General features: G+C 38.7%; 3 protein-coding genes and 2 long non-coding RNA genes across 5 annotated transcripts; 4 read left to right on the top strand and 1 right to left on the bottom strand.

The window, feature by feature from the left end:
- The first annotated feature begins 2,728 nt into the window (after positions 1-2,728).
- Positions 2,729-10,726, top strand: LOC119727414 (fibroblast growth factor receptor 2-like). The gene is made up of 8 exons (XM_038199318.1): positions 2,729-3,041; positions 4,412-4,644; positions 6,291-6,474; positions 7,056-7,166; positions 8,045-8,223; positions 8,948-9,070; positions 9,822-9,933; positions 10,626-10,726. The coding sequence occupies exons 1-8, from the start codon at positions 2,729-2,731 to the stop codon at positions 10,724-10,726; spliced, it is 1,356 nt and encodes a 451-aa protein (XP_038055246.1).
- A 6,734-nt stretch (positions 10,727-17,460) lies between these two features.
- On the bottom strand, positions 17,461-18,979 carry LOC119727497. Its single transcript, XM_038199425.1, has 3 exons — positions 18,962-18,979; positions 18,002-18,240; positions 17,461-17,845 (listed from the first exon to the last, which is right to left on the bottom strand). The coding sequence occupies exons 1-3, from the start codon at positions 18,977-18,979 to the stop codon at positions 17,509-17,511; spliced, it is 594 nt and encodes a 197-aa protein (XP_038055353.1). The 3' UTR covers positions 17,461-17,508.
- A 713-nt stretch (positions 18,980-19,692) lies between these two features.
- LOC119739689 lies at positions 19,693-20,380 on the top strand. Its single transcript, XR_005272622.1, has 2 exons — positions 19,693-19,960; positions 20,107-20,380. It is a non-coding gene; the product is annotated as an uncharacterized LOC119739689 (long non-coding RNA).
- Positions 20,381-36,598: 16,218 nt separating this feature from the next.
- LOC119727575 (fibroblast growth factor receptor-like) lies at positions 36,599-47,312 on the top strand. The gene is made up of 9 exons (XM_038199549.1): positions 36,599-36,809; positions 37,490-37,765; positions 38,862-39,055; positions 40,023-40,227; positions 42,012-42,122; positions 42,589-42,782; positions 43,353-43,475; positions 44,517-44,628; positions 47,212-47,312. The coding sequence occupies exons 1-9, from the start codon at positions 36,599-36,601 to the stop codon at positions 47,310-47,312; spliced, it is 1,527 nt and encodes a 508-aa protein (XP_038055477.1).
- A 19,875-nt stretch (positions 47,313-67,187) lies between these two features.
- On the top strand, positions 67,188-69,893 carry LOC119739742. The gene is made up of 4 exons (XR_005272628.1): positions 67,188-67,445; positions 67,746-67,905; positions 68,086-68,192; positions 69,435-69,893. It is a non-coding gene; the product is annotated as an uncharacterized LOC119739742 (long non-coding RNA).
- The last annotated feature ends 2,196 nt before the right edge of the window (positions 69,894-72,089 follow it).

The raw sequence follows: 72,089 nt of genomic DNA on the forward strand, positions 1-72,089 counted from the left end.
AAGAGGCAGGCAGATCGTCACCGACACCACGAAGTAACACCCATCTACATACCAGTAAAAACTAGCAATCGGAGAAAACGGCAACTAAAGTTGAACGCCTTCTAAAACAACACTTTGCGTCAAAACGACAGAGTATTTTCAGTTGGGTTTCTCGTTGTGAACACTTGATGAATTGAATTTATTAAATCTGCTGTTTTTCACTGGTTTGTGTATTAAATAAACAATAAATAAGAGAAAAAAGCTGCGAAACTGTAAATTTCCGTTTTCACGAAGTAACACTCTTCAATGTATTTAACCCGAGGAAAGTGCAACTTTATACAACTTGTTACAAGAAGAGTGTTACTTCGTGAAAACGATTTTGCTCACTTATGAGCAGTGTGCGCGCCATGCATTGCAATGGAAAATGGAACTCGAGTTTTACTTCGTGAAAACGAAAATTGTCACTTTTGCGCAAAAGTTGCCATGGATGCAATGGTAGGCCTTGATGAATAATGTTTAAAAATAAAAAAAAAATATGCTTTAACACGGTAGAGTGTTACTTCGTGGTGTCGGTGACGAGATGTGTGCAGTTTTCATACATGAGAATCTAGGTATGGTGGAATTATGAACAGGGACCTGTAAAGCAATCCACATTTGAGATGTTCAAAGAGGGATAACAAGATGACCAGGTCACCTGTGGAAACCCAGTCATTGTGTGATATGCGTTAGCGCTGGTTAAATATTTTTTTTCGTTTGAATACGATTGTTCGGAATAGGTCCATCGATGAAGAGTGAGCTTTGTGTCTGGGATTCGCAAGAACTCCCTTGTCGTCTCTGCAATCCCTGCAATCATTGCACACAAAACGTCAGCGTTGGAGACAGCTTGGATCTAGAATGCACCGCAGTGGGTTCCATTCCCGTAAGTCGCATAGAATGGGAGGTCAAAGGTCAAAACAGGAACAGGTCATCGATACTTCGCCAGACCAACTACTCCGAGGCTCTCCGTGACGGTTCTTGGTTCTGGGATGTCATCAGCAAAGCCAGGGTTGAGATTCGGGAAGGAGAGAGTAACTTTGGCGTCATGTGTCGAATTTTCCATCCGGACAACGCCACATTGTTCACCGAGGAGCATCTGCAGGTATTCGTCGTGCAAGGACAAGAAATAAGTAAGCTCCTTACACCATGTGTAGTAAATATGTATGCATTTCTACGAAATATTAGGCAACTTTAGACAGTTGGAGCATCCGTTCGCTGAGAGTTTGCCCGTGTTGACGTTTGAAATAACTCGCCAAACAATTTGCAACTCCTGGCTGTTTCGCATTATGGACATTCTTTGGACACATGTTTGCTTGTGCCAGAGGGGCCATGACAGCATACAGTCCTGTTTGTACCTCAATTTTTTTGTCGATCAGACTGAATTAACGACTGACTGTCGGTCTAGTGAGTTAAGTCCGCCGCACACGAGAGCTAGTGCTGAGAAAAAAGTCTCTAAAGGCCGTTTGCTCAGTAAATTCATCAAGGGGCATTTGAAATACGTGACGGCGCATCAGAACTGCAATTGAGTATCTAAAGGTAATTATCACTTCATTCCAACATCCATCGTACAAATCTGTTCACTGATTTTTTTTATCTCTCTGTGTGTTTCTACTCGAAGGGCAAGAGGTCGTTTTGACTCAGCATCCCTCACCAGTTAACGTTGGTCAACCAGTGACGTTTACATGTGACGCATCTTGCCTCGCTCCTCGATCCTCCATCCAGTGGAGTTTTGATCCTCGTGGGGAGTACTCAAACATTAACACAAGTTCATTTCTAAATATGCAACGTCCTGGCTGCTTCGACATCGTAAAGGAGATTTACTTTACCGCAACGAGACAGCATGCTGGCCTTGTGATCACTTGTCAAGTGACCAACCCTTCGAATACAGTAACTGTGAAAACCTTGGTAGTGCAAGGTAATTGCTCATGTACATCATTTGTACTTTTACTTTTCATTTCTATTTCTACTTTTACTGAGTTGTCGTTTCGCTATTATGTGCCTTTTGTTGTTAAAAACGGCCTTAAGGGGCACATTGTCCTAAACATCGCTGAAATGTTTATGTTTTAAGATATTTACTCATCATGTTTTAAATTTCTGGTTGAAAGGAGCTAATCTGAGAAGAGACGAAAACAAGCCGGGTTGTTCATTTCTGACACGACGGTCTTTTGAGGGCATACGTATACGTATTTCAAGCAGTAAATGACATTCTACTTCTTGTACATTGCTCCCATTTTCTGTGTTCATAATGTAAGACGTATCAATGCATGGTATGGGTGTTTCGGTTGGTTATCCATTCAGACTGAGGACTTGGAACAACGGGCTGTGTGCGATTTCAATGGGCCCGAGGACCTGGGTTCCGGTAGAATTTCGTGTACAAACCTTTTGGAAGCTGTCGAGAGAAAGTTGAAGTGCAAACGAAAAGGAATAAAAGAAGGGAAGGATCAGGTCCTCATGAGACAAAAAATGGGCGGGGGTGTTTGTGTGTACGTACAATGTACAGGTGCACACCTCGAATACACATGTTGTTGCCGCACGTCCGCAGTATGCGATGCACTGGTGGAACATGTGCGACTGGAATTGCGGCTTGCCCCCAAATAGCTCGAGTTTGTTGTCTAAAGAAATCTCGTCATAGAGACAGAAGGAGAAAAGTAAGGCAATCGTCGTTTTTATCTTATTTATTTCAGTCGAACATGCAGCGAGCCTCACTCTTGAGATGGACTCCAAAGTAGTCGGGGACAAGGTCGACGTGAAGATCGGTGGTCTCTACCGATTCACGTGTGAGGCGTCTAGTTTAAATCCAGCCAATCACACCAAGTGGCTGATCGAAAAAGAGGGTCATCAAGAACACATAAAGGGCAGTTGTGATTGGTCGCCTCGAAACAACACGGAGAGGCGGGACGTTTTATCTCAAATCTGCTTGAATATCACTGAGGATCACTTCTCCAGCAGAATTGTATGCAGGGTGCTGTTTTCGGCTAACGGAATGTACGCAGAGATAGCAGTAAATTTGTCACTTGATACGCCAGGTAATTGAAAACAAAATGAGTAGCTCTCCTTACCGCTGAGACTGGTATCAAATGCCCCAAAGAATTTAAACAAAGATAAGAAAACGGTTTCCCTCTAGTGGGATTTAGAAGAGTAAATCCAACTAAGCATGTCAAAATTAGCAAGGCAATTGAGAAAACATTGAAAGCATGAAAGTTTGGGATCATTTCAAGAAGTTGTTATGCAGTAATTGTTACGTTGGCAAACATGCAGAAAGGTACATTTAAGCACTGCCCTACCTTTTTCATTTTGGAAGAGGTATTTTCGTAAACCTTAAAAATGTCGTAGATTCTTTACTCACTGCGGATGATAATTTTTTCCAATTCACTTATTCTAATATTCACGTTCGTCCCACAGGAATCTCACATTTATTTCGGTAAAATTCGGATGAGTTATTCATCATTCAATTTCAAAGTTTGGTCAACAAATGTATGTACCTGGTCAAAAACACTCGCTGAACATCATTTATATTTCGCCTGATATCAAACAATGTAAAATTTGTGTTAAGTGAATTAGTTGTGTGTATGCTAACACATTTCCCTTCGTTCTCGAGGGTGTAATTTACTCAGCAAATAGTTACCAACAGAAAAAATATTTACGTAACCATTATCAAAACATAAGTACTTTTAAAATTTAGAACAGAATGAAGCAAGCAGACCTTATTAAAATGACAACAAGGATGACACTTAGTTATCCGTAAAATGTTTGCTTGTGCCCAAAATTAGGTCTTAAATTAATTCATTGCTTAAAGAGAATACAACACAACAGTGTTTTATGGGAGAAAAACCAAAGGAAATAATTAAAATGAAAGTTATTTTATCAACGGTCGTTTAATTATTCTACTCAGGGGCGGCGGAACCGGGGGGGGGGGCACTTTCCTTTCTCCTCTTTTCCCCAGGCCATTTGAAGTGCCCTTCTTTTGGTTATAAATATGCAGCATCGAGATGACAAAAAAAAACTGCCCCTCAAACGCCCAAATTTAAAAGCATATGATCGCAGTTCAAATAAAACTGTGTCCTCTCTTGTAATGAAAACACTGCCCCTTGAAAATACAAGTACCCCTCTTGCATTAACAAGATTGAGCTCCTTCTCGAGATGGAAAACTACCTTTAAAAGCACGAATACCTCTCTCGCTTCAATAATGAAACAAAAAATCCCCTCTAGAGATGGACAATTGGCCGTCAAAACCCATCGTGCTCCCTTCGCGAAAACTTATGCTGCACTTCACGAGTATCTGGGGAAATCTGTTGTTCTCATTATTGAGAGGCACTGTAAAACAAGGGAAGGCTGTTCGTCATTAATATTTTTACAATTTACATTATAAGCAGACCTATTTTAATCGTTTCTGTAGAACCAGGAAGACCGACTCCTCAGCAAGCCACCACTTTCCTGTCATCAACCAAGGACCCAGTCACAAGACAAGACGTCACCAAGCTTCCTATCATGTTCACTGTCATTGTTGTCTCAGTCACATCCTCTGTTGTTTTCTGCTTTGCTATAACAATAGTTTGCATAATGAAACGAAAATACCAGCAAACACGTACAGAGGAGGGGGTCGCAACGCCAAAAGAACTTCGTCTGACAGTATGTTTTCAACTTTGTGTTGCAGGATAATAAGTAGGCCTATTTTTAAACAAAATCACACTTAAATGATGTTAATGAAATTTCGATCGACGATTGTGTCAACTGCATAAGTGTATGCGCCTTTTACAGGACTTGCACATTAAAAAAACCCAGTTCAGTTTCGACCCGGAATCCGGGTTCATATGTTGTGTTTATTTTTTTCCCCATGTAAAACACGACCTTTTCACCTGTCCAATGACACTTTTGTCAAGTTATCCGCGTCAGTAACCCAGAGGGAAATCACCCAGAGTGTCATTTTGATCCGACAGAGTGTCATCTTTTAATCTCATGAGGATTAGGCCAAATACAAGTTGAGCCGAAAAGAGGAAACCCAAATGGCAGTACCATTTTGAAGTTTTACACATAACACTTTCAAGTGATAAGCTTGCTTTTAGTATGAGTATTATTTAAATCACCGATGTACTTTCGAGTTATGGCATTTTAAACACAACCTCCGTTTTAAAGTTCCTTCCACAAAAAGTGTTCTTTTAGCAAAAAAAAACACGAAAACAATTCACAATAATTCACATGAATTGTTTTAATTTTGTTGAAAGGACACGCACACCGTTCTTATGATTCGTGGACAGAACTTTAAAACAGTGATTGTGTTTAGGATTCCGTAAACACAAAAGTATATGTTTGATTTTAATGATTTTTTTTGTACTTAAAGAAAACTTACTAATTGGGCGTTCATATCCGTGATTTTGAAAGAGCTACATGCAGAACTTTATTAAAGGGAAAATACAACATTTGGAAACATCAAAAAATAAAATTACCAAATAATTTTGAAACACCTTGCTGGACTATTAGTGAATGACAGTGTAAAGCATCTTGAAAAATCATGGCACCTGGTATACTGTCATTTTCAAGAAAAGTGGTATTTTTGTATCAATTTTAAAAAAATGGCTTTTTTTTAAATACTGGCCCCAATTGACCATCGCACTTGAAGGCAATCGATTACACACCTATGAACGGGTACAAGCCAGCTACACTGGTTCCCTGACCTTACAATTCCCCAATGTATGTAAACTTCTCTGTTTCTTCTTATATGGAGTCAGGGAACCAGACTACTGGAAAATGATTGTTTTTCTTGGTTTTTATTGCATTTTCGAATCCAAAACCTCAAAAAAGTCAGTGTAACTATATTTGCTATATATTTCCAACCCCCCAATTACAGCAAAAACAAATGATGTATATTCCCTTTAAGAAAATGGTCCTGCCAATTGGGTTTTTGTTTTCTTGGACTCACTCACCCTGTAGAATCTGACTGGATTCCGGTTCAATTTGACTTTCCAGAGTACATACTTGTAAACTAATGCAAAAAATCACATCAATGGTAGAATATAGTTCTACTCAATGCTTAGAGGTAACATCAGTATTTGAAATACTGATGTGTATGTGTTATGATGCATTGACGGTTAAGACAATGTGTTTTCGTTAAACACAAACTCCGTTGCAAAACGTTTCCCACCACAAATGATCACAGCTTTGATTTTTTTTTTTCATTTTGATTATTTTTTCATTTTGAATATTGATTTTCTTTTAATTGCAATAATGATCATCTAACATTTAGTTCAAAAATGTCTTATTTGTACTGTATGAACCAGGAGGTTTCTGCTCACGACCGAGGGACTTTCAACCAATCACATAATGTCTACGATTTTCCTCGTGGGAGGATCGCCCTGCATGAGGTACTAGGCAGCGGTAACTTTGGCCATGTCTACCGTGCCACGGCAGATGGGATATACCATCCGGGAATCAAGTCAGAAGTGGCCGTCAAAATACTCAAAAGTAAGGACGGATGGTGTGCACCTATTACCTTTTTATTAACTTCGTTTATTAACTTCGTTCTGTGTTATGACGAAAATCAAGCGTGACTTCAGAGGGCAGTGAAATCGGAACCTGCATACACTGGATACCTCTCCATTAACCCTGGCATTGTGCGCTTCCGCACACTCATTTTCAAAGCAAAGTGACACACAGACAGACAGCCAGCCCGACTGACAGACAAACAACGTAGAATCAATATAGGATATCAACATCACCCTTGGAGTGAGAGAGCATTAGGGGTTGCATCAAGAAATGAGAAGCCATTTACATTTCAGGTGTAACAGGGACAACGAGTTACTGTCGATTGCAGCTGACTTTGCTCAATGGAGACTTGATTTGAAATATTTTACCTTATGCATGCGGTACTCGATGCAGTGCATTTTATTGATACCTATCCAGTGTGTTGACCTGAGCGGTTTCTAATGGCCGGGATAAGTAGAGTGAAGGAGAAATAATGCGCAAATCAATATAAGAAAGACGCTAATGAAAATGATTAAATAAAAAGAAAAAAACAGCTTATTTCTTGGTGTTTTTTTTTTCAGAGTCGGCTGATGCGAATGTGGTCGTTGATTTTGAGAAGGAAATAGCGGTTCAAAAGGATCTCATAAAACATCCCAACATTGTGTCCATGCTTGGCTTTTGCACAGAGACGCGTGAGTCAACTGTGAGCCTTTTATATATCATTATGACTCCTTTACAAAGGAAAGTATATATAAATAGTTTCGGTTGAGGTCGAAAGCGATCGATAAAACACGCAGTTGATGTAAAGTTAATGTTAAGACAATATCTGTGACCAATTTCATAACTTTGTATGTTGATTAAACACTGATTTATTTGATGACATTTCTGCTTTGCCGAATCAAAATAGACAAGCAAAACAATATACATTGCAGTTTCAAAGAAAAAAATCAGTACAACTCTTTCAAGCGTCACCCTGCTCATTTCCTGGTGAGAGAAGATTCTGCTTTCTTTTTTAGGCGAAGAATTGTTGACAAAGTGAGTGATAAATGACTAACTTTCAGTTTGGTTTTCTGCTGGCTTAATTTTTTTGCTCATCAACCATCGACCCCGTTCGAACTTTTAGCAAATTGTACGGTGCCCACACTGGCTGACAATGCCCAAAGTTTAAGGCTTTTTTTCCGTAATCAGGGATCACCCATGATGGAAGCACATTTAATGTTTTTTACAGATAGTTTGTATAGCAATTTATCCTCAGAGTTCAGGCGGCGACTATAGGAATTGTTTTCTTTTCTTTCTTCTTTAAATGAACCGGTTTTTGAGGTGTAGACAATCCTATCCCTAGGACTGTGTAACAATGGGTATTGATGGGGACATTATTTAAAGTGAATTTAAAACACTCTCAACTAAAGGACGTCACTATTTAATTATTTAAGAGTGCCGGACAGTTGCTCCTCGGCACATTCGCCGTAGCGTGCAACAGCCAGTCGAATTGGCATTTACATTTCCGTGTTTGCACACCCCATGATGATAATGTTGGGTTTAAATGCCTTGATCTTTTGTCATTTTATAGAGCCTTTTTACCTGATACTGGAGTATCTATCCAGAGGCAACTTACAGAAATACCTGAGGGTGAAGAAAGATGCCTGGAGAGTTGATGCCGTTGAGGGCGCACAGCCTGCTTGCCCCTTCCAGCTCTTGACATTTGCCTCTGAGATTGCCAACGGAATGGACTACCTCTCCTCCATGGGGGTACGTGGGGTAAAGTCGAACAGAAGTAACACACACACACACACACCCAAGTTCACGTTACATACCAAGTGTGGACTTTCCATGGCTTTCGTGTAGTTAAGAAAAACCAGTGAAAAAAACTCATTTTTCTCGAACTGTGAAAACTCTTTCAACCCATTTTTTTTTCTATGATTCCCTTCAGTGTTTCTCTTCATTCTGCTACACTCTGCTTCTGATAAACCTAACCCAAAAATGCCTCTAAACCTGTTTTCCAGAAATGGGGAAACACTGTGTGGACTTGCCCAAGTCCGCACAGTGTCTCCTCTACCTGGTTTATGTGGACATCTTTTGTTCAGAAGTCCACACAGTGAATGTAATGCCTGTATACACCCCCCCCCCCCACACACACACACAATTTGTTCCGAGCAGATACTAACAGCAATCGTAATTTTCTGTGATTTTGCAAATACCTCTCTGGTACATTTGTTGGAGCGAAATTGAAAAAAAATCTACCCAAATAATTAAAAATGACTTCAGAATACAAAGGGTCTATACCATACATGTATTGACACCTTTTTGAAACAAAATGTGGCTGTTGGTATTTTCCTACAGAAATATTAAAACGATCTCCATAAATAACCATTTCAAAGCATGGATAATATGCCAATAAAAATTGCCAATACAGTGGTTCGGTATAATGCCGCGTATAGCATTTTTACTTTTACCTTCATGCTCTTCATTGCAGTGCATTCACCGTGACCTGGCTACTCGCAACATCCTTCTCAGTGACGACCTGGTGTGCAAACTGTCTGACTTTGGATTGGCACGTGACATTTCTGAGACTGAACAATATGAGAAAACATCCCAGGTAAAGTAACTATAGCAATCCCACTGAGCCGGACTCATCTTGATTGGCAAGATATCAAGAGCAGGATCTATTACTTCCTCATCTAAATTGCCGACTGAAAGGGGGATGTTTGTTATTACTGGACTCAGAGAGGGCCAGCACAATCCTCTCTATTCCTAAGTGACTCATTAAATCACTGTCACTTGTAAGCCACGCAGTAATATCCTATATGATTCCTCGTCACTATAGCCTGTTTGAATGTTGTGGGCTCTGGGTCCAGCTTTACTAGGCTTGGCATGTCTTTCATGTATGAGTTTAAGTCGTATGTGTTCACATTCGATAACAGGTTTTTTTTTTTTTAGGTGTCAACATGTCATTGTTGTGTTTTATTTTAAGTTCACCAGTGGACTAATACTCTATGGTCTGCAGGCCTTCTCCCTTGCCTTTGTAATTGTCAAGGAACAATGAAAGCACATTGAAATGTCATTAGGTTGAATATATGGCAAAAGCAAAAGGGGAAGTGACAGTCCTATTATAGGTTGTCATTCGTGATAAAGTGTGTTATTTTGGGGATCTAAGGTATCGATTTCTCAAGTCTTTCCAGTTCGTGAGCCCCCTTACTTTGTAGGTACTGGCAACATTTTTTTTTTCTTTTTACATGCATTGACTAGCGGCCTCGTGCCCCCCACGTAAATTCCTACATCCAAACTGTAACAGTCCAGAAACCTTCATAGTCCAGAAACCTAAATTATGTTGTATTTCAACAATTCAGGGATTGGTTCCTGTTCGCTGGCTGGCTTTGGAGTGTCTCGTTCAGAACGTGTACACCACAATGAGCGACGTGTGGTCCTTTGGTGTCTTGCTGTGGGAGATTGTCACGCTAGGTACGTGTAACTAAAACTTTGTAACTAACTAGACTGGCTGCTCATTGGCCAATTCTTCTTGAAGCAAATGATTCGATATTCTTGGATCCCCGGAACGTCACGTTCTACAGTTGCATTTGTTTTTTACTCACATCATCAATTTTCCTAATGATCAATTATTCGTGGATGTTGGGCGTTCTAAGGAATATGATTATTTGAATCTCAGCGAGCGGGTCAGAAAATAAAACGCTTATATTCACCACGTCAACTCTGAATATAATTTACTGCGCATGCGTCGTGGCTGACCAAAGCTGGCGGATGCTGTTTCAATGCATGTGCACTGTACGCCAGTGTAGTTAGTATAGAGGTCAGTACGTGGTCCTATCGCATGAGCCGTTTGCTCAATTGCGTTTCAAGAAATGTAATCGTTGCATGCACTGGCAAACTTTAGCCTCATGAAATGGTCTCATGTAATAGACATGTCGTCTTCAAAAGAACTATATGTAACGATATTAAGCATCGATTTTGCTCTACGCAAAACAAACAAAACCATGGTGTAACGAACGATGATTATTCATCGAATCCCATTGCAAACTGCAACCAGATTTGTTTGCTAATGTTGTTAATTAATATAATTTCCTTATTTGATGAAAAACAGACCCTTTTCAGTTCTTTCTTATTTTAATCTAACAAATGTAACTCTATGCTCTCAGGTGACCATCCCTATCGTGGAATGTCCGCCAGTGAAATAATTGACATCTTAGCTGAGGGTTATCGGTTACCAAATCCCTCGCATTGCCACAATCAACTGTGAGTATAATGAACTTCTTGTTTAATACGAAATCAGGCTTCAAGACATAAGCCAACCCAAAGATCGAATCGACGACTTATATTGAGTTGCCATAATTATCATATGTCAATTATGGTGTCTTACATTAAGGGGAACCAGACCATTTTAGTCCTGTCAACACAAATTTAATCTCTCCTGACAATTGGGGGACATCACCAAAAAGGGGCACTGTAAAAGGAATCTTCCGTCGCTGAAATGTCGACACGTTTGTTTTTTTTTTGGTTTTTTTACCGGACACTTAAATCAAATATTGTGAAGGGAGGGGGGCTGGTACCAAGTTCCAAAATAGGGGGCACTCTTTGGGCTTCGTTTTCATATTCCTCGTTCACATCAGAACTCTCTATACCATTTTAGGAGATGTTAATGAAAACAAATTATCCGAAATTTTAGGGCCCGTTTTGTTTTATCTGGAGGTGGCACATTTAAGCTCGAAAGGGCACTTGGGTAAATCTGGGGGGGGGGGGAAGTGCTCCCCTGTCTCTTTAATTTTTATTGTAAGTCAGATCCCAAGATAGTTCAGTAAAAGGAATTGATAAAAAAGTTTGACTAAGACAAAGTTCTTTTGATTAGCTTATCTATTAACATGAGACATGATCACGTGAGAATCATGTGAAGACTTAATTATCGTTAGCTTGTGAAGACTCAGTATTGACAGGGGTCTCGATGTCTTGATTCTAAGTCACTCAAATTATTTTTCCACCACAAAAAACACCAAATCATTTTCCTTGACAAGAGTTCTGATTATTTTTTACAGCTACACTATTATGATTGAATGTTGGAGACATTCCCCCTCCCGTCGCCCGTCTTTCGGCACTTTGAAGAGGATGTTAGACAGTATGATTCCTGAAGCGAAGGTAAGCTACGTCATTTCCATGCAAAGATTGTTAACTGCCAGGTACTGCCCAACTTCAGGTCAAAGTCATGTTAATAACAACATATAATGATTTCATTATGCATGCATGTATGTAATCATACTCTGCATATTTAGTCAAATCTTAAAAACTAGATCTTTCCTGTATAAAGCACCTCACTGAGGCTTCAAAGAATTGTAATCTTACTATAATTTAAATCATTCTTTAATCGTATCTGATGAGGATGTGTTATTTTGTTTTCTTTTAAAGATATACTTGGAGATGGAGAATTTTGTTGCAGATACGTTTGTGTGAGCATGTGAACCTTTCTTGGTGAAATGACTGGCTATGGTTCGCCTGGTTTGGACTTCAATATATCCACCTAAGACACACGCAATTTGTGTAACTAAAATAGTTTGTGACATAAAAAAATTAGTTACTAAAATATTCAATTAGTGACTGCTCTCGGAATAATTGGAGGCTGTGTATACAATGAATTGTTTGTAGTCGTTTCTATTTTGTGAGAGCTGGGATGGCACATTTCAATTAAGCTGTTTGTATTTTTAAAATGTCAATGAAATACACGTGTATATTTTGTACATCGTAAACTCAGTTCTGCAATTGTAATCGTAAACTCAGTTCTGCAATTGTAATTACAAAGGCACTTTGCATGAAATAAATCATAACATACACAGGTCATCGTATTTAGGCGGATCATGCCATAGGTTATTTTAGATAAGATATTTTGTAAACGGGAATATTAAAAGCAAATTTGAAAAATGACAGAAGAAAAATACATATACAATTTCATAAATCTGTACATTTTAATGAAACGGTTTGTGTTTTAAAATATTTGAATAAAATGAATGCATAATGTTTGTACAATATAACTCAGTTCTGCATTTTTATACTACGAAAGCACGTTTATGAAATAAAGTACGCAACAGTCACACAGGTAATGTTATTGAGGCGTATCATATAATAAAGTTATTCTTGATATTAATATTATTGAAATGTGAATACCAAAGCAAATAAAAAAAAGAAACATATACATAATTAGACAATTGTGTGACAATATATCCATTGCAATACAGTTAAGCCTGGACTTTAAAGATATTCAGTTGGACTTATAATGTAACCCAGTGTATAAAGGGAACTGTGTATGTATACTTGTCATAAAATACTCTGTTTGGTTTCATAACCTGGTGGGCAGGATTGTGTAAAGTGTAGACCTATGCATTTTCAAAATAAGACTAAATACGAAAACAAAAACATGACTCTATTTGTGACATCTCCTTCCATTTGGAAACAGGGTGGTGCGTTGTTGGTTATCTTTATCAAACTATGGATGTAAAGCCTAAAAATATTCAGAAATATACTTGGCGTGGGCCAATCTGAAATTGAATAATTCAGTAATATAGTTTAACAAACTTACTTGATTGACATCATATGCAAAAACAGTTAAATGGAAAAGGTGAATCATCTACAAAAACATCTATAAATTGTAAAACGTTTATATGTTCCCTCAAATTATCCTGCAATTAAAACTATATAGCTTGTATGTCACATTACAGTTTGTGTGCTTTGTTATAACTGTCTATAAAGCCATATTTGTATTGAAACCAAACAACAATGATCACATAAAGATGCTCTGTACACGTATGATCATTTAATAAGTTAGCAAACGTACGGCAGTGAAAATAACGAAAAAAACAACAGCAAAATGTTAACCTGGCTACAGTTACAGAGCTTAATGCATACTGTCGCAACGGTTCTTTAACCATTTTGTTTATTCTCATTTGGGAGTCAAAATAATAGTATGTTATTTGGGCATCACTTCTAGAATTTGCATTCAAATGCCTTCAAGTTTGGCACGGATAGTTCTATGGTCACTATGCATTTTCCCTTTTGAAAGTTCTGATATGCGAAGCCATTATTCACACGTGTCATAGTTGTGGGGTTGTTTACGTTTAATTGAACTCATCCATCCTTACGTATAGTCAGAGTATCACCCGTTATCCTTACATGCAGATTGTGCGATCTCACGCCTCAGCCAATCGGAATTGACTATGCTAAATCGTGACGTCATGTCATTCCCAAATCATGACTATCAATTTAATTGGTCAATTTAAATGCAGTGTTTTGTAATGCAACCATTCCGGGAGGGCATATAGATCGATAAAACATTGACAAGCTTGCACATATCGCGTAACATAAGAGCGCGTGACCACAGCGTGTGGTGCTGTGTCTATTTTTTTTTCAATCCATATCTATGACACGACAACTGGGTAAATGACCGAAGGCCCGATATAGAAAGCGCCCGCTGATTGGTCGAAATCTAAAGGTTAAGAGGTGGTTGTCTGGCATAATTAACCGGCGCATCTGATCACGTATTACTAGCTTACGTATGCCTGGCGATAACATTAAAACTACAGATTTGTATCCTACGTACTTCGCGCAATACGCGCTTGTTTTTGGTGGGTGCAATCAGATTAATCAGTTTGTCTATCATAGTTGCAGGCCAGTAAATAAGCCAAACATTTCCTATATTGTGGGCCATACATTTGAGAGGTTTGAAAAACCAAGTTAAAGCCAGGAATAGCACTGCGAGCCTAATTTGTATTTCTTTGCAGTTTTGAAAAAAGTGGGCCCTTAAATTGCTATATTTTACGACGGAATGTAGGTATCCTTTTTTTAAATGGTTATGTGCTTAAGGAATACTTTTAGGCGTAATCATCTTTGGATGAAATTCTTTTTCTCAAAAAGTTGTTGAATATCCCACTCCTCACAAACAATTGAATAGAAATGAAAAATACTGAAGTAAGCTTTAATACCTTAGAGAGTTGATAATTTGTTTTTCTGATTTTTGGAAGTGAGGTTTTATCATGGGGTCTACGGCAGGGTTATTTACTGGTCTGCAACAATAGGAGCTCACACTAGCGGTCACTAAGAGCGCCATCTACGTTCTTGCACAGAGTATATTGTATAGGCGTTTACGAATCCAAGGCATCGACTTCGTCTCCCAGCCAAACATTCATGGATAATCCTGCTTCGTCCCTTGGATAATGCACCAACCAACTGCCTTGCCTGACAAAATTGGCCCCAATACAGCATAAAATGGACCAATAATTGTTCAGTAGTCTGTCGAGTAATGTGATTTAATATCGTGAACCTCTAGTCTATGTCAAGAATGCGTAAACGCCCATTATAAACATAAATTCAAGGCTGAAATGTTTTCATAGTAGTCAAGAGAGAAAATAATAGAATAATATAACAGTTATTCCAGGCCCCTAACATGAATCGCCATGACATGAGACCCATTTACAACAACACTGTCACTTATCCGTTATGGGTTTGGGCTTTTTGTCTTTGCTTCTTCACTTCAAAATTAAATTATTGCTTCTCTTGAGTTCTATTCTAGATTCGTCGGCATTTCTGTTACATGCATATACATTTCCCCTTGAATTTACTCAAAACAAGAAAAGAAATACACACAGGGTACCGCAGTTGTGTTATTTGCGTACCTCTTTTTTATTTCACTTTCATTAGGCCCCCCAAAAGTCCAGTGAGTTTGGCGGTTTTGAAACATCATCTTTCTTTGAAAAAAAAAATCATTTTGCCGACACGCATGGATACGACGACACGCGCGCATACCAGAAACCGGAGACTTTTTTGTTTGGCCTTACATGTACGCCATTATTTGTTATCATTGATCAATGGACCGTTCCGCCCTGTCAATCAAACAGTGCGCGTTAGCCAATTAGATAACGCCTTTTGGTCAGGTGACCACGGAAACTTGACAACCGTTGCTAACTTTCGTGATCCGCCATGACCTCGGTCAAACTCGGTCACATGCAGTGTAAAAACGTAAAAATGGGGCTTTCTGTGCACATAGTCAAAATCTGTTGCTACGGTACATGTAAGTCAGATACCAGGCATCCGGATCCACTTCATAAAGTAATCTTTTTCCCTTTCCCCAAACCAAAATCAAACCGTGAAAAATGTTTACGATGGATTAAAGCCTGTTGACGTCCCCATTCAGATCTGAATGTTTACAAAATCAACAAGGACAAATACGTGTGTTCCAAGGTAGGAGTTTGGTCATCAGTCAGTCATGTCAGTCAGTACTCTCAGCAAATTTCTTTTCAGGGGGCCGAGGTGTTAAGAAATTACAATGCAGGATAGTCCAACTAGAACTAGTCTGGGTCGCTAGGTCTTCGAATTTTAGTTTTGGTCTGTGTCATAGCGACAGACATGATGACACTTTTGACAGTCACAGAACACAGACACTTTTTAGACCAAACCTAAAATTCGGAAAAAAGTAGTTCTAGCACTAAGCATGGAATTTAGAGTGGAGTGGGTCTAGATAATAAGTACCACAATAAAAGCAACTCATAATAACAAATTTCATTTTATAAATTATAAATTTAATAAATCTTTAAAATTACCAAGCTTGGCAATATTGCAAAAACCCTGTATGTGGTCTACAGCATTGAAATTCTATAATATAAACAAGGAGTTGACATTATTGAGTTATTGTTGGAATTTAAATAAAAAAGGAAAGAGTTCCATACACGGACAACGCTCATTTTTCCCTATAGTGACCTATCAGCCATGAAAAGCAATGACATGTCCTAAAAAGTCAAATGTGTGAAAAACGTGTGAAAAACTTAAAGCATTGATTTACCGGCACTTGGTACTTAGAAAACACTGTTAAGTGTTGTCCGAGTATGGAACTCTTTCAGTTATTTTCATTTGAAAATACCCAATGAGCTGGCCCAGTTCAAATTTACAATGAGCTTTAGACTTTTACAGGTTCAGGGTTTTAAATAAAAACAAAACCAAATTATAAACTTTAGTACCGGTACCACATCTTTCCACAGCATTTCAAAGAACCAAGCTCAATCTATCCAGACCCCATACCGGCAGATGGGAGTGCCATCTTTAAAGCCAGGAGGCCTCCACTCAAACGTATTCTTAACCTAGAAAACAGGTAGGTTAATGTGGCAATTGTGCAAAGCTTCCATTTCCATTATGAACATCTTCTGAAGGCTGTGTGGCACAGTTTAAAATATTTTAAACAAATTACTGGGAAGAACGAATTCTCATGCAATTAACCCTCCTATGCAAACACACATCCTGTGCCCCATTGTTTGTGCCGTCAATATCATTATCAGTCAAGTGACTGATGGAAGTTAAGAACTTATGGAAGTTAAGAGCTTCCAGCCTCCATAAGCAAGGTTGACTGGCTGTGACTGCTTTCGTAACTTGATACAGATGTGCCACCACCTTCCTGTTTTTGTCTGTTGACTGGATTTGATCAGTCAGAGTGCCTGCTTGGAATAATCTGACTGTTTATGACTTGCCTGTGTAAAGGCATCGCAGGGGAAGTGGAAGGAAATTTTGACTGACTTTGACTGCCTAAATAGAAGGAGGGTTTTAATGGAAAAAAATTCATCATTAAATTACATTTCATGACATCTTAATAAATCTATGTTGCATCCAATCAAATGGCAGCGCAGTGAGCAGTCAGCATGCACATGTCTTCATTTAATGCACACATGCTCAAAAACTTCTCAAAATTTGGTCTGTAATCTTCTTCAACATTGAAATATTCCGATGGAAAGAGTTCCATACACAGACAACAAATGACACCCTGTGCACAAAACCTATGAGACTGCTCTAAAAAATTCTTAGCGTTTTCTAAGTAAATGCTTCGATTTTCGCACTGCTAAATTCGACTTTTAAGGACGTGTTATTTCTATTATTGTTTTATGGTTTTTTTTTTTTTACAGTGGGCAGTCATCTGATAAAAGGAATCAAAAGGAATTATCGAGTGCACCTGACAAAAAGCCTGCTGAAGTTAAACATGGCATGTGTAAGTTTCTCTCATTTTCAAGTATTAGCTAGAAATGGTGTTACATGCTCCTTGTAGAATAAAGCCAGTTTACTGAGCATGGCTTCCCACACTGCTGTATCTGGCACTATTCTTTCAACATGGATGTCTTTGCTTGTAAAAACAACAAAGTCACAGAATGGGGCTCCAGTCACCATCAGTTGACCCTGAACTTGATGAAAGTACTGGTGGGTCTTCTTTAGTTGCAAGCCATTGCCAGACTTTGCCATGTAGAAGTTGGGGTTTCCATCTACTGCCTCTGCAACAGTCATGTCTCTTGCACTGTATGGGCATTTTACCTCCAGAATTTCTGTTTGACCCGCATCGCACACCTTACTATCAGGTGTAGCCCCAGGAAACTAAAGGCTGGGTTTACTACAAGGCCACAATCATGTATGTGAAGGTTGGTCTTGTTCACGTACGCCTCCTTTGCAGTACTCTCATGTTTTTTTGCCGTATGATACTGCTTTACTGTGTATGACCTGTGGAGATCACAAGCTAGTTAAAAACTTAGTGTTCACATCCTTTTTTCTTGTGATTACCCGACCAAACTGGGAAGCAGTCAGTCTCTGTTCTCTGCATTTATACCATAGGTTGCAGTTTGCCTGTTGAACAGTTGCTTGTTCCAGTGCCTCTGTTTCCTCTTGGGTTATAGCTGTAGCAGTATTATTATCAGCATAATCGGAGTTGAGGATAAGTGTGGTTTGAAGGGGGAACGTTAGTAGTGTAGTCTAAGCATTTGACCTCGTTTTCCGGTGGAGGATCATGATCCTCATCGAGGATCATATCGGTTACCCCGCCGAGGATCATAGGAGGAGGGGTGGGGTGTGTGTCTGTGACGAGATGACGTCATGGATCGAATGACAAATCGATGAGGTGGGGATTAGCGCCGAATGGGTATTGTTGGTAGAGGATATGCAAACGATTGTCAGGCACTGGAGCGCACTTTTTTGTGTATTTTAAGCCCGTACGTATATGATGAGGTAAATAGTGTTAAAAGCGATGTAATGTTTAAACATGTTTTATTGTACAATGTGTATTGCTGGATAGATCTGTCTTTTCCGTCAAAATAAACGTTTCATTCCCTTTTTTCTTTCTTGTGTTTTGTTCTCGACGGGGCACTGCTGCCATTGAGCAAGCTTAAAGTCATAGTGTACATGCAGACAAACTGAAGAAAAAAAAAATCGTGGTTTTAATAAAGGTAATGTCTAAATGTAAAACCAGAAGACAGACACAGAAAGGTTGTAACTGAAGTTTATATTTATATTTTTTTTTATGTTTGGGGTTGAGTTTCATTTACATTTTTTTTTTTTGGGGGGGGTGATGTAGTTACACACTAGTTAAATCACACATAGTCGTTAAAATAGGAAACGTTCCAAAAAGGATCGTTACTTGCAAAAAAAAAAAAAATGTTAGTAAAACATTGTTCATAAAATTATTAACCGAGTTTACCAATCTCGTGAAGCTCATTTTAATTAGCCTTTACTTTTTTTTTCTTTAAAAAAGCAAATTACTTTTTTTGATGATTGATTTTGTCTCTGCTAAGAAAAATGTGCTTTATAGTTGGTGCACAAAATGGTCTCACTGACGTATCTTCGTCGTTCGAATGTTTATTGCGAAACCAATAACGTTTCTGTGTCGTTTGGCAAATTGCGCACCAAACAAAACGTCCAGCCGTCGTTTTCAGGTAGACTGTTTTGGCCTGAACCTCAATAGCGTCGTCCCGGAGTACAAAATTACCGAAGATGAATACTTTTTGTTGTTAAAATACTCTCAAAATAAGGTTTTCTGTCTTTTCGTGATTGCAGAATCTTGGTTACCAGGTCAATGAAATTTTGGAAAAATCGAACGCTTGTTATGCTTGTTATTATTGCGGAGGTTGTGACAACCAGCACGATTAGTACAAATAGTATTTATAGATCATTCGTGTAAGTTAAGGCCATAGCATTTATGGGGAAGAAATAATACCGTACATTAGTATCGGTAGTTGCCGATTGCCGTCGTGTCGCACATCATACACCCACAAAACGGGTCCGAGCTATCACAATGGCCTTTGTATTTGAGTGGGGAAACCCAATGATGTCACAGCGATGAGTCATCGATGGACGACAAACATGATGACCAGTCCACTAGTCCAGACTTGTCCAGTCTTCCACTCCGAATACACGTGCGGTGCTCTCGAATGTTCCCGAGCACATTCCCAGTGACGTCACAGCGGTGAGTCATCGATGGACGACAAACAAGAAGACCAGTCTGGACTTGTCCGATCGTCCAGTCCGAATTCGTGGTGTTTTTACAATCTCTATGTGCACAATCGATCGGCGGTGTGAACATTCAACGTCAGCTGAATGTTTGGGGTGCATCGACAAAACGACAAGGTGACCGCACTTTACGTCCGCGTTTTTATCTCATCCAGTCCCGAATCTCCTGAACGGTCGCACAAAATTCAAGGTAAGTTTATGTCTCATGAGACATTTTTATCACCCGATGTTTTTTTTTTCTTTCTTCTACATGAGTTTGCAAAGGTAAGATACATGATGTAGAATCGTTCGGATGATAATTGGTACATATGTTTTATTTCTCTCTCACTGCTTCAGGGTCCACCTTTCCCATCAGCATGTCCACCACTGTGATCAAAGGAAGAAGCGGAGTTATAGTGCACACTCAAGTGACATAAGACATTTAGGTTCCATAACAAGTCATTCAAGAATCGCATTAAAATTTATTTGTCATTGTTATATATCTTAAATTTTAATCGAATTTATTTCGTTCTTTTGTAAAAGAATTGAGTTGAGTTACATGTACTAGTGCATATGCCTTTGAGATAAACCACGCCAACGTAAAATCGTTGTGTATCTCGCTAAAGAAAAAGAAAAAAAAAATCAACAACACTTTAGAATATGGTTTAACACTCAGATTTATATTTATAACTTTTCTGTACCCATGATGTTTTCCAAACGTTTATTGCGCTATTTTGGGGGACTCCACTTATTAAGCTAAATTTGAGAACAAAGACGCGTTTACAACGACAAAAAAATAAATAAATAAATAAGATATAAATGAATATAATACATGAAATAATATCACACGTAGTAATGCATAACATTAAAAACATTTACCAATTCAGATACGTTAAAAATATTTACACATTTTTAACAGCAATCTGAACTTCTTTAATTAATGTACAAATTGAGTGTACATATGTATTTGTTTTTGTTTACGCTTAATGAAGATGTAGTTGACTCTATTGTGTCAGTGAATATTTCCCTAAGTGCAACGCAGCTAGTGCTCACATACGAACAAAGACTCATTCAAGCTTCAAGATTCTGTGTCTTTTGAAGATTTGTTCTAATTTATTTCTTATATTTGTAGCAAACTTAACAAATTCAGTCGTAAATGTATATACTTTGAGCAGCGATACGTTTCATTACTTGATGCAGATTCATTTTATTTACGATTATAGATCTTTATGAACGTTAATGGAAAGGAGGCCGAATAATAATGCACGTAACATTTAGAAAAAGAAGAAAAAAAGTCAACTTAAAAAAAAGAAACTTTCACTTATCAATGCAAGTACAATATGAATATTTACACACATTATCTTTAACATCAATCTGCAGCTTCTATAATTTATTTATTTGTACATGTACATGTATATGTCTTCTTTTTTTTTATTATTATTAATTTGTTTGGTATTTATTTTTTAAAAACGTTCATTTAATAATTCCAATAGCCCCCCCCCCCCGCAGTGAATATCATTGCGGAACTTATTTTGTCCTGCTTTTTAATAAATGAAAACTAATTGGTATCCTTTTTTTTTTTAATTAACTACATTGGAAAGCACACTTCGTTCAACTTTTAAAATGTTCCATGTTTTTCAAAAACAACTGAGGGTGCTGTTGCCGTAATGTCATTCAATTAGACACGTTCATATTTATGGGTGTTTTTTTTATTGTGAACCCCAAAAATTTGCTCTCTAAAAATATTTGGGAGAACAGTTTGCTCACTGATTTACTGCCATCACGGACCACACACAAATGAATAATAAAAAAAATTAAAAGTTTACGTCAGTGAAATATCTAGAATTCTGGCAACTTTTTGTGTCTGATATGACATTATTCTTTTGTTAATAAAATTGAACTTGGTATTAACATAAAAAAAGTATCAAAATTCCCTTGAAAACGGTAAAGTGAAATTTAAATTAAGGCTACATGGGACACAAAGGTCCGTTGCAAACCGGACAGTTCAATGTTTGCATTAAAAAAAAAAAAACAAACAAACAAACAAACAAAAAAACACCATTTCATGGGCACTTTAACAATAAGTGAAATACATGTGTAAAAGAAGATAGAGTTGACTTGCACAGTGTTTGTAACATATTTTGTCCCCTTAGGGCAACGCAGTACTCACACGCGAATAAAGACACATTCAAGCTTCGAGATTCTGTCTTTTGAAGATTTATTTTAATTAATTTTTACTTATACTTTTATTAACACAAAAGCATTATGACTATTTGCTAAACAATTGAGTGGTAAATGTATACACTACGTATACATGTAATAAAAAAAAAAATAAAAAATCTCAACTTAAAAATCAAATTAAAACGAGTGGACCTTCGTTGATCAGTTCTTCAAAGTATTAATTCGTTTTTGTCCAACACATTTACCTTCATTTGTGTTTTATTGACGGATTAAACGTCTCCCGCTCTTCATTAATAGTGACATGGGTTTGTACAACGAGTTACAATTTTTCTCTCTTTTTTTGTGACTTGATATTTATGTTTGTTACATTGTAATTTTTTTTTTAAATTATTTTGTGGAGGATCATGATCCTCATCGAGGATCATATCGGTAACCCCGACGAGGATCATAAAACGAGGTGTGTCTGTGGCGTAGTGACGTCATGGATCGATGGACAAATCGATCGTGAGGATTAGCGCCGAATGCGTATTATAGAGTTCGAAGATAATCCTACATGTATAACACATAAGGAACACTCTATGATTGCTAACTATCGAGACGCGGTGTGTGAATGTAGACGAAAGAGCATTACCCAATTGCGGATGAAGGTGAAATTTAATAGATACAGTTCTTGACATGCTTTCTTGAATCGAATACTATTATATATATATAAATGTGTACGTATTCATTAAATATATAGTTTGTCGCAAAAAAAAACAAACGCAGGGTATTAGAAAACAAGAAATAACATTGAAGTAACCCACAAGACGTACAAGACGCTTCAACACAAGCCGTAACTCAATATCAAACCATAGAAAAGTACACACTGAACAAACACGGCCACGTTAAAACACCAAAGCTTACTTCATAAGGTCCAAATCTAAAATCCGGATGAAAACATTTGATATGTAGCTACTCATTTCAGCTGCTCGGGCTCTTTTGCTCACCCCTTGCTCTTTTAGTGCTCATCTGCTCACGTCTTGCTCTTTTAATGCTCCTTCGTTTCATGTCTTACTTTCTTCTTGTTCGTTTGCTGTTTTTTTTTTTGTTGCTCTTTTCTTGCTCCTTTGCTCTTTTTTTGCTCTTTTCTTGCTCTTGTCTTGCTCTTTTGCTCTTTTCTTGCTCTTTTCTTGCTCCTTTGCTCTTTTTTTTGCTCTTTTCTTGCTCTTGTCTTGCTCTTTTGCTCTTTTCTTGCTCTTTTCTTGCTCCTTTGCTCTTTTCTTGCTCTTTTCTTGCTCTTTTCTTACTCTTTCGCTCTTTTTCTCTTTTTTTGCTCTTTTGCTCTTTTCTTGCTCTTTTCTTGCTCCTTTCTTGCTCTTTTCTTGCTCCTTTCTTGCTCTTTTGCTCTTTTCTTGCTCTTTTCTTGCTCTTTTCTTGCTCTTTTCTTGCTCTTTTGCTCTTTTCTTACTCTTTCGCTCTTTTGCTCTTTTCTTGCTCCTTTGCTCTTTTCTAGCTTCTTTCTTGCTCTTTTGCTCGTTTCTTGTCTCTTTTGCTCTTTTCTTGCTCTTTTCTTGCTCTTTTGCTCTTTTCTTGATCTTTTCTTACTCCTGCCTTGCTCTTTTGCTCCTTTCTTGCTCATTTCCGAATTACATTGTTATAAGAGGCACCTTGTTTACCAACGTGAACGCAATCAACTTTTTTTTTCCATTTCTTCGTTAATTTAAAAAAAAAAAAATACTTAAGAGGAAAGAAAAAAGAAATGAAAATTCAATCAAACATTATTTACAACGTAGTGTTTTTTTATAAATATGCTGCGCTATTTTTAGATTAAGTTAAAAAAAAAAAGGGGTAGGCTTACTTAAAAAAAATAAGAAAATTAAAATTCAAACAGTATTTCAACGTACCGTTCTTTTATTAGCATAACAATAAATATGCTGCGCTATTTTTAGATTTTGTGAAAAAAAGGAGAGATTTTCGTCATCTGGAAGGTATATAAGTTGAGGATTGTCATCAAGAGGATCAGTTTGAATGTGAACATTGACATCGTCACATCGATCTCGAGTCTCGAGTAAGTGTCCTATTAACTGCAACGTGTACAATAATACATGTACATCTACATTTGTAGAGGAATGGTATGAGTTTTGTCTTTACATTAACAATTTTTTTCCTCATATAACCCAGATACCCTCAAGTTTCAAAATGAGCCATCAGGGAGCCATGAAACCCTTTCCGACAAGCACCCCTCCCAGTGAACAGTTCCTTCGATGCTTGCAGGAGGAGTGGGACATCGATCAAGATGAAGATCAGCTTATGGTAAGTATAAAACAACCGTCTGAAAAACAAATATCACTCAGATACACTGTACATTACTGTGAATTTACAAACCATCTTGTTGAGACTCAAATTTTGTTTTCCTTATTTAGTAATGTAGTTAATAAAATCGAAATGTCTATGTATTCATCGCATTTTATGTCAAAACATGTATATAAAAGTGAACATTATGTACTAACGATCCTGTTTCTTTTTCTCCACACGTACAGATTGTTGACGTTCCTCCCGAGCCGTCAGCCGCGGTGAAGCAGCAAGGATTGCAGGATGGACGAGGGGGTCAAGAACAAGGCGAAAGGGCAGCCAAAGGTGGACGATACCCATGTGGGACGTGTGGAAAGGTCTTCCGTCAGTTGACCAACCTCATCCGACACCGCAAGCTTCACGAGAGCGGTCCGAGTGTCAACAAGAAGGCCGTGACCTGTCCGGTTTGCAACAAAGTGTTCTCTCGTCCCGACAACTTAAAACGGCATCGCAAGAACCACAGCGCAGATCAGCTGCCGTCCACCACCCGTCAAATTTCGGATCAAGAGAGTGCAGGGTCGACCATTGCTGAAGCCGGAACTGACTGTAACCCTCCCCAGGCCAAAAGCCCAAGTATTACGAAATCAACCTGTCCAGCCTGCGGAGACGTTTTCCAGAGAGTAAGTCATATGTTGCGTCATCTTCAAAACGACCACCGTGGAGTGTCGGCATCTTATCCAATATCGTTCGAGCCAAACCCCGAACCCAGTCAATTCGTCTCTGAGAACAAAGAAGACCCCGATTTGATGGAGGCTGATCCCAATGTCCTTACTTCAACATCACCGACTGGCGTACCACTACCTTCCCCACCACAGGCATCACAGGGGCACATCTGCCCGCTGTGTGACAAGTCTTTCAGTCGACATGACAGCCTGAGGAGACACATCAAAACCTACCACGAAAACGGTGCAACTCCACCATCAATACACGAAGAACCGTTATCACATCAAATTTCCCGTCCTGAGTCACCTGAAACTGTTCCCGAAGATCCCCGCGAGTTTCCAGCTGATGATTTCGGCGAAGAAAACTTGCAAGAGGCTGATGATATTCTCAAAGCTCTCCGTCGACACTGGCTGCCCATTCGCACGCATTACACAACCGGCCGCCGCATTCAAGATGTATACAATTTTCGACTGGCTGGAAACTCGACCATAGACGTAGATTTGGCGTTGAGAATGATATTTCAGCGCCTTCGATGCCGAGTAAAGATCAACTTATCGTTTGGGTTTATCCTACGTCATTCGGAGACGGGTCAGCTGAGGTACTTTCACGCCAGTCAAAATAATGCGAGGCTGTTCTCTACCCCGGAGACTGTGGCAACGGAACAAGACATGGATCGTGTAAGGGAGAGAGTCCAAGAGACTGATGTACTGCAGTACGGCATCCTGCGTCGTCCCGACACAAAGTGGACCGTTGCAGCAACCACCAACGTGACGGTCTACGTCAACAAAATGCCGCAGTTTCCCATCGGCTCACCCGTTGAGAAACTTCCGCACTACGTCGCTAACAATCGGGGTCTGACAAATTTGCTCCGAAACACAAACACCGGAAAGATGCTGGATGACAATTTTTGTTTCTTTCGTTGTCTGGCCGTGCATAAGAGAACCAATTCACACTCGACTGAAAAAGCAGTACATCGTCTGGTCGAAACATACCGCCAGGCCACGGGCAAAGATCGGGTAGACGGCATAACGATGGATGAGCTGGCCATTGCCGAGGTGGTGTTTCAGGTGAATGTGCAGGTGTACACGTTGCTGCCGGCAGAGATCGATGACGATGATGATGACGCGAACGAGGTTGATAAGATGACAGGGGAGGAACAATGTCCGAACACATCCACGATCCAGGTGGAACTGATCAGGCGTTCTCACCGCCGCTATCCCGATACTCTGTATCTTAACCTGTGGGGAAATCATTTCTCCTACATTTCTGATCTCAGTAAGTACAGCCGATCGTACGCCTGCTCCAAGTGCAACACCGTGTTTACAAGATCGTGGAATCTTATGACCCATGAGATCACGTGTGACGTCAACGTTAAACACAAGTTTAGTGGGGGTTCTTACCAACTGCCTTTGACAATCTTCGACAAGTTATCCGAGGACGGCATAGATGTAGAGGAGGACATGAAATATTACCCCTACAGGGCCACGTTCGATTACGAATGCTACTTCCAATCCGTATCGCCCTCAATGCGCCAGCGAGACGCAAAACTGCGATGGGAAGCACGTCACGAGTTACTCAGTTGCAGCATAGCCAGTAATATTCCGGACTACGAGGCACCACGGTGTTTTGTCAGTAACGGCAACCCGCGTGAACTGGTATCAGACATGGTCAACTACTTACATACCATCAGTCTAGCTGCGTACGACACACTTCTGGAGAAATATGAAGTCATTTTTGAGAAGATGGATGAGATGATTGAGGACAAGAAAAGCGAGTCAATGCCGCAAAGCAAACTGCACAAGCACATCAACAAACTCAGGGAGCAGTTAGACGAATATCTTCAAGAGTTACCGGTACTGGGTTTCAACTCTGGGAAATACGATATCAACGTCATCAAGCGTTATCTGTACCCGGTACTTCAAGAAACAGATCCTCTGAAATTGATCATCAAAAGAACCAGCACGTACATGGCCCTCAAAACCGAGAAGTTGAAGTTTCTTGATATCACCAATTACCTTGCTCCCGGATACAGCTACGCAAAATTTTTAAAGGCGTACGACTGCCCCCTCACCAAAGGATTTTTCCCGTACGAGTGGGTAGATGATCTGGACAAACTTGAAGTCGGGTCACTTCCACCTCATCAGGCCTTCTACAGCAAGTTGAAGGGATGCAACATATCCGAGGAGGAATACCAGTACTGCCAGAGCGTGTGGAAGGAGCACGGTATGACCACAGTACGGGATTTTCTCGTTTGGTACAACAACCTGGACGTGGTTCCTTTTCTCGATGCGGTAGACAAGATGTTTGCATTCTACAGACAGCGGCAGATGGACATGTTTAAATGCGCCATCTCGGTCCCGGGTCTGTCACTACACTACCTATTCCTTACACTGCCGAAAGACACCTTCTTCAGCCTCATAGACGAAGCGAACAAGGACCTTTATTACAAACTCAAAGACAACATCGTGGGTGGCCCGTCTCTCGTCTTCCATCGATACCATGAGAAGGGGAAAACATTCATCCGGGGAGGCACCAAACTGTGTCAAAACATCGTAGGATTTGACGCCAATGCCCTGTACTTATGGTCTCTGATGCAAGAGATGCCTGTGGGGACGTGTATAAGGAGACGGGCCGACCAAGACTTCAAGCCAATCAGGAGCCATAAATTCGGTGCTTTGGCCACAGAGTGGCTAGACTGGGTGGCCCATTGCGAAGATGTCCACATTCGGCATCAATTCAATAGCACGGAAAAGCGTGTGTGTGAGCGAATGATTCCGGTGGATGGCTACTGCAGCGACACCAACACAGTCTACCAGTTCCACGGTTGTTACTGGCACGGGCATCCATGTCATTTGAATCCCAATGAATTCAACAAAGTCAGAAAAGTCAGCAGAGACGATCTCAGGCGTCAAACAGAAGAGACTTCTGCGTACATTCGTCAGCAGGGGTACAACTTGGTCGAAATGTGGGAGTGTGAATGGCGTCAACTACAGGCAACTGATCAGACGGTGGAAAGCTTTCTACAAACGTCAAGACTGCCTCACTGCGGTAAGGCAAATATGACTCAACGGGAGATCCTCGAAGCAGTCATGGATGGGTCCATGTTCGGTCTGATCGAGTGTGATATCCAAGTACCTGAGGCCTCGAGAGATCACTTTGCTGAAATGCCACCTATTTTTAAGAACATAGATATTACCAGAAATGACATCGGTGACCACATGCAAAGTTATGCCGAGCGAGAAGGAATCATGAATACACCACGGCGCAGTTTGATTGGCAGCATGTTCGGCACACGCATCTTGTTGGCCACTCCCCTCCTCCAATGGTATCTCAATCATGGTCTGGAGGTCCTCCACGTACACGAAGTTATCCAGTTCGAAAAGAATAAGTGTTTCGAGGCGTTCGGCGATGCGGTGAGTGACGCGAGGAGGGCTGGAGATTCTGACCCGAGTAAAGCTATCTTGGCCGACACTATGAAGCTCCTGGGGAACTCGGCCTACGGGAAGACGGTCACCAATCAGGAGCGACACATGAACGTCCGCGTGTGCAACGATGCAGATGCTCCTCGGTACGTCAACAAGTCCCATTTCCGCGCACTTCACGCGCTTGATGATGACGTGTACGAAGTGGACATGGCTAAGAAGATGATCCGGCTCAATTTACCGCTCCAAATAGGCTTCTTTGTTTATCAGTTCGCGAAATTGCGCATGCTGGAGTTCTATTATGACTTCTTAATCAAGTTTGTCCACCCCTCTGACTTCCAGATGTGCGAGATGGACACGGATTCGGCTTATCTCGCCATCTCGGGGAATACTTTAGACGATGTCATCAAGGAGGAGATGAAGGAGCAGTACGTGAGAGAGAAGCACCAGTGGTTTCCCCGGGACGACACCGCCGCTCACCGCGCCTACGACAAGCGGACCCCTGGGTTGTTCAAGGTGGAGTGGGAAGGAGATGGGATTATTGCTCTCTGCAGTAAGACCTACTACTGCTTCGGATCCAAGAATAAGATCAGCTGCAAAGGGCTCAACAAGGCCAATAATGACATCACCAAGCAACAGTACATGGAGGTCATAACATCCCAGACAGCTAGTGGAGGAGTCAACCGAGGATTCAGGATGCAACACGACGGCATGTACACGTACGAACAAGTGAAAACAGCTTTCAGCTATCTCTATCCGAAGAGAAAAGTAGCCTCAGACGGTGTATCTACCTCGTATCTTGATTTGTAAAATGGTAGTAGGCTATTTACCATAACGAATATCAGATTTTTATCTTAATTTTTTTTTTTTTCAATAACAAAACAAAAGATTGTGGAAACAGTTCTGAGCTCGCTTTTCCATATCACTTTGCCCACGAAGTTGTTTTTAATTATGTGTGTTTACCAGTTTCATACTTCACAAAACAAACACTATATTCTTATAAAACGTCTAATGTCCCTGGAAATGTGTTTTTTCCTTACTTTTTCCTGTACATTTTAATAGTCTTTCAATCATTGGAATTATTGGATTGGAATTATGTTGTGGACGAAAAACAAATTGTTTTACTTCATTTTTTTCTCAATATTTATTAGTTGTTTGTTTTACATACGAAGTTCGAAAAACTTATCTAAACAAAAGTGGTCATTGAAGTTTCTTCAAAACACTCTGCAATCGAACTACATGTACTGAACATGCTCGCGTAAACGGAGCAACTGAACGGAATTCTGATAATTACGAAAATAACAAATGTGGATGATTTTTTTTTTTTTTAACGCGGGGAGTCGAAATACACAACGCAAAATAATTGCGAAATACACAACGCATCTTAATGCGAGTCGGCGGGACGGCAAATGGTGGTTTTTGTTTTTGTATTATGATTTTTATTTAAAGTTTGTTCAAATACGAGAAATTAAACTTATAAGGGCAGACTGACTAATAAGTGTAAACCAAATTTGTTGTTTTTTTCCCATCATTTTGAGAGTAATCTGGGTGCTGAACCTAATCATTTTTTTTTGTTCTTTTTAATTCTTTTTTTTTCCTTTTTGTTATTTTTTTATTTATTTATTTATTTATTGACTATTATTATTAATAGTTTTAATATTGTACATTACTATAAATTTAGCATTGATTGTAATTTAGTATTATATGTTTGCAGTGTTATGAATAAAATACTTGAAAACTGTATATCGCCCGTTGACCACTCAAGGAATGTTCTGGTGAGTTCCGGTTGGTTTTAGGCACCCCGAGTCGTCTTTTATTTAGTTTTGTGTGTATGTATTGGTTAAGGATATATACATGTTTATATACTATACATGTACATATATATTTTTTTGGATACACGTGGCTTTTAATATTTTGTTATAGTCCTCTTGTGTTTGCGGTTGGCTGATTAAGTTAGCTTTTTAGATTCGTTTGAAAAGTGCGCGTGTTTGATTTTACTTACATGTAGTAAGCTTGTTTTGATATTGTTTTAACGTAGCCGTGTTTGTTCTATGTGTACATTTTATGTTATAATATTTAGTTATGTATTATGTTTAAGCGTGATATACGTCTTGTGGGCTACTTAAGTATTATTTCTTTCTTTTTTCTTCTTATGCCCTGCTTTTGTTCTGCTTGCGGGTAAAATATAATACTTACAAATAGACATGTATATTAATAATAATAATATATAAAAAAAAAACCCGATTCAAGAAAGTACGTCGAAAAACTGTCTTCACGGATTGTTACCTTTATCCATGATATAAGTTAAAGTATTCTTTTGACTGCATTGTCACGATAAATCCATTCAAACACGCGCCCATTGTTTATATCGTCGTCCGCCCGCTTTCGCTCTTCCTACTTTTGTCGCCTTATTGTCTTCTACCATTACAATACCCGTGGCAGCGCTAATCCCCACCTCATCGATTTGTCATTCGATCCATGACGTCATCTCGTCACAGACACACACCCCACCCCTCCTCCTATGATCCTCGGCGGGGTAACCGATATGATCCTCGATGAGGATCATGATCCTCCACCGGAAAACGAGGTCAAATGCTTAGACTACACTACAAACGTTGTGTTTCCACAGAGTGCCTCAGTTGGCGTTGTTACTGTGCTTGATGTTTCCGCCAAGTCCTTTATCTGTAAAAAAAAAAAAAAAACACACATATAAATAAAAATTAGTGTTTTTCTTTCTTTATTTGCAGTACAATCTGGTCTTGAACTACTGTCAGCAGCTTCAACAATTCGTGACTTGGAAAGAGAAAATGCAGTTTTGAAGAAGGATCTTGCTGCCAAGGTGTTGGAGCTGCATGAGGGGGAGAAAACCGTGAACAGGCCATCATCAAGTAAGCCATCAGACAAGTGTTTCAACTGTGAACCTTTCAGTGTTGAGACTGTTTTGAAATCTAATGTTAAGGATCTTCTTAAATACTACACAGGGTTCCAATACACAACTTTCACTGTGTTGTTTGAGTTCCTCGTTCCTGATGTCATAAGGAATCCCCTAGAGTACAAAGAAAGAAAATCAGCATGCATGAAATTGCCTTTGAAAGACCAGCTGTTATTAGTTTTGTGTAGATTGCGGAATGGATTCCATTTGAAGGATCTTGCTTTCAGGTTCCATGTTAGTGTTCAGATTGCTAGATCAGGTATATGTACTTAAGGCTGGGCTGTCTGTCATTGTGGCCACACAGAGATGTCCTGATTGAGCGCATGCCCAAGAGGTTTAGAGAAGAATTTCCCACAACACTTGTCATCATGGATTGCACAGAGCTTAAATGTGAAAGGCCGACTTCTCTCAAAACTCAGTCACAGTGTTACTCCGAGTACAAATCTAGCCCTACCCTGAAAGCTTTGGTTGTCACAGATCCCTCTGGCTCTTTCATGGTTTCAATTGATGAGGAGGTGAGAAAAATTGGACTGGAATTGAACATGCCTCCACTAGCTTCCATGTCTTCACAAATGAAACCAACCGATGTCATGCTTACCAGAAAAAAAATTGCCAGTCACCGGGTACATATTGAGAGAGCAATCCAAAGAATCAAGAGTTTCAAGTTAGTTGCCAGGACAATTCCAGTAAGTATATTTGGGAATATTAATGAGATATGGTTGGTGTGCTGCTATGTGACAACCTTTCAGGATGTTTTAGTGAAGGTAGAGTAATTTACACGTGTCCAAGGTTGGCATCAATTTATTCAACTATCTCCATTAAATATAACTGCTTAATCTCTTGTTAAAGGGAATATGCAACATTTGCTTTAGCTGTATATTACTATTCGGAAAAGGATTGATTTGGGGGCTAGTATTTCATATTAATAATTTACAGCGAAGTCTGGTTCTCTGACCCAACTTCAGTTGAAAAAGAGCAATTTTGTTTGCAAATGTTGTATGTTGCCTATTTAGCTGTTTCCAATTTCAATTGGGAACAGCTATTGTTTTCGTTAAGAATCCCCCTTCTTTTCTTCTTCCATTTTTTCCCCATAGGTTTAACACACGTTCTTTGTACAATCCACTTTGGCAACATTTTTTTATCTGATCAATTTTATAATTACACTATTAACCATTATCTGAAGTTGTGTGACATCCAATTAAATGTCCGTTTTTTTACAGTCCTATAACTATAAAACTGTTAGACTAATTGGTCTCAAACTTTGTAGTTGTAGAGACAGGGAAGTGTCATAGATGAAAAATGGATATGACGTCATCATGATATCATATGTTATGTAATAGTGACTTGAAATATATAGGCCTAGACCTATATCTTGAGATCTGTCTAGTTGTTTGGCCTGAAATGCTGCATATGTAGTTATACATTCTAAAGTTATATTTATTTGTAAGGTACAGTGACGATAAATGTCATAATTCTCTTGTTGTGACGTTATGAATATTTAATGAGGCAATTTTGTTGCCACCATATCTCAACAGTACAGTAAGCTATGATTCCATTTTTTTGCACGTTGCATTATACTGGTCTGAAAGTGTGTCAGCTGCAATTTCAAGGTCATGTGACCCTTACGTTGTTTTTCAAAAGAATACCTGATAATTCAGACTTGATCTCCTCTGAACTTGTCCTAGGGGCGTATCAGACAGTTCAGCATCCTCGTGAAGGAGGTAGTTTAGTGGTGTGTTTGCTAGGCCTTTAGTTGCTTGATTTCACCACAAGTAGGCAGCAACACACTGGAAAAAGTGGGGGGAAAGAGATAATAACAATGTTCGATCAATTCAAGTCATCGCAAAATTAACATGAAGAAAACAAAAACAGTTTTAAGATATATTATGTGCAATGCTCCAGCAAGTTTGGATCCAGGGCTGTAGAAAAGGGAAAAAATTAAACCAGCTAAATTATGATACATTTTACATTTGTATTGAATTTTCAATCTGAAAATGCTGTTGGACGAATAGATTGCCAAAAGAAAATGTCTGGGCTGTTGGAATTGCTTAGTTGGATAAACTGTTTGTAGTGTCCTTGACACTGTTTTTAAACTGAACCAGCATTATTTTAATTAAACAAGTTGGAACCAGCATTAGTTTAATTAAACGAGTTGGATACTTGATTTTTTAATTTTGATTTAGACACCTTTTTTTCAAATATTGCCTTTTAAGTAGGTTCACACAAGCGTTCATTAGTACACTCCCTTTGCTTAGTCACTTTTGCTGCAACAGGCTGCCTCTTTCTTGTTTTCTTTGGCTTTGCCATGACCAAGCCTGCCACAGATTGGGGTCGAATTTTACACCCACGGGGTTTGTGCCATTGCTGTGGCAGGCTTGTACATGACAATTGCCCCAGAATTTCCTTCAGCCCCAGGTCCTGGTAGTGCCTCAGGGTGTAAATCAGTGCTATGATGTGGGCACAAGTACCTGACAACCTGTCAAATAATAGAATTCATAGAAAAAAGATGTACCGGTATATTAGAAATGCAAATTATTGTCTTTCATAGTAAAATAGAAATTTGAAATGTCAATCTTTAAATATTCTGAACTTTTCCCTATAAATTAAAGAGAAGTGCTTTTTAACATTATTGCAGTCAGTGTGAATTAAGTTTGTTTTAAGAATGTAAAAACAGTTTAACTGTCTTTTACATCTGAGGAAAACTGAAATCAAACCACAATTTGTAGCCAAGTAGTGAAACACGGTTGAAAACTTTGCTGTAAATTTACGGAATTTCGTTTCTTTTGGCACTTTACAATGGCAGTTTACAATGTAACTGTATGAGAACAAACCCTCTATTTTGGAAGCAATATTTATTTATATTAAAGTAATTATCAAAAGCGAGAAGGTACAGATTTGTATTTATTGTCATAAATTTTAAAGAAAAAAATTGCTCCTTTTTGCAGTTTATGTCGTCTCAATAAATGTATGAGACAACTCTATTTTTTTTGTTGCAATATGATATTACATGCAAAAATTTAATTCCCAATCCAAAACGAGAAGGGACAGCTTAGTATTTATGTTGATTAATATAGATTATATTGATTGTACAAACTTATTATTATTATTAATCCAAACTAAGATATGAAAAGGAAATATAAATAATATATATCAGAACAGTTAAATTTGGCTCCTGTGTCTGTTTTGTACAGTGGATCTGAGTTTCTCCATGACAATTACTAAGCACTTTTTAAATTAAATCCTTCACTCTGTTCGAAGTCCATAAACAATAGTGTTGTACATAGTGGTCTCGAGACTGGTCTTTCTCAGATTTTGCTGGTCTCAGTCTCAGACATTTTAGGCCTCAATATTTTGCTGGCCTCGAGATGAATACTACCAATAGACAGCATTTGCAGTAGAATCACTATTGCTTTTAGACAACTAAAAGCCTGTGCAGTGTGTACAATATTTTGAAACTCTTTTAACTCTAAAGTGTGATATCAACTTGTAGTAAAAATTCCCACGAACCTTAAACAATCTGAAAGTGGCAACAAAAATCCTGCCTATCTTTGTGTTACATTGCTACTCACACGAAAAAATATATTTATGAGACATAGAATGATAGAAGACCCTTCTGATTATTTTTGGCTTGTAATAGGCCTATGCCATATGAAAAGATCATTTTTAAGACTTGAACAATTAGGCATATTGGCATAAATAAGAGCCTACACTGAAACAAAAGAAATAGACCAACGTTACACATAAGTAAAAAAAAAGAACACTGATGAACATGATCCACTTAACATATTTTATTACGTACCCAGCTTCACAGCTGCATCTACTTTCTGCTATGAGACCCTGATCTCGTCCAAAGCACACGTTCAAGGAATGCGGTGTATCGCTTTTCCGCATGCTTCTGAAGCATTTCCCTTGAACTGCCACCTCACCCTCCTTCAATAGCTCCAGCGCAATTTTATGGACATATCCATTCTGAAAGAAATTGTAGCCCCTCACTCTACTCCGTTTACTAAATTGTTCCTTTCCAAAAGAATTTAAATCTACCGCCTTTGGCAAAATATCCACTCTCGTCGTCGTCATTGTTGATGTGTGTACGGACGTACATGTGTATCGTGTGTATGTTTACTTAACTTTGACCTGAACTTGACCGAGCTAATGGCGTTGCCATGCCGTTGCTAAGGTGGGCGGGGCTTATAGCCAAAGCCGGAACGGTCCATTGCGTACGTGTATATCTGCATATGCCTGTGTGTGTTCACCTTCATACACTGCACTGATAGAATGACAACCGGTCTGTGGGCTGAAGAAGCAATATGGAAATTGTTGCGTGTCTGATCTTAGTGATTCTACATGCTCAGCCCATGTTCGGTAAGTGTGGTTACTTTTTCCAATTTTTTTATGTTACTTTTTTAAAGGTGTTTTAACGGGTTTGTTTGGGAGGTCTTGTTGTCTTTGTCTTTTTTAATAAACCATCGTTTATCTTTCGGAAAATCTATATTTCCATACCTTAACAATCAAAAAGAAAGCTTTAAAATTGAAACAATGCATTTCATATACCCACGTCAACTATTATCGTTGCCCCAACATCACTTGCAGCCAATGCTGAAACCTGCTTGATACGGGTTTTCATGGTAAATGTATTTGCACTTCTCCGAGAAACAAATTGTGTTCGCCTCGACATCATGTTTTTGTCTGCATGGTGCATGCATGCACGGAAACCTTAACATGTACACAAATTTAATATTCAAGAATAATAACATTGTTGTAACATTACTGCAGACAAAATCAAACTAACGCTTAAAGTCACTGAGTTGAGAAGAGAAAGTTGTATTCTTTGTTCACGAAGAAAATCTTCCATTCCGACGAAGACAATTGAAATGCAGTTAATTTGCCCCTGTAATCTGTCATCGTCGAAAGAACTTGTTTCTATAAAAAGAGAGATCATATTGGCCGTATGATCCCTTGTCGCGTAATATTACAGTTCTTATCTTGGCCGGCTTGTTAACCAGGCTGTTAAAATAAAAATAAAAAATAATGTAATATAGACAATTATTTTGTATGCTAAATGTGTTGAATGTGCATCCAGACGCCTCTGAAGCCTACAGTGACGACGCCATATCAGAACTGAGTTTGAGGTTTTTATAGATAAATATGTTTTCAATATTAAACATTCTTTGCTCTAATTTAATTAATAACTGAAATTTTCTCTCTTTTTTGTCTTCTCGAAGCACAAGAGGTCATTTTGACGCAGCATCCCTCACCAGTTAGCGTTGGTCAACAAGTAACGTTTACATGCAATGCATTTTGTTACGATAGTTATTCCTACATGACGTTCAGTTTTGATCCTCCAGGGGAGTACCGAAAAAGCAAAGCAACATTCATTCCTAACCCGAGTGATGCTGACTGCAAAGAATTGATAAGGGATGTTTATGTTAATGCCACGAGAGAGCATGCTGGCCTTGTGATCACATGCAAAGTGATTAAACCTTCGAATGGAGCCTATGATAAAAATGAGAGTACCACCTTGGTCGTGCAAGGTAATCATTCATGTACAACTGTGTTATCTTTGTGTTACATTACCCTGCCTGCAAATATCAATATGTTGTGCCCTGTTATCAACGTTGCTATACGTGTGAAAAGGCAAGACAATCCTAGTTTAGCAGGTGGGCCACAGAGCACACCAATGTTATTTGATTCACTGGAAGTCTTTCATGCATCTGGTCTGTCCGAAAGGGCGAATTAGCACTGTCTGGGTATCTTCAGCAGTCTCCATTTGAGACAGTGAGTGAGTCAGGGAGCCAGCAAGACCGTGAATGCGGTACAAAGACGACACTGGCTATGTGAAACCTGCAAAAAAATATTGATGGCACCTTTAATAACGAGAAAATACCTATAGCCTCATGGCAATGCACAGACAGGCAAGTAGGTTTTGCGGTTTTTATGGACAGTCAAATGTAGGTATGGTGAAAACAAGAAAAAAAAATAATCCAACTTTCATATATCAAAACAAGATCAAAAATAAAGAAAGACACCAGGATAGTCTTTCCTTGTACGCCATGCCTAACATTTAATTACAACATTTCAATACAATTTAATTGTTTAGAATTAGGTCCACCGACGAAGAGTGAGCTTTGTGTGTGGGATTCACTAGAACACTCCTGTCTAGTCTGCAAACATTGCACAAAAAATGTCAGCGTTGGGGACAACTTAAATCTAGAGTGCAGCGCAGTGCGTTCCAATCCCGTCAGTCACATATTGTGGGATGTCAAAGGTCGAGGGGGTGAAAAAGGGTCTCCGTTACTCCGCCAGACGAATTACTCCGAGACTCACTCTAAAGATTCTTGGTTCTGGGATGTCATCAGCAAAGCCAGTGTTGAGATTCGGGAAGGAGAGACCAACTTTGGCGTGACGTGTCGAATTTTCTATCCGGACAACGCCACGTCGTTCACCGATGAGCATATCCGGGTATTCGTCATACAAGGCAAAAACGAAGGTAAGTTATTATACAATGTACAGGGTGAGACCAAAAGAAAGCAACCGAATCAAACCAAAAAAAAGGTGCCTTACTCAATTTCATACCAACGAACTACTGGCATAAAGTGCATGTAGTAACTGCGAAAATTCCACTTAATTTGCATACCCCATTCCAAAGTTACGTCTTTCTAATATGAAGATCACAAAATTCAGCTGTCCACCACTGATCATTTACCGTTCTACGAACTGATGAATACCCATTACACACAATGAAACGTGGACATTTTCCCACCTCGATAATTGGAGGAGACATACCAGAATAGTCATTAATATTTCAGAAACAATATAGATGGCTTGTTCCTCATAATTCGAAAGACAAAATCTGACGGTAAAATACTGTTTCAGTCTTGATTAAAATGATTAAATCAATCTCATTGTATTTGAATGCTTGTAATGTGTAATCTGTAATTCTCACTCAGATCTACAACTTTCAATGGCAATCCATAGACAGCTATAAAACTTGGTTTTTTTTTAGTAAAACATGCATAACCTCTGATAGCATGGATCAATTTCAGTAATTATTTTATTTTATTTTTGTTGATGAGTGAAAGAACATGCTCGTTTGAGATATACTTCATTAGTGTTTTAAATTTGATTACTTTTTAAGGAAACAAATCATTAATTGGGGTCACTTTTGTTTTGACTCACCCTATATAGTCGATATTGCTTAGCATGAATTAACGACCAATCTTTAGAAATGACAAAATGATAGGCAGATACCTACTTTAGACAGTTGCAGCAACATGCACTACGTATGCATCCCCTTGTTAATGTTGCAAATGTCTGTTTGTCTTGTCTTGGCAAGTATTCACAATTCAAGAGACGTTTGAGTTATTCGACATTCTTTATATATTTGAAGAATTTATTCCCATCACACAATTATTCTCAGATGTTTTAAACTACTGTTCAAATGAACATGTAATTTGACAGATTTAAGTGTTGGGGTTGCCATGTAAATTAAAGAAAGTGTAGAATTTTCAATAAAAAGGACTGCACAACAACTGTACGTTACATAATATTAACACTATAGATATATTCTGTGCTTTTATCTTTAGAACTGACGGGGAAGATTTGGATGTTAGCAGTGGTGATATCCAACTGCTTGGTTGTCATTCTTGTCGTCATTTTGTGTTGCATCGCTTTGAAGAAAACGATTAGAAAAAGGAGGAAGAAGAAGAGGCATTCCAGCAGCAGAAGTTCAGAAGGAGATGACTCTTATCCGATGGTTTCACTGCCATTCGGAAACGAGGTGGATTAATTTATCTGTACTTAACATGATATGATAGATTGTTGAGTCTTTTTCCCGCTGCTTTAAAAACACACACACACAAACTCGAGCTCCATTTTGTTTATATATTGAAACCTGTTGAGACCTTTATTTCCAATAAGTGACAAGAATCCAAACCCATGTATTGAAGAGAGAGGTTTATCATTTTCTAAAGTGTAAGGTGTGTTTTATTTTATCATGGAATTTTAAAGCTTCTTTTTTGTCTTGTGTTGAGACGATGGTTGTACATAGATTACAATTCGTTGATGAGATTATGAAAAGAAAGTTCATGGGACATGGGGGTCTGGATCACAGAATTCGTGGTCTGGGTTAATTGTCCATGTTTTCGGTTCAAGTCCAGACTGGGGTTATGGTGCCTGTGTCCTTCGGCAAGGCACTTTGTCACTAATTGCTTCTCCCCACCCAAGAGTGCCCTATGAGAGAACACAGATGGTTATTGTGGTTGATTTCGGCTCCTTTGCGCCGAAATGGCAGCATCTAGCTGAGTACTCCCCAGGAAGATGAGATTGTCTTTGGAGTGTTTGATAGGCCCAATGAAAAAGTTAATAATGAGAAGCGGCTTAAGCACAAATACTGGTAGATAAGTGCACTTTATAAATATGAACATTATTATTAGTATTAGTACCTGCCGTCCGAGTTGAAGTCAAATTTATCGAAAGTGAAGTTATAATTAACAGGGGCTTAAGAAATAACCATTTGTATGGAAAGTTGGTGACTTGACTGGAGACTACATGACTTGTAATGATCTGTGATGGTTTGTGAGGTGCTATTGTGGATAGCTTGTGCATAGCTTGTGTTTGACCTGTGCATGATCTGCTCTCGATTTACCTATGACTGAGTAATGAGGACTTTTCTGTGGACCAAACTTTATCCGAAGTCATACATAACTTTTTTATCCCTATCCACTCTTTTTCCCCCACGTGTTTAGGAACGACAAGGAGGCACTCTAAGATCAGAAGGTACCCTCGATCGAGTCTCCAAGACCTTTATTCCAGAGTTGGAGTTTCCAAGGACTAGAGTAAAACTTCAAGAGATTATTGGGAATGGTAACTTCGGTCAGGTCTACAAGGCCATAGCTAAGGGAATAGTTCGCAATGGAGTCGACACTACGGTTGCTGTCAAGATTATCAAAGGTGAGATACATTTTTCAAGAAGATTTAGGTTAGGAGAGACTGCCTTTGTTTTTTGTTTTGTTTTTTAGAATTTAAAAAAAGTGTACAATGTAAACGTGTTTAGATTTGATACATATTTTAACCCCACAATTCTACAAACTTTATAAACATGTTTGGATCTACATACATGTTCACATTTGTAGATGTCATGAGTACGACGTGTGTACGTTGCTGTACCATCAATTGTAAATTGTAAAAGTAAACACACAAGACTCGGTTACTACACACTTTTGTTTCTTTTTTATCACAAAATGTTTTTCAAAACTTGAAAAAAAAAAATATACCCGACTTTTTTTCTGTGTCTTTTATTAAGATTCGTAATGTATTGTATATTCTAAACACTGTTTTTACAATGCGGATCATGCTGATAAACACAACATAATATGATTGATACGGATAAAGAACCAGCAACGGATGTCGGAAGGTGTTTTTTGTGACTGGTATTCTGGCTATGAAGGTCGGGCTGTCAGTATTTGTCCAGCAACACTACCGGCTTTCCAATCTAAGGTCATTGCCATGGACTGGCGGCCACGCCATCTAGCTGTTAATCAATATTATGTACTATATGCTTATTGTTTTTTTGTGACAAAGGATCCAGGTTGCAATCTGAATTATCATGCTGTTCTTTCTTTGTGACTGGTTATCATGTGATAGTTGTAAAGCACAGTTATTTTTCTGACTAGCAGGTCAACAAGTTTGGCGCAGATCAAATTGCCTTCTTGCATTTCTTTACATGTAATATTCCCATGACGCGTGCTACAGTGTAATATTCAGCAAACTACAGCCTTCATATATCAGTATTTTACACGCAAATACTTTCCACCCTGCAGTGTAGTAACTGTGGTTAACCCTCAATATACAAGGAAATGTTTCCTTACTAAGTCTCACTTTCGCTTCAAGCCTTTTTTTGCGTGAACAGAAATGAAAGACAAAACTCTTTGAACAGGAAAAGTGTATTATTATTTTTCATTCAGTTTTATGCTTTCGATACTATTTAAAATTAACAATATAGGTGTAATGATATTTATCCAGCTGCATATAATTAAAGGGAAAATACAACATTTGCGAACATCAAAAAATAAAACTACCAAATCATTTTGAAATACCTTGCTGGACTGTTAGTGAATGACAGTATAAAGCATCCTGTAAAATCATGGCACCTGGTATACTGTCATTTTCAAGAAAAGTGGTATTTTTGTATCAATTACCAACGCTGATCGGCCGATCAGCGTTGGAAAAAACTGGCTTTTTTTCAAATACTGGCCCCAGTTGACCATCGCACTTGTTTGCAATCGATTACACACCTATGAACGGGTACAAGCCAGCTATACTGGTTCCCTGACCTTACAATTCCCCAATACATGTAAACTGCTCTGTTTCTTCTTAAATGGAGTCAGGGAACCAGACTACTGGAAAATGATTGTTTTTCTTGGTTTTTATATCATTTTCGAACCCAAAATCTCAAAAAAGTCAGTGTAACTATATTTGCTATATATTTCCAACCCCCCTATTCCATCCATTTCTGAAAATTACAGCAAAAGCAAATTATGTATGTTCCCTTTCAAACAAAAATACAACCATAATACGGGATGCACGCAAGTAAGGAACCTTCCAATGTATATCGATATGTTTATAAATAAATAAGTGGCGGATCTACTGAGGACGGGGTTCCCTTCCTCCTACCATTGGCCACAAAATATAGAAAAATCATTTGAAAAAATGGCCCATGTCTGTTTTGTTTTAAGGTGAGAAAGGCTCCTCTGTCTGGTCAGATTTTAAGAATGAGCTAAGCATCTTCAAGAACCTGAAACAACATCCATACGTGGTGTCTATTCTTGGATGTTGCACAACCGCAGGTAAGATCTGATTTTGGTTTTTACATGCGATAGAAAACATCTAATTTGAGTTATGATGAATCACCACTAACTTTTTACAAACCACTGTTACCTGCATAAGATACGCCTAATACCTTCACCACTTGCCTCACTTCACCTCACCTTTCCTCACCTATTTGATGGGTCCATTAGGTGGCCAGTATTGTGGGTGTGGGTACACCTCAAAAAAGTTTGGCAAAATAGGTTAACTATTCTACCAGCAAGATGGGCGAAAAATTAGCACATTCATCTATTGGACAAAATTGCCTGTGCATATTGCACTGTTTATTTTTTGCCCAACGAATTACTTGCCCAACATTTTTACAATGTAGACCTTTTTGTATTCCCTCCTCCCCTATTTATCCTAACCAAATAGTACTCTCCTATACAGTGTCCACCATAAGGTTATTTAATGCCTGTACACATTTTACCGCATTAAAATGTCCAGAGCCTTATTACATAATCATGGAGTACATCCAAAATGGGACACTGCAAGACTACATCACGCAGAAACGTCAAGCTTGGGGCAAGGCGAAGATGAGCGGCGCTGAGAGTGCATCGAAGGAAGCGCTCAGTGCAGTGCATATACTCATGTTCGCTTTTGAGGTCGCTAACGGCATGGAGTATCTGTCCTCTATGCATGTAGGTTCACTAGTTTAGGTATTTTTTGTGTGTGTTTTTTTATCTCAGTAGAACAAACTGTGTGTACAGTTTAAAATTGCTGACATTGCTGACATTTTTTCAATCCATTTCTACTCTTTATTTTACAAATTGATCAGATGTCCTTACGCCTTTTTAAATATTTTGTTTCAGACATGGAATACATAACACTTCTTCGTGAACAGGTATTTTTGAGAGGAAATTCCCCTCAAAACCTGCTCCGTTAATCGTATTTCGAGAGAACGCTGTATAAAACAATCCTATTTTGGTTTTGCTTTTGCTTTGCTGTCAGAGAAATTAATCATCCCAATAATAAACAGAAATATATGTTTGTACGGAAGCAGTTTTTTCTCAACATAACAGGCCATCGCAAGATACGTTCCGGTTTCGCACTTCGAGGTGATCATATAAATTATTCACGAATTATTGAGCCCACACAGTGCGATCTGAATGTCCCGCGGCCGCACAAAGTTCAGACTTCATCAAACAGCCGTTGGCCAAGTATATGCTTCAATGGAAAGTGAAGTTCCTTTTTTTTCTAATTACCCACAGTTGATTCATCGTGACCTCGCAACACGGAACGTTCTATTGGGAGAGGGGTTGGTATGCAAATTGTGTGACTTCGGGATGGCTCGTGACGTCACAGGAAGCGAGCAGTACGAAATGTTGTCAGGGGTAAGAGTTCATTTAAATTTAGAATGTGGTTTGGAGCAAGTGCGCCGACATTGATTTTTTTTTTTTTTTTATGTGGAATCACAGGCCTATTTTCTGTTTTCATACTGTTTCATTCGTTTTATAATTAACTGAGTCACTGAATATAACCAATATCCAAAACTGAGACTTTCGGTTTCAGCTCAATTTGGTCGCAATATGTTTTAGGCATTTTACCCCGTGGTGTCCACAAACCTTTGACAAACGTATTAACAAGTTTATGTGGGTGGGATTCGATTTAAGGTCCTCCTGGCTGTAGAGTAAAGATAGTGGTTTGATAGACCTTTATAATGCCTTCCGGTTCTTTTCAGAACCCCACATGCTCACAAAAGAGATTTATTTACACGGTGCTACCCCAAACTTATCTTGTCTTAGTATCTTTCAACCATGCAAACCTTCAAATCTCATCAGACCATTATCATGTTGCGGCCTTCATGAGTTGTTCCCCAGTCAAAACTTTGCAACCAAAGCGAGGCTGGAAGGAAAAATAGTCTGGTTCTTTTTTTGCAAAACAAAATAATTAGTTCAGTACTTGTTCTTGGATACAGGGAATATGACTGAAATGGATGCAGCATGATGAAGGTCTATAGAGGATGACGAAACCAACTATTATATATTTGGTGTTCTGAAAGTCGATAGGGATATACAGACTTAATTATTTCTCTTTTCTGTGTTTTAAAGAAATCTAAGTTCCACGAATGTATTTCTGATATGTGTTTTTTTTTCCGTCGAGTATTGTACATGTAATCATTGATTGAAAGTATTAAATGAAGTCCAGTTTAAATGTATCAAGTAGATAACCGACAACTAAAAAAGAAACAGTCTCATCACAAGTATTATATGAGTGCGTTCTATGCACGTTATCTATGGAATGAATAGATAATCAATGTTATCTTCTTTTAAAAAAAAATTGTAGTCATTTGATGAGCTTCTTTATTTCTTTAAATCAAATTCATTCTTATTATTCCTGAGATGTAATTTACCCAATTTGTGTCGATATTTCAGAGTGCTGTACCCGTTCGTTGGTTGGCTTTGGAATGTCTCCTGTCAAACACGTATACAACAAAGAGCGACGTGTGGTCGTTCGGAATACTTCTCTGGGAGCTAGTCACACTTGGTAAGTACAGACATCGTTTCTTCTTGCTGCTTGTCATTGTGGTAGTGGATGTTGTCGTTGCTGTCGTGGTTGTGGATGTCACTGTCTTCATCGTTGTTCTTGTTTTCGTGTCGTTCTTGACGTTCTTGTTGTCCTCGTTGTGCTTGCTGTTTTTGCTACTCACGCCCCTTTTTTTCCTGCTCTTATTGCTGTTCCTGCAGTTCTTGTGTTGTACTATATTATTGTCCTTGTCGTTGCTGGTGGTGGTGGGGTTGGTGGATGTGGTACGGGTGGATGAGGTGGTGGGGTGACGGTGGTGTTGGTGGCAGCGGCGGCGGCAGCCACGGCGACGGTGTTGGTGCTGCTGCTGCTGCTGCTGTTGTTACCGCTGTACACGCGCGGATCCAGATGGGGGCACACCCGGCCGGTGCCCCCCCCCCCCCCCTTCGCAACTTTTTTTTTATTTATTTTATTTTTAGGGCGGGCGGGCATTAAATACATCCCTTTGAGAACATGGCTATCTTTTTCGTTTTTGAGGAGTCATTATGGCAGGCGGACGGGCGGTCATCAAATCAATCGCTTTTGAACATAACTATCATACATAATTATCAACAAAAAGATACAATGTATACGTTTTGAAGGTCGCCTGTTAATCATTGTCTAAAAAATTCTTTCAAAAGCAAGAATATATCCGCACTGGACTTTTTGTTTTGGAAGGTTTTACCGAGACGATGGTAAAATGAGAAATGGTCAAATGTGACCACTGTCCGCACTTGGACTTTCGACACGGGAAAATTTACCCAGACCGCGTGAGAGAAGTATTAAACCGAGCTGTCACAGTGTCAGTATAATGACTCACCGTACACAGAAAACAAATTGCCAATCACATTTTCAGCCGCCGATACGCACAGTTATGTTACACACGCCATTTGCATGCACAACATCTTGACAAGCTAAATCTTGACGAAAAAGCCTATATTATAATTCTGACGCATTTGTGATGCACGTCGTCGAAGCCATGCCGCTGTACAATGTTCCGTGCGGCAGCAGTGCCATCAGTATTCGTTGGTTCCCATCGCATGCTTACAGAATCGAAGCTATGGTGTGGGCCAGGAACCAGTGACTACGGCCTACGTACGGTACCGGACCATGATGTGAAGCCCCTGTCACACTTTCACGTATCCTAATTCCTTATGAGTTCCTTATCAAAAATTTTCAATACGCAGCCGTACGATCAAAAACGTCTAATTTTTTTGATTACTTTGACTTATGTGCGACGCACATCTAGCGAACAAGTAACGAATTCAGCGCATCCACTGCGTATGAGATGCATATGAGTTACGTAGGCAGTGCGCAAGTTCGCTATTTGTGCGTTTCTCATAAGTTACGAATAAGTACAATGCGCTGCCCGCTCGCAGGACGAGCGGTACTAATTCGTGCAATACGTCGGCATTCGATATGAGTTCGTTCAGCGGGCATAGAGGTCAGCGTGCCGCGTATGAACGGCTTTTTCCCCTTGAACACATAGCGTACTCGTACCGCGCTCGACCGATGCGGGACCGATACGCTGCGTATTTATAACATATGACCTGCGTAACAGCGTACGCAGCGTAGTTTTGTGCATGCCCAAAACTATCCAGCGTACTGGGCCGTACTATGCGTATGCCTGCGTTCTATGCGTATCCCATTATACTGGGACACAGGCGGCAGTCTTTTTGAAGTCTTGACCAAACGTTTAAACGCTAAGGGGGAAAAAATGCTAATAGCATCAATTTTTTTATGACAGGAGAGGGGCAAAACGAAAAGGATATTATTAATGATGATGGAAGCAAAAAAAAAAAAAAAAAAAAAAATGTAAACGACAATAACATCAACCAAAATGTGGTGGGGTGGTGGTAGTGGCTGCTTGGGGTAGGCTGTCCCCTAATGAAATTCAATTTATTTTATTTTCTTTGTTTGCAAGGCAAATTTCTGGGTAGAAATGTACGTTTTAATAGTAAACATGACTTTTTTTGGCTCGCTCGTTCCGCTCGCTCGCAAAATAACAAATGTTCATTTTTTTTCACCCGGGGGCTGTCATCAGCACCTTTTAATTTTGGGGCTCATTTCAACTAACATCAACAGTGACTTTTAATTCTATATTTGATAGAAAAAAAATGTGTGTTATTAAAATTAAAAAAAAAAACATTGTGAATTTTGCTCTTGATTGCTTAAAATACTCATTATGTAGGAGAGCACATCTAAAATCGTAGAGCTTCCAGTGCCCTCAACCCCGCCCGCAAGGGATTTCGCGCTTCAGTCTCGTTATGTGTGCAACGCGCACAAAGTTTTTTGTGCCCCCCCCTTTTGAAAATCCTGGATCCGCCCCTGCCGCTGTAATTGTTGTTTTTGTTATTGTTGGCTGTGTCATTGTCATAGTCGTCCTCGTTGTTATTTTGGTCGTTCGTGTCGTGAAATCCAAACTATCATATATATACATCTTTTCCAGTTATCAGACCATAATTCTGATGTGACAGGAACATATATTAATGGGCAATTCGAATTTATGTTTATAATTTCCTGACAAAATGTCAACACCCAATTTACTATTGTTGATATTACCAGGTGCTCTTCCCTACGCTGAAATGACACCGGATGCAATCATTGATGCTGTAAGACAGGGGTTCCGACTTCCAAGACCTGCGCACTGTGGACTGGCCCTGTAAGATATTCTTGTATCCCATGTTATGTCAAAGTCGTATATGTCACAGCAAATGAAACGTTCCATGCTTGTGATGGTCAGTAGTGTCGTGTGAAATATGGACTCCGACGGAATCAAATCCCAAACCCCTACACGTATCAGTGAGTATGGATTGTTCCATGCACTGAACCATGCGGACTACGGTTACAAGGTAAATGTCTCAAGTGGTTGAAATTGTATAGTAAACCCGTCTGAAATATTGCATATTACTTTCTGTAATACTTGTAAGAGAAGGGTTAACCACAGACCCGATGGATTCAGATTGCACCAAGATTCAATTGATCGTGACCCGTTCCAAAGACTCAGATTCAACAACAAGGTCTATTATTTTGAACGGACAACAACATAATGTTCAGTATATTCGTTGTTTCAGGTACAAATTGATGACTGCTTGCTGGAAAGCTTCGGCCAAAGCGAGACCGAGCTTCACAGAACTCCAAACCAAGCTGGACCACTTCCTGAAATTTGATTCGGTGAGATAAACACCATTGCATTAAAATTGTTAACATCCCACATTGCCTACATTGTCAACACAACACAAGGCACAAGAGCACACTGATTTATATTCATTTGATTCGGTATGGCTTCACTGGAAAATATATATTTTCGTACATTTGAGTACGCCATGAGCTAATTCATTGTCGGTTCTATCTAGTAATGTATACGATATATACGGCACGGCTCATAAGTGACAGTCCAGTCGTCAACAGTAAGTTGGAGAGGTACGTAAAGAATGATAGACGTGCCGTATTAGAAAAAGGGCAAAAAGTGAAGCCCCACCATTTCCCCTGAATTGGTCACGTTCTGCAATTATGATCAGAAAATTCTTTGAATGAAATCACCAATATTCGGTAATCAAGCTAGATTCGACTTGTTCTCTTTTATTTTACAGTGTCAGCTATAGCTGTTTCGTTTGGGCAAGCTTTACACAAAAAAAGTAAAAGATTGTTTTTGTTTCCTTAATTGTTAAATTTTCCAGGAAGCATTGGACATGCCGAACTTCGTGGCTAATTATTATTACGCCTACTCTGAAACATCTAAGAAGGTTTGCACGCAGGTAGCGGAGTCTCAGTGAGGGAAGAACAGCCGCAATCGGAAAATCGTGGAATTTGTCGAGAAAATGACAATTTTGTATTTTGCACAGATGTTTTTTGTAGCATGACATGTAGTACACCAGAACGGTAATGGGATTGTGCCTTTGATGATACAACCATAGAATTTGGCAAACAGTCACAGTATGTCATGAGAAGGATATTTGGGCCATGGTAGATTTGTCCCCCAAAACATATTTTTGTGGATAAAACAAGCAACGGCAGCCTTTTTGAAATTGTTGAAAGTTGCTTGTTATTTTATTTTTAATTTTTGGAAGGAAAAATCTACGATGGCCCCATATTCCCCTATCTGCCCAATTAGTGGTGCGGCATAGGGACATAATTGTGCATTTCGGGATAAAAGCATGAAACTTCACAAGTTGGTTCTTCATGCCATTTCGATTTTTTTCAGATATGGAGGCATTTCATACCTGACCCCTGGTGACCTTTAGGGGTCACTGACTTTTGAATACTGTATTTATACCTATTGGTCTTGAAAATATCACTTTCCTACTACGTAAGTATTTGTATTGTCTTCGTACAATGTAAATAACGACCAAATGCAGAAAAAAAAATCTAAATTGACCTTTGATGACCTTCCAGAGGTCAATAAACTTTGTATTAACTGCACTAACTCTATTCATAGTTTCCTTTTATAAGATGTACCCTTTAAACCCACATTTTTTTTCAAACCCGGAGTCATAATGTCAAGTGGCTCATGCTATGAAAAGAACGTCATATGTAGTGAATCTCATATCTGACCTCTGATGGCCTTCAAGAGGTCAATTAACTTTGCGTATCATATTTATAGATATTAAGAGGATTAACTATTTAAAGCACCACTTTTGTATTACCCATATCTAAATTTTGGGTATTCTTGCCATGATATGAATTTTCAGATATGTAGACATTTCATAGTTGACCTCTGATGACCTTTGCGAGGTCATTAAACTTTGTGTGCTCTGATTGCCGTTATTTATCATGATAAATCTTCCAAATATCATTTCTCATGACTTAAGTCTAATTAGAGCAAACAGAGTGTATTTTAATAATTATTCAACAACGTGTCATGAAGTCAGATCCCAAAGATTTCTTTTTTTTGCATGACTTCCAATCTCAATTTCCCTATTTATTAGGGCAGAGGAAAACGTTAAAGAATATAAGCGACACATCGGATAAACAACACTTTCTTACAGTGACCAATGATCTTGGTAAAAAGGTTAAAAACGTGGCTAAGGTTAAAAACGTCCTAGTCCAAGTGGATACAGCAGGGTGTGATAAGTTCACAAAAGTTATTATTGGTTGACATATGTACATTTTCCATTACAAAACAGACCCACAGATTTCTACTCTAATCTCCATCACATTGCGTCTGCCAATAAAACAAGGAGAAAACAGGTCTGAGGTCACCTCAAAATTGTTTGTGGGGTCTGAATTTACAACATGGCTGTAAACTAATAGATGCAATTCCGTTCTTTGCACTATTGGCTCTTGGATCACAAAAAAAGGCGTTTTGGCGAATAAATATGACAAATAACGGCAACTAAGATATACAAAGTTCATTGACCTCTCCAAGGGTATCTATACGTCAAATATGATGTCCCCAAATCTGAAAAAAAAATTCATGTTACCAAGAGTCAAGCTTTATTCTTGGGTCATGAAAAGAGTGGCATTTACAATTACGAAAATTGTATTGATATCTATATGTAGGCTATTGTTTTACAAAGGTCATGACCTCTCGTAAGGTGACCAGAGGTTGAATATGAAAAGACCTATATAAAAAACATTCTTTACAGCATGAACACCTTTCATTTAGACATAAATCGTGGAAAAAGGTACAGTTTAAAGAATAAATCTTACAAATAACTATAAACAGGTTTACAAAGGTCATTGACCTTTACATAGGTCACCATAGGTCAGATATGATTTTTTTTCCCGCTTCTGATCGTTATTTTCATTGTATGAAGACCTATGACATAGACTTGGGTCATTGTAAAGTGAACTTTTGAAGAGCAAAAGTTATGAATAGTGTATGCAAAGTTCATTGTCCTCTAAAGGTCACCAGAGGTCAAATATTAAATACCTCCATATCTGAAAAATGGTATGAAGAACCAACATGCGCAGTTTCATGCTTTCATCACAATTTGCAAAATACTTTAATATATTGTGGCTATGCCGCACCACTAAACAATGTGCTTCTTGTTGATCATCATCAGTACATCACAGCGCAAGTAACAATTGTTAAAAGATTTTGAATTATCGGATACTGGTGAAGTTAAATTGACTTTTGTATAGGCCTATATTTATGCAATGTTGAAATAATTACAATCCCGACTGATCTAGGGGTTTTAGGATCGGGGTAAAACGTTCAACAAAAATATTACAATACATACGTACTCTGTTATTTGCTTTATTAAGAATTTGCTGTTTGTAAATCTAGTCGTCTTGTGTATATTGATAATAATGTTGAGTACAGCGTGGCTATGCAGCCATGAAGCCACGGTTACCACCATGGAGGGGGGGGGGAGGGGTGACTGTGTCTGCATTTTACAGTGGGGGGCCCGACGTTTCTCTTAAACCAGTTAACCATAGTCATTTATAGGGGACGGGGCAACATTATATTACAGGGGTGGGAGGCGTGCGCCCCCGAACTCTCCCCCGCATATGCCGCTGTTTGCAATATGTATTTATCATGTCGTCTGTAACACTTTAACACTTTATATTTTCCTTTTGGCAACAAACTATACAAATATCGCGGGCATCATTGGCCTTGCTTGTACACTATGGCCATTCAGTGCTGTTTAACAAACTAGAAATGCAGTCAAACCGCTTTTCATCGATCTAAGAAAAGGCAAGTACATCTAGGCCTATCATGGTTCATTTAACTGGTAGAACTATCCGCTTTGTTAGATGTGTTAGATGGCACAAGGAAGAACAAAAAATGAGGTCAGTTTTATCGGAAATTAGGTCACCATTCGTGAAGCAGGGCGCCACCTTTCTATGCCCTTTGGAAATATATCATATTTGTAAAACAGATACTGTTTTTTTTTCCCCTTAAAAAACACATGACGTTATTACGAAAATGTTTTGTTTTGATACGGATCAAAGCAAACACTAAATAACATGGTACAATGTATACAAAACTACGTACGGTGCCTGTGGTATTTCATTATGCTTTTGAAACCATAGTTTACTGCTTCTAAATCCCGGATCTCAGTCTCAATTTCCATATTGTATTTACGCAATAAAAACAAACGCATATTATAATGTAACTGAATTGTACTGTTTCTTCAAAAGATATGCATCGACCTTAAACCATTTTTAGAGACTATTTGTTTGTATGTTTATGTAGATGTTAATGTAAATGTTAAAGAGGTGTGGCCAAATATAATCCAAGATGTACTTACATTTCAGCTTTCGTGTTAATAACCCATATTCATGTACTTTGTATTGATTAACACTTCATTATTTTTATTTTTTCATATTTTTTTTTCTGAAATAGGCTCGACATATAAATTGTGTGTACATATTTATCAGTGTTTACTAACCAAAACCCACACATTTTACATAACAACGCAATTATCCATGTAAAACTTATAGTTTTTTTTTTTTTTTCACTGCGAGTTCTCCGACATCCGTCAACCGTCTGAAGGCACATTCCTGTTTTATCAAGGGAAATGCTTGCTGTGCCTTTTTGATCGATGTAGACAATGTGCTACCTTTTGAATTATAATTGTTTGTTGTGTGGTGAAATTATTTTGAGGGGGCTTATGGTTGCGACATAAATAATGATCAAAAGAGGGCGCTAAATATGATTACCAGTCGGTCCCGATGCCGATCTCAAAATATACCAGTATCTGGGCAGACGGCCGAGGTTACCGGGTCAGACCACAGGGTGCCGGGGACTAAGTTGTTACAATTGTACTGACTTGAGATGGCTAGGAGGGTTGGAGTGTGGAGTAGCTGGAAGAATGGAGGAAAATGGAATAAAGAAAATGGCTCCAAAATAATTGTGAAACAGAAACAGCGTGACTGTGTTTTTTGTTCGAGTTCAGCGAAGTTTTATACCCGCCCCTCGCTTCACAGCGATATACTACAGTTGCATAGTCATTTACCTCGCATTTTCAACCAATACCAATAGTAGTATAACGGAGAATATAATACCTGACTGTGAACACCCCCTGCATTGATGGAACAGCCACAGGTTTTTTGACGTTTAATGATCAATTTATACGCGTGCCTACCTGGTCAAAGGTTAGTACGGCAGAACGTACGTGACATCTCAAAATAGCCTGATGCCAGAATCCAGAGCTACATGTACACAAGCTGCGATCCTTTGCGACCTAACTGACCATTCGTAGTGTCAATTTACTTTTTGCCACTGGCTTATACTGGTGAGTATGTTAGATTAGCTGCATGACGATGTTAGATTAGCTGCATGAAGATGTTAAAACAAAAATCAAGCAAATCATCACCAATTTTAACTTATGAATGCGTAGGCAAACAGGCTTTCGGGGTTTTCCATTTCTGACGCAATATAAGTGGAAAATCCCTTTATCAGTGCAGCAAAGCTGAACTCGAAAACTAATGCCCTATAGAACAGTATATGATATAACCACTGTTTAATACACATGTCTACTTTACTGTTGACATTGAAGGTGTATGATTGAGGTTTTATGCTGTGGCTTAATGCGCAAGATAAACTCTGTGTGGCCTCCTGTACCTACCCGCACAATAATGTTGTTTTTTTTTTTTTTTTTTACGAAAGTGTTCTGCTATTAAATGGTTCAAGCATATTTCACATATGAAACCTTTTACTTTCAGGGGCTTTTGTAAACTAGAAACTAGAAACACAAATTCCTGTTTTATTAATTTAATAAGATTAATCAATGTTTTCTTTCAAAACAGTAACATAGTAATTAAAATTAAAACAATACGTTGACGACAATAAGTTCATTTTGTTTCTGTAATGTAATCCCCAACCCGCAGATGAAAACAATGAAGATCTTTTTACTTTTGCTGATCTTCATTGGAGTACATGGACATCTTATCATGGATATTCAGCACCACCCGGAGGCAAACTATCCTTCTTCTCTCCGAAGACGACACAAAAGAAGTGGTAGGGTTATGTTTTATTATTTCAAAGACAACGTTACAATAGAACGTGAACAATTTATTAGTTGAAAGTACAGGGTGAGTCAAAAAAAAGTTGCCCGAATTAGAAAATTGTATTGAGAAAAAAATCTGGCTCGCTCCATATCATGAAGGAAACATAGGGATAAATTGTGTTACTTGACTATTAACTGTGTACACTTAACATATGTTGCAAATACTCTACTCCCAAGTAATGTCTATTTCAATAACAAAAAGATAACATCAGGCAGCAGTCCACCACTGATTATTTACCGTTCGACGAACTGGTGAACACACATAAAATACAAAGGAACATGAACCTTTTCCCAACTCCATGAAAACGTGCAAGGAATATCACACACAAAAAATCGTTATCAAAAAGTGAGGGGGGGGGGAGAGTTGACTTATTTCTTATACTCAAACCTCAAAGTTTACAGAAAAAAATATGTTTCGGTCTTAACACAAATGTTGAAAATCTAATTTGTTTTTTAATTTGTGTGTGTTATGTTATTCTTTATTCCATGCACGGCTAAAAAAAAAATGATTATTTAAATAACACATCCATACATAACCTCAAATAATATGGATCAATTTCAGTATTTTGTTTGCAGATGAGTGCAAGAACATGCTCTTTTTAGAGACACTTCATTTGTGCATTAAATAGTGATTGTCTCGTTAAGTAAAATAAACAGTCGTTAACCCAAGTAACCTTCTTTGGCCTCACCTTGTATAGGTCTATTATGATAAAAAGAATAATACAATAACAATTTAAACATATCATTATTACGATCATTAGGCCTGTTAGAAGAACCAATTATGTTAGCATATTGTTCATATCACAGCCTTAGGGTAATGATCACTTCACATTGTATATCCACAAGCCTTATAAAATAGTCGAATATTCTCCATCATGTAAAACCCAAGCACATTATTTAGATTGACAGTAGTATCTAGTTGAGGTGATTTGAGTGTTCGGTACTGCTGAGCCCCTTAAATGTACCTAACCCAATGCGATCCAGTACCTGAAATTCCAGGTATTTTGCAGATTATCTGTTGCCTCTTTGCCTGAATTGCCTCATGTATATCCATAGCAAAAGTAGCATCTTTATCTACGGAATGTGCAATTGAGGTTAATTGGCCTCTGCGACTTGTGTAATACAGAAACCTACGAGGAACCCCTTCAAGTTTCTCAAAAGAAGGCTTACCTCCAAACTGGTCACGCCTACCAGCTTCCCTGCACAGTCATCAGGCCTGGTGAATCGGTGCAAATCGTCTTCTGGTTAAGAGGCAAAAGTCTGGACCCTGCCTCACTTGTCGTAATTCTTCGCCAGTCGTATCCAAACGATGGTCTGGATTTTGCATTGGACCGGTACCAGATTTCTTCTTCCTACGGACTCATCATTGATCCAGTGGACATGACTCACACCGATAAGTATTGGTGTAAAACGATGCGCAAACCTGCCAATCAAATGGTGGAGGACTATCTGGATGTGACAGTTGTAGGTAGGTATATATGAAGTCAATCGAGTCAAGTAACAAGTTATTCCAGTTAACTGTGATAACGATTGAATAACGTGCTGATTTTGTGATTTTTTTGTTTACTTCACGACCATGATTTATTATCATCTGATTTCAATTCATCAATACCTCATGTCATTAATTCCATCAAAATGATCATGACGATAATATGTCCCTTTTTATAAAAATGCCGTCTTCACCTTTTTGCACGGTGACAGTGACCAAATATATATAGCATGGTCCTTGTTCATTCCGATGGTCACGATTGTTCCAAATGTCTTAACTCGAGCACAAGCAAGTTCACGCCATGTTTCAAAGCTATTACATCTTAGACTATACCCATGACCACACCGGAGACAATACAACGAAAAATATAATTTCATTTGCAATGAACAAATAAAAATCACAAATCAGCACGTTATTCAATTTCCACCCCATAGGGATTCTGCAGTACTGGACACTCTACCTGTTTTCCTTAGGAATCTTCGGCAATTACCACCATGCAAAAATTCACATTTTCGCGCGTGGAACGGTTTCCCAAATCAGTATGGAAAACAACCCGTTTTCTTGCCAATTCCGTCCGTCTCCGGCGATCAATTACCTATCCAATTACCATTAGTTTACAGGCTAAGTGAGTGCACCCATCGCTCCCTCGATTTACGCACCTATGGAAGCTAAAAATGGAAATTCATGTACAGTTTCCAACGTTTGTTGTGCTTTGGTAAAGCATGGAAACGTGCTCAAGGACATTCGTTAATGGAGTAGTATATTCAGCCATAATGATGAAAAAATGTGTGAAATATATCAGTTTAACAAAGGCTTCCCAATAATACATATCTTTTTGATTAATTGAATTATTCCATCCTTTAGTCACCCTGTAATCCTCCCCTCCAACATCCCCCAACCCTCAGAAAACACACACAATCTCGACCCTCAATTTGATGACACAATTAAAGAACAACTCACTAAAAACTTTCTGAAGGTGCGTATTAAATATTTTATTCTGGATCACCTTTTTAACAATATTACAAATAGGTTAAGATCATTAAGGTCTTTGAACAATAAACCAACTACTATTCATTAGTAAATAAAATATTACAAAAGCATCAAAGTATAGATTATTATGCATAAATATTCATTTACAGAAACATATACATGGATGGATATTTAGTGTTTGATTTCACAGTCTTTGTTTGGAACGATTCGTTTGACTACCATCTTGGGGAAAAGCTAAAGTATTTCTGTTTTAGTTAGCAACAAAATCTTCCCTTTAAACGATCATCCAAAAGGCTATATTGTTCAACACTACATGTGTATTTACAAAAGCTACATGCATAAGGACTACATGTATAGCTTGCACCGCCCACTCCAACTTGAAGGCCTAAGAATCCATGTTTTTGATAAAAAAAAATGCCAGTTACAGGTCTCCCGCCAAAGTTTAGGCTTAGACGTACTTTTGATTGACCTCGCGCAACCGGCTGGGACCAAGTCATAATGATGTGGGTTGTCAGGACAAGGCCAGCATATAGATGGGTAAAAGCCGCTGTGGAAGATTTGGGAAACCATTCACTATTTTGCACACGCATCGTTATAAAAATAATATAGCACATCACTCATTTGCATTTTCATTGCATAAAAAACCCTTTCAGGAAAATGTAAGCCACAAAGTTTAGTAACTATATAGACGTGTTATTCACCATGTTTTCACATTGTACTGCAGACTCCTTTTGTTGAAAAATGAATGCATATACATGTAATTAAGAACAAAGTATGAACTTGCATGTGAATAGTGCGGAACTCTTATTTTCAACGATTAACAAGGAAAAGTGCATAGGCCTATGCATGATTTCAACAGTAATCAGTATTTGGATTGGACTGGACTAACTTTTCTTTTAGGCACTGTGTGGGTCGTGTCTTTGATTGATCCCGAGCAACCGGCTGGGATTTATGACCGACGGAGTCATAACTATGTGGGTTGTCTGGAGAAGGCCAGCATAGATGGGTAAAAATCGCTGTGGAAGATTTGGAAAACCATTCACTATTTTGCAAATGTATTTTCATCGCATAAGGAACCCTTTCATGAAAATGTAAGCCACAAAATTCATTAACTATATAGACGTGTTATTCACCATGTTTTCACATTGTACTGCAGACTCCTTTTGTTGAAAAATGAATGCATATACATGTAATTGAGAACAAAGTATGAGCTTGCATGTGAATAGTGCGGAACTCTTATTTTCAAGGATTAACAAGGAACAGCTTTTTGTCTTTCATCAATCCCAAAATTAGGATCCATTACTGATTACACAGGTCTCGCTTTCAAAAGAAAAAATAGCTTAACTAAATGATTTCTGTTTATCCATCCACCAATCTCTGTGCATGGAACACCAGGATCGAACTAAAAGCCATCACCCATTGCCAGCACAGAGCTCCAGGATCGGGAAAAACTTGCTGCTATTTGCATCTTTTTTTTCCTCAAAAATTCGGAAAAGAAGTCTGTTTTGAAATATTATGAAATTAAAAAAAGTGCATAGGCCGATGCATGATTTCAACAGTAATCAGTATATGGATTGGACTGGACTTACTTTTCTTTTAGGCACTGTGTGGGTCGTGTCTTTGATTGACCCCGAGCAACCGGCTGGGATTTATGACCGACGGAGTCATAATTATGTGGGTTGTCTGGAGAAGGCCAGCATAGATGGGTAAAAATCGCTGTGGAAGATTTGGAAAACCATTCACTATTTTGCAAATGTATTTTCATCGCATAAGGAACCCTTTCATGAAAATGTAAGCCACAAAATTCATTAACTATATAGACGTGTTATTCACCATGTTTTCACATTGTACTGCAGACTCCTTTTGTTGAAAAATGAATGCATATACATGTAATTGAGAACAAAGTATGAGCTTGCATGTGAATAGTGTGGAACTCTTATTTTCAAGGATTAACAAGGAACAGCTTTTTGTCTTTCATCAATCCCAAAATTAGGATCCATTACTGATTACACAGGTCTCGCTTTCAAAAGAAAAAAATAGCTTAACTTAATGATTTCTGTTTATCCATCCACCCATCTCTGTGCATGGAACACCAGGATCGAACTAAAAGCCATCACCCATTGCCAGCACAGAGCTCCAGGATCGGGAAAAACTTGCTGCTATTTGCATCTTTTTTTTCTTCAAAAATTCGGAAAAGAAGTCTGTTTTGAAAAATTTCGAAATTAAAAAAAGTTCATAGGCCTATGCATGATTTCAACAGTAATCAGTATATGGATTGACTGGACTAAATAATAAACAACATTTTCCTTGGCTGACTGACGCAACAAATGTTCCAACATTTTCACACGCATGCTTGACATGACTTTAACAAGAGCAAAGCAATTATTCACACCAGATAGAATTATCCTGTGTTGTTGACATAAAGAAATACATGTTTACATGAATACAGCACACTTAAGGATGGACAATTCAACCTTTCTACCTCACAGGCGTATATCGAGAGTTTACGAGAGTTTGATACATTAGTTGTTTCTTTTAACAACCAAGCAAATTATAAATGTGTAAGTTCCAATGGCTTTTTTGTTACTAAGTATGTACTTGTACATGTACATACATGTACATGTGTGTATATGTACTGTACATGTACATGCATTTTTACAACGCGCGTAGTTTAAGCTCCGCCCACTACAGGGCCTAATAAAGATGTAATTGATAAAAATGCCAGTTGCAGGTCTCCCGCCAAAGTTTAGGCACTGTGTGGGTCGTGTCTTTGATTGACCCCGCGCAACCGGCTGGGATTTATGACATGTACTGTACATGTATTTTACTACGCGCGTAGTTTAGGCTCCGCCCACTCCAAAGCCTGAGAATCATGTCATCTATATATATTTAAGAGAGAAGTTTACTCGCCCCCGAGACGATGTTTGCGGAGGGTGTCTTCCGCCGGGTCGGACACTTCGGGTCGTCCTAATTTTCCCGTACGGACCGGCGATCCGTTTCGTCGATTTTTCGTGACTGCGTTTTGCGCAGGAATTTGCTGTCGTGTGCGCTTTCACGTTGACTGCCTGGCCGCCCCCTGTGTTGGCTTTTCTGCGAGTCTAGACTGTGCGAGGTCAGCAAGGTCAACGTAGGGGTTTCGTTTACGTGTTCTACTCAGCCGTTCTGCAAAAGTGTTCACCTAATGGTAGTATGGGGTGACCTTGGCAAAATATTTTTTCCCCATGGTGCGTGGCCACCAAGTGTCCCTATTGTTTCCTGTGCTTTGCTTGCCGCCCCTGCGCCGAATGCAACGAATACTCAGAAGAACTACACATTAGTATGCCTTGCACGGTCTGACCAATCGAAAGTCTACACTGCATAGTATTTCCGGGCTATGCAAAACTGTCGATGGCAATGCGTACTGCAGCCTGCTCCACAGGGGGAGTCAGGTTGGCGTAGCGGTACTTTCCTCGCCTTCCACCGCTGTGACCCGGGTTCGAATCCCGCCTGGGCCAATATGTGGATTGGGTTTTCAGTCCCTGCCTGATTCCGTGGGTTTTCCCCAGAATATTCTTCTGGGCTTTTCCTCCCACCTCTAAAACTGTAACTTCTTCTCATTGTCTTCTCTCCACAGGTTTCTTCAGGCTTGCGAGCTACAGTGCCTAGGGCGCTTTTGAGGAATCCTTGGTTTCATTACCAGAAATGATTAATAATAATAATAATAATAATAATAATCCTGCAAACGAGGTTGGGTCTACGGTGCTCGCTTTTTGAAGCGCAAGCATGTGACGCCGCGTGATAAAGTGCTGTTGCTTCCATAATGTGTTTACAGCTCCATGCTTCCACCTCCAAGGCTGAGCGTTGTGAGTTCGCTGCCCGCCACGTATAATTCAGTGTCGCGTTATAATTTCGGGGGCCTGTTAGTTTGGGGTCAACGAAGGGTCGATGCATTGCTTCAAATATTGCGATCTTAAACGAAGTCACAAAAAAATCGACGAAAAAGTCTCCGACCCGGCGGAAGACACCCACATTTTTCCACGGACGTGAAGCCGCGGTCTCGGATCCTTTCAGAAGCAAACATTTCTCGGAGGCCGAGTAAAACTTGCTCTTATATATAGATGGTTGAACCAACTTGAATAAAAGTTGAATCGCAGACGGTCTTGCAAATTGTAAGAAGTTCAAGTTTATACGTTTGTTGAAGAGTCCAATACTGAAACTTATTTATGACCTTCCTCCATGATTTGGACCGTTTGTAATTTTTTTGGTAACACTCAACATTTTCATTTTAAATGACACCTTCACGTTTTATTGCATTATGATTTATTGTCAAACTGTACAACCAGCCTTCGCCTGTGTACTACAGTAACCTTTTCACTACGTTTTCCAAATGCGACTGCCTCACAAAAAGTCAATTTAAGAGACCAACGGCAACATTTACAGACAGTTGCCATGGTACATTTTAATTATCATGTGCGTAAATCGACGGGGGACAGGGGGAACCCCCTCCCCCCCCCCACACACACACACATTTTGAGGGGGCCCCCTCAAAATGGCCCCCCCCCCCACACACTTTTTCTTCCCGAATAAAAATATTGTAGCCTACAATAATGATTCTATTGCTCAGAATACATGTAGATGATTCAATTACTCAAAACTCAAAACTTTCACAGATGATCTTTTCCTCAAATTGGTTTTAGTGATCAGAAATTGCCTCAGATCACACCACAGAAATTGCTATTCTTTAACTGCATGTCTCCCCAACTATATCCCCCATTTACATTTAACTCCCCACATTTTCATCCCCAACACTACGCCCTACTAGATCTATGATCGGGTTAACCAGCTTGTTGATAAATATGCCAGTTACAGATTTCCCGCCAAAGTTTAGACACTGTATAGGTCGTGTTTTCTGATTTACCTCAGTGACCTTTAGCAACCGCCTGACATTTACAACTCAGAAACAGTTGTGAAACAAAAAAGCCTCCCCGACATGAATCGTATTTTGTCAGAAAACTGTAGGCTACAACTGGTACAAGAGCCAGTACCAATATCGACGTGTTTTTTCACACAGGTTACTTTTGTTAATGATGCGAATGCATAATAAAAAAAATACTATGAGCTTGTCTGTAAATAGAACGGAACTTAGGAACAGAACAGAAAAATAAGGAACAGAAAAGATATTAATCCCTTATTGATTGCAAAAGTCTCGATTTTAAAAGAACAATTGCTTCATTTAAAATCATTTGTGTTTATACTGTGTTTATCACAACTTTTAGGCACAGAGCTCCAGGATCGGAAAACGCTTATAAAACTTCCTTTCTGTTATTGTTAGAGGAGATTCGAAAAACTGTCTGTTTTTAATACTTTTGTTGCAACAATTTGAAAGCTACGATGTATTTCTCTCAACGGTCATCAGTATGGATTTGGCTGAGCTACACAAAAAACATAGTCCACGGCAAACTGATGCAATTGCAACAACTGTATGTCCCTCGAAAACCATTTCCTAACTATTTACACACATGTTTGACGTGACTAAAAAGAGAAAGGCATTATATTACAAAAGGTAGAGTTCTCTTGTGTTGCCATAAAAAAAACAGTAATTAATACAGTATAATTATCATCATGAAGCTAAAGTAGGAGCAGTTTATTTTTAACGATATAACTACATAACGACAAAAATTATGGTAATTCGTAATTGCGTGTGGCTTTTGTAACTATGCCGGGCCTGCAGGTCTGAGGATAAACATCTTTTATACAATAATTGGGTTTTAATCATTATAACCATCCAAATTCGTGCAAGTTTCACTGGCCATTTTGTAGTAAATTATTTGTAAAATATTTCACTTTACGCGTACTTTAAGCTCCGCCCATTCCGAGACCGTTGTGGCACGTCATTAGTAAAGAATGCCGCCAAAACAAATTAGGCACTGCGTGGGTTGTGTATTTGACCTCGCGCAGCAGCTGGGATCCATACGCGATTGAGCCGTGTGTAGTTTAGGACAATGGTTCCGTTTATTAAGTGTATATGTATTTCTAGAAAAAAAATGCATGGATATACCCTGACGATTATTAATTTTCTATGACAGTTTTAGGGCATAATAAGTCTTCCGACATCGTTGGCATTTTCATCAATAAAGAACCCTTTCACGTTTCAGGAAACTGTATAGCAAGAAAGTAGGTCTAACTATATAAAAGTGTTTTTCACATAATGCAGATCTCTTTTGTTAATGTTACGATTGAAGATAAAAATGAAAAACGAAATATGAGCTTACATCAGTTGCATATGAATAGTGGGACTCTTATTGTCCGGGGTTAACATCGAGCAGCCTCTTTTCTGCTATAACTTCCAAAAGCAACCCCCCCCCCCAAAAAAAAAGATCAATGCATTACTGATTACACGAATCTCGATTTCAAAAACAATGGTAAATAAACTCGCTTCACTTTAATATGATTTATGTTACTATGTATTACTGTGTATCCATCCACCAATCTTTGTGCATGGCACAACGAAATCGAACTGAAAGCCATCACCCATTGCCAGCACAGAGCTCAATGATCGGGAACCCTATTGCAAACATTCGAAAAAGAAGTATGCTTATGCTCTCGAAAATTTAAAACAATTATGTATGTTTTAACGGTCAAGGGTAAGTTCTGTGATAAAGCAAAGTACAGGTAAAGCTATATCCTTGATAAACTGAAGCACAAAATTGAAAAAAAAGTCCACACTTTTCACACGCAGGCATGCTCGAGTAGTCAATTATTGTAACCACAGGTAAATTTTGCTGACGTTGGCATGCAGAAATATTTATTAATGAATACAACGTGCGTGTAATTCTAATTTAAGGAGAAATGGTGAAGAGGTAGAGGTTAGGGTGGAGTTTCTCATTTGTTTTTAGTTCTTAAAACATCAAAACGTTAAAGAAAAATGCCCTTTACAGATTTCCCGCCAATGTATAGACACTGTGTGGGTCGTGCATACTTTGATTGACCTCAGCAACCTTGCACAGCCGTCTGGGATTTATAATCGAGCCCGCAGGACAAGGCCATTATAACTTAGGTTCAGTCTTGCACCGCAATATGGAAGTTTGAACCCGGGCCTGTAAAACAACCCTTCAGGTATAACTATACTTTACGGGTATTTTTTTGTATGAAGGCCTACAAGGAAACAAAATTTGCTGAACAGTTGTGCGTGTGAGTATTGCTGAACAGTGCAGTGAGGGTTTACTTGAAAGAAACTTTCCGCTGTTTTACAACACAGATCTCAAATCCATTTCAATTAAATGCTCAGAATTATCACTTGGTTTCTCTGCATGTGATATGTGTTGCACTAATTCGATCTTGTATTTCCACCACCCATCTCTGTGCATCGAGACACCACGATCGGACTACAGAAGCCATCACCCATCCCCAGTACACGGAGCGCCAGGATCGGGAAATATTGCTTAACACTAACAATGCACTGAAATAGCCATTATTTTCACAAAAAAATACACCAAAAAATCCTTCGAATGCACATTCAAAATATTCATACACACATAACGTTACATACACTGTATTATATCAATAAAATGTCACCGTTTAACATATAGAGTGATTCGTGGTGTGATTGTTAAACACCTAGTCGAATTCATGATAACACTAAAGTAGCCTATCAGTCCCTGTGAATCAGGACTATAGATTAAAAGTTATAGAACATTAGAGGATCTTGTACCTACTCATTATACGTGGATTTAAAAACCTTGCAACTGAATCTCTGAAGTCTGGAGACCTGAAGTGAATGTTTAGTCGAATCCGTTGTACTCCAGGCAGTGTGTCCGCTACAGTAAGCCGCAGGAGAATGTTGTCTCATATTCTGTCCCAAATGATTCAGTGATGCGATCTTTTATTCTGTGGACAGTGAGATGAAATACAGTAAACTAAATGCATCATTTGTTAAAAAGAGATACTAATTGAAGAGGCGGGTTTGAAATAGAAGAGAGATACAGTGTATATAAATTACGGACTCTTTTGAACTGCCCTTAACACGTGACTACTCCTGTAGGGAATTCCAGAAACGTAGATTGACACCCGATTTTCAATAATAGTTGAATATAGATTGTAACAAAATATCTTGAACCATTTTCATCCTTCATTTCCAAACATTACAAGCTGATTATATGACCTTTTCCTGGTACCTCTTCTCTTAAAACAAAAGGCAATGGAAACCGAAGGTAACAAGTAAATAATATCGACAAGAGTTGAAGAGTAGTGTTATCACATCAACAATGGCTGAAGTAGGCCTGTGCCGGTACAAAACTACGTCACCGTGCAAGGACGATCACGTTGTGATAGGAGGCGTAAAGGCCCAGCAGGTTCCGGACGAAAAATCACGCTGCTCTATATTGGTCAGTGGCAAACTATAGGTACCATAATATGGTACAAAATATTATTATGGTACAAAATATTACGATGATTCCACAAATCTGTTTACGATGACATGCGTCGCAACTCACAAAATTGAAACCCAGCCAACACATAACGTTTTCATTTCGTTCCTGGAAAGTTACCTTCGGTAACGTTCTGTAAAAACGTCCCCTAAACGTTACGCAGACGTTTGAAAGAAACGTTACATTGTAACAATTGTAACACGTTCTGTAACAACGTCCGCTGAACGTTATGCAGACGTTTGAAGGAAACTTTCATTGTAACAATTGTAACACGTTCTCTAAAACGTCATTTGAACGTTATGCAGACGTTTGAAAGAAACGTTTTATTATAACAATTGGAACACGTTCTCTAAAAACGTCATCTGAAAGTGATGCAGACGTAAGAAAGAAACATTACATTGTAACATTTGTGACACGTTCTGTAAAAACGTCAGCTGAACGTTATGCGGACGTTTGAAAGAAACGTTACATTGTAACAATTGGAGCACGTTATTTAAAAACGTCGCCTGAACGTTATGCAGACGTTAGAAAAAGATGTTGCATTGTACCATTCAAACAATGTTATCAACAACGTCTGCATATTGTTTCACGGACGTCTAAATGTAACGTTTTACTGTAACGTTCTGATAACGTTCCAAATCGTTGATATCGACATAAGACACAGAATCATTTATATCACAATTTGAACGGCCATCTTGTTTCAAAACTCCAAATCATCAAGACGCCAACATTTAACAAGATGGCCGTTCAACTCATCAGCATCGTAGTATTTTTAAGTCAGTGTCGAATGTAATAGAAAAATGGTCCCGCGCTCGCATCGTGTCACCGCGTACAAGCTAGCTGCGATGGTTCCCACACACGCTCATCGCCATCGCTATGTAATGGAGTGCTCTACCCGGTACCCGCCATACAAAATTTGTACTGTTTGAGAACCAGCTGAGACGACGTTGCACATTATGCATGCAAGAAGCGCGGTAAATTAAATTGTGAAAGTGGATTGTTCGATTGTGATGCGATGTCTGATAATTATCTTTTCATATCAAACACATCCTTTCAGCGCCTTCACAACAAAGTAAGTAATCTAAAGCAAGATTGTTTATACCACATGTAGGACTTTTTATTTTTACATTCCACGTGTTTCTTATAACAGTTTTCTCAGTCATGAAATTCAGGTACATGTAGGTCAGTATTAAACTCGGTATAGGCTAAACGTGCACAACGTGCCGAATAGACTTGTGATATGCCCGATGCTGGTTAAATTTCATGGATTTTCAACCACAAAAACAATTGAAAGTATCATTGAAGCCCCATTACTTCGTCTTTGATACGTGTGGAAGCCAGTAAATGATTTGAAAGGTATTTTGGCAAGTATTTTGAGTGATTTTTTCCAACATTATGAGTAGGCCTAGGCGAGTAACTCCAGCTGACATGTTCCATATTCATTCACATGTAACGCTGGAGGAATAACCTGTTCGTTAGAATGTGGTAGCAAGAGACCCTAGCTGGAGTTACCCAGCCCTAAATTGTTTCATTGGGTTGTCATTTGTTTAGGGCTGGAGCTAATTTTTCACGTAACCCAGCAGCGTAGGCAGGTCCAAAACAAATTGTGAAACATTTTGGAAAATGTTCAATTTTGTCCCCGTTACACACTAATTGCAACTGCAACTCACCCCAAACTTGCCTGGAATAACCATTACACAGGTCCTTGAAGTAAAAACGATCCACGATGAAGATTCAGCCTACAATTGCAGTGAAAAAAGGAGGAAAAACAGCTAACTGACAACCTTGCAGGCATGGCCAGGACCGCAATTGGTTTGTGCACAAAAAAAAATTGTGTACAATGAATGGCGGTCGATTACCAGGCACAGCGCGCTGTCAACTAGTCGTTTTTGCCGGCTGCGCTGGCTGTTGGCGCATGACGTCACGCGGAAGCGTAACACCCAATGACTGTTTCATGCACTAATATGAGGTTTACCACTCGCATCACAGCTGCGGTACTGGAACCGCAACCGATAGTGCATGACACAGTTTTTTTGGGGGGACCTGCCTACGCTGCTGGGTTACGTGAAAAACTAGCTCCAGCCCTAAATGACAACCCAATGAAAAAGTTTAGGGCTGGGTAACTCCAGCTATCTTTTATCCCACACCAGAGTTCATTTACATACCTCATACATTCAGCAGTCATTTACGAAGCCTAATGATGCTAATGATCGACTTGAAACAGACCACACAAAAAAGGTGAAAAATCTTGACGATTTCGGTGGCTTGTCCGTAAAAAATATGCCAGTTCCAACGTGTGCCTTCCATTTTGTTTTGCTAATTATATAAATGTATGCATCACGTGATGACATCAAAAACAATCAGCGCGCGCGATATAATGTGGGTACCACACCACTTTCTGGCGCTGCAAGTGAGTTCAATTTTCGTCTGGTGCGTTGTCGCGGAAAGCAAGACAACGAGAATGCCCTCCACGGCAATGCACCAGACGAAAATTGAACTCACTTGCGGCGTCTGAAAGCGGTGTGGTACCCACATACATCGCGGGCGCAGATTTGTTTTGATGTCATCATGTGATGCATACATTTACATAATTAGTATAACAAAACGGAAGACAGCCGTTGGAACTGACGTTTTTTACGGACAAGCCACCGAAATCGTCAAGATTTTTCACTTTTTTTTGTGGTCTGACTGAAGTGCAACTATTAATAGTTGTTAAGCTTTCAAAACAACCTTTGCTTTTATGTTTTAGATCAGAGCCCTCATGTCAAAAATGATTTTGGACAACCAAAAAGAAGAGTTGTGCCTCTTGAGGAAAGTGGCCAGGCTCCGAGCTCCTGATGATGAGGACATCGAAGAATTTACTCCAAAACCTCTGGAAACTGTCGCAGAACTGGAGGACCTATGTGAAAAGCTGAATTCTCCTGAAGAGGCCAACTTAAAAAAAAAAAACAGATGGTAAATTGCTGTCTTGTAAATTCATGTATTTTTCTTAAACCCAGAGGGCCTCCGGGAGCAGTTGATATATTCCCATGACCGAGGGACATTTGTTTTATAGGTATTCGTTGATGTTTGTTACTTACGAACCCTGAGGAAGAGACACAAGGACATGTTAAGCTGCTGTCCGTAACTAAAAATTCAAACTTAAGCATGACTGATGTGAATAGTTTTGGTAGTTCACTCCACCGGCTTGTGTCACTCATACTTGTAGCATGTATTTATGCCGAACAATTGTCTCACTGTATGTTTTTCCTTCAGATTCGTCACTTTACTTCCATGGGAGGCTACAACCTTGGCGAGAGTGTCCGCCGCATGCTACGCAGGCTAGGGACAAATATGCTGTGGTCCCTTTACAGCTACAAGGGACGAAAAGGGAAAAGAGCTCTGAGTGATCTTCCAATCTCCCGGGTGTTAATCAGTAAGCTGCGTTTTTTGATTTCCTTGAAATTTCTTTAAGTACATGTAAATTCATTCATGTAACTGTACATTCAAGTTGTTTTTTTAACAAGATTTTTTTTTTTTTTGTAAAGTTCATATATCAGATGCCAGTTATTAAAAATTATTAAAATGTTGACATCTTCTTCACCCATTCTTGTAGAAGCCTGACTGAGTGCCCACCCCAAAAGCAGAGTCCTGGAAGTAGAAGAGACCATCAAAGAAACTCTGAAGTACTTCCCAAACAGAAAGGGTGCGGCAAAGTACAAGGTACGTTTCTCTTGTTGCATTTTCAGTTTTCACATGCATAAAGTCTAGTCTTGTCAAAACACAAATATTGAGTGACTCCGAGTGAAGGGAGGAATATTATTTAAAGGCAAAATCTGTACTTCTCCATTTCCTTAGGCGAAGCGGAGTGAACTGGAAAAAAAGTCCAGATTTTACCAAGCGATAATATTCCTCCCATTTCACAATTTAAAGACGCTCAATGTTTGTTTTATATAATTGACATTTAGATCCTTGTCATTTGATATTTTTGCACTCTCATTTCAACATGAAATTGGTAAAAAATGTATTTCTCTCTTCCAAACCATCCATTCACGATAATGTTTGAACCCAACTACTGTCGCGCTGGCTCTTTAGGACAATACATGCTACGCGCATTGATGAAAGCGCACACCAGCATGCATTTGCACTAATACTGCGGCATGGAACAAAGTTGATCCTATAACTGTCAAAAAGTATTTCCCATTCCCCATGGGCGAATGGGAATTTTTGAGCCCCGGCGTAAATGGAAGTAATTAACGAATATCACGTAATGTGAGTTCCACCAAGCAAATGACAAGGATCTGTATGTCAGGATATATAATACAACTTAATCAGCTCTACAGTGCCAGTTTATTGTGTATTTACGAAAGTCGACTGTGCACATTGGAATTTGGTTGATAATACTTTAGCTTGAAAACAAAAACTATCCTAACAGTCAACAAAAGGTGTTCACTTTTTGGCATGTCCATTGTTTTGTATTGTTCTTCTGTTGGTCAAATACATGTACATGTACACGTATAACATATACATGTAGAACACTTGAATATTGTCTGCTTTAATTTCAGGAAACGTATTATTTCAACCAGATATGATGCATTTTAAACACTGCAAAAAAAAACCCGGACTGTACTTTTCATTGACTGCAACTGTCCGCTCTGGCTACAAGTCCCCCCCCCCCCCCTACAAATTTAGAAAAGGGCTGCTGGTAGGGAAAATTTCAACTTGGTGCATTGTGCACAGGCAAAGACTAACTGGCGTATGGAACATGTATGAACCTATGCACACACTAGGAAAGGGACGTTGTTACTATGTAAAAAAAAAATGCAATCTTTTGTTCCTGCAAGCAGCGGATTGGGTAAAAATTATTACAAGTTTCCAAAAATGTCAAGTTTTCTTTTGGTGTCCATTTTTGTTGTTGTATTTATTATGATGTTTGAAAAGTTCATTTATCTTTTAACTTCACAGAATCCTGATGCCAACAAGACAGCAGCAACACCATATGAGGTCAACAACGCCGACTTTGATGACTAGCAGATCCAAACTGAAAATGATTGGTAATTTAGTAATTTAGGGTGTTTGTTTGATCCCAATTTCAATAACGTGAATTGCGGAATTAGCGTTCCAATCCTGGTCTGAGGGCCCCATTTAGGGTGTTTGTTTGATCCCAATTTCAATAACGTGAATTGTCTGCATTGGGCAAACATTTAAAAGTCAATAGAATGTCTCATGAAGTCATAATGACCTCACTTCATATTGGCATTTCTAGTGGATATCCAACACATGCCAAGTTTCATTATAATCAGAATTTGTCTTATGTGTGTGTGTTAAAGACTGCATATTTCATTAATTCATCATGATGTTCATAATTTTGCTGATTCTTATGGAAAAACATGAAAAGTAGACATCCAAAAAAAGTTATATTATACTGGAAAAAAAGGATTTGGTTGCAAACCAAAACAAAAACTTGCCAAACAGACAGTGTTAACAAGATTTAATGTTTCGTTTGTAAAAAAATGTTTTTTTTTCAATCAAGTTGCCTGGGCATTGGGCCCTCATATCAGGATTGGAAACAACACCCACCCACCCCCCCCCCCCAAAAAAAAAAATAGATAAAAGATTAGAATATATTTGAGCTTCCAAACCTGAAACAATCTTGCCAAAAAGTGTTCATGTATGTTAAGTGTGCTAATCTACTTCTTCCTCAATATGTACATAATAGCAAATAAAAGATGGTGCTACAATATTTACTCTAATACTTGGAAGAATTAGGATAAATTTGGGCTTTCAAACTTAAACCAACTTGCCAAACAGTATCCATGTACGTGTATAGTATGGTGTGCTAATTTTCTTCAATATATGACTAGTACACATCAAATATATTTGGGATTCCAAACCTAAAACCAACTTGCCAAACTGTGTTAAGTGTGCCAATTTACTTCTTCCTCAATAAAAAAAAATCAGACATAAAAAAATGTAGTGCTCCATTTTTCTTACTAGGACGAATATATTTATTTGGGCATTCAACATTGACTCATTATACTACGAAGTAAAAGGTAGTTTCGCTTTCAAACCCAAAACCAACTTGCCGAACAGTGTATATTTTTACAGATGGTAATTAAAAAGTTAGTGAAGATGTTTGTCTGGACATAGTTGTTAAAACGATATTTAGTGTTATTATTGGCCTTTATGAAAAATCCCGAAGACTTGCATGTACATTGTATTATTGTATTTGTAGTTGTTTGAGATATACATGGAGGTTAATGAACTATGAATAAGCATGCATGACCTGCGAACTTTAACACACTTAAGCAGTATCAATCTCCGATTAGTAGCCTATGACGTAGGAGCCAAATTTGACATCATTTTGAAAGACGTTGAATGGCCTCCATTTCATTAAATAAATTCAAAAGTGGGAAAGAATTTAGTATCCTGACGCCATCTCAGCGGTCATCTATGGAGAGTCAAGATCATGTATTAAGTGTTTCCTAGCAGAATTGAAAATGTTTCTCAGTCCCGTTATGTTTCTCAGACCTATCGAGATGATACATGTACATGTATATTTAAAGAAAAAAGTGGCATCGGATTGAAACATTCTGTCCATTTAAGGACCATGAAGCATATGTGTTACATGGTTCTGCTTGAATTGCAAAAAATAGCATCGTAGTTAATTGTTTTTTTTATTCGTATAAGTGTTTGATATACACACCTTTATAACACGGTCGATGAGACATTACAAATTACATTGTTATATAACAAGTACGGTACTTTGTATTAGCAGTATTGGAAAACAAACTGTTGGGCCTAATATTTTGCTTGTTATATAAGCGGATTGTATCAGAGGGCTCTTCTTATCAGGGTTCATTAGTTATTTTATAATAAAAACGTTAAATAAAATGAGAAATAAAATGGCTGATAAGTTAATTCAGTTTGTCGTATTTGTCTTTTTTCATTACTTTGTCACAGTGCACATAATGAGAGTTCAAACAGTAGATTTTTCGATCTTGCCAACGTCCTCTGAAGGTGGTATGAATTTTATTTCGTAACGTTTGCCTGTAACGTTACAAGAACGTCTCTTGCCAACGTCCTGTGAAGGTTGTACAAATGTTATTTCGTAATGTTTTTTTTTGTAACGTCCAAAGAACGTCAAGAGAACGCTACACAATAACGTTCCCATAACGTTATTTTCAAACGTTCCGGGAACATTACCGTAACGTTATGAGAACGTTTTTGCAACGTTTTTTGGTTAGCTGGGAACCGCTCTGCAGGTTTACCGAAATTGTTTGAGGTTAAATATTGGCCTAGTTGATCGGATTTAGATTTAAACATCAAATTCACTGACCTTTTTATTTCGTAAGTTGGGCTACATGTAGTACTTGTAGTAACCTTCTGAGTGGCGTTGCAATAACGTACGTCACAATGAGATGGTTTTGATTGACGCTGGAAAATCCTGTAAAAAGGTGTAAAATGTACTTTCTAAGATATAGTTTCGAACAACACGACTGCAAGGAAGTAACCTGAAAAATGTAACATTTCCCAGTGCACAAGGTTGGATATATATTTAAATGTAGGCCTATAGTTATACTGACCGTTTCCTGTACGGGGGAACCATGCATATCTTAT

This window comes from Patiria miniata, unplaced genomic scaffold (assembly GCF_015706575.1).
Source record: "Patiria miniata isolate m_02_andy unplaced genomic scaffold, ASM1570657v1 HiC_scaffold_1, whole genome shotgun sequence".
Lineage (NCBI taxonomy): Eukaryota > Metazoa > Echinodermata > Asteroidea > Valvatida > Asterinidae > Patiria > Patiria miniata.

Coding starts and splice junctions, on each gene's coding strand:
- LOC119727414 (XM_038199318.1), top strand. CDS start 2,729: ATGGACTCCAAAGTAGTCGGGGACAAGGTCGACGTGAAGATCGGTGGT. Junction 7,167..8,044: donor TGGCTTTTGCACAGAGACGC/GTGAGTCAACTG, acceptor GTCATTTTATAG/AGCCTTTTTACCTGATACTG. Junction 9,071..9,821: donor AATATGAGAAAACATCCCAG/GTAAAGTAACTA, acceptor TCAACAATTCAG/GGATTGGTTCCTGTTCGCTG.
- LOC119727497 (XM_038199425.1), bottom strand. Junction 17,846..18,001: donor AAGTTTTTAACTAGCTTGTG/ATCTCCACAGGT, acceptor TACACCTGATAG/TAAGGTGTGCGATGCGGGTC.
- LOC119727575 (XM_038199549.1), top strand. CDS start 36,599: ATGACGTTCAGTTTTGATCCTCCAGGGGAGTACCGAAAAAGCAAAGCA. Junction 40,228..42,011: donor TGCTGTCAAGATTATCAAAG/GTGAGATACATT, acceptor TTTTGTTTTAAG/GTGAGAAAGGCTCCTCTGTC. Junction 42,123..42,588: donor TGGATGTTGCACAACCGCAG/GTAAGATCTGAT, acceptor TAAAATGTCCAG/AGCCTTATTACATAATCATG.